Source organism: Rousettus aegyptiacus, unplaced genomic scaffold (genome assembly GCF_014176215.1).
Source record: "Rousettus aegyptiacus isolate mRouAeg1 unplaced genomic scaffold, mRouAeg1.p scaffold_m13_p_14, whole genome shotgun sequence".
In the NCBI taxonomy this organism is placed as follows: domain Eukaryota; kingdom Metazoa; phylum Chordata; class Mammalia; order Chiroptera; family Pteropodidae; genus Rousettus; species Rousettus aegyptiacus.
This window is the reverse complement of record NW_023416289.1, coordinates 35760585-35826441: the sequence shown is the minus strand read 5'-3', so window position 1 is coordinate 35826441 and position 65857 is coordinate 35760585. Positions and strand designations below refer to the sequence as shown.

Below are 65857 nucleotides of genomic sequence, written 5' to 3'. Positions count from 1 at the left end.
GAAGGGAGGAAGAAGTCGGGGGTCTTTGGGAAGATGAAGCATTGAGGGCTGGAGCGAGGATGGTTTTCCCAGTGGTGAGGACAGTGAGGAGGAGCTGGAGGGGGCTGGAGGGGTGTCCTAGGCTGTCAGGGATGGATGGTGGGGTATTTCTTGGAGTGGGTCTCTGAAGGGAGCCTTTTTTAGGCAGAGGGAGATTTTTTTTTTCTCCCACAGAGAAGGAGGCAGTGGGAAGCATAGTAGAAGTGGTCTGTTCAACCAAGGAAATAGGAAGGTACTGGTTTCCCCTGGTCTAACCCATTATCTCACTCCTGCCCTCCATCAGCTGGTGACCATGGCCACCCTCTGACCACTCCCGCCTAGCTTCATCCGTTGCCCAGCCCCAGCCCCAGCGGGCCCAGGCCCCCCACTTCTGCCTGCACTGTGACCTCCCCAGCCGCCGGCACGGCGCCGCCCCCGCTGCCCCGGTGGTGGCCCACGGCCCCCCGGCTGCCCGTGGTCAAACTGGAGTCGCTGAAGCGCTGGAACGAAGAGAGGGGCCTCTGGTGCGAGAAGGGGGTGCAGGTGCTACTGACCACGGTGGGAGCCTTCGCCGCCTTCGGCCTCATGACCATCGCCATCAGCACAGACTACTGGCTGTACACACGCGCCTTCATTTGCAACACCACCAACCTCACAGCAGGGGATGACGGGCCCCCCCACCGCGGCAGTGGCTCCGAGAAGAAGGACCCCGGAGGCCTCACCCACTCCGGTCTCTGGAGGATCTGCTGCCTGGAAGGTAGGTGGGGTGTCCACTCCTCTCCGTTGGGCCCTGCCCCTCCTCTCCTGGAGCTGCCAGCGGTCCCCGTGGTTGGTCCTACCTGTCTTGCTCCAACCTTTCAACTCTGCTCTGCAACCTGGCCTTCTCTGATCCTTGGCTGGGGTGCACCCTGGTCAGCTGCACGTACTGCCTCCTCCCCTCTGAACCCCTTTACCTTATTTTTTCTTCATTCCAGTTTCCTTCCCCCTCTCACCCCTCCCTCTTACTTCCTTCTCTGACTTGGTAGCCTCCATGGCAGCCCTCTGCTTCTTCCTCTCACCATTTCTCTTGACGCCCTGCCTCTAAGAGCCCCCTCGCTCTCCTTCATGCACCATTGCATCTTCTCTCTCCCCATACCCTACCCCAGTACTGTGAGTGCCCTGTTCACTGTCTTTTCTTCACCTCCACCCCCTGCCTCATGTTGGCTGTTTGTCCCCTCAGACGTCATGCCTTACTGGCCCCAACTCCTGGCCTCTCCTCTTTCCTTACCCGTGGTTTTCCTCCTGGTCTTGCCTACCTCCCCCATCAGCTCTCCTGTCAGGAATTTTTCCAGCTCCCACCCTGGTCCTTCTCTCCTTCTCACAGCCTTTCTCTTAGCTAGATCCCTCTGCGTCTGTCTTTGTGTGGCTGCTACCTTTTCATATCCCTGAGTCTCCTGGCAGCCCCGTCTGCAACACAGAGTGGGACCAGGCAGTCCAGAAGCTCTGCCTCAGGCACCAAAAGACTGAAATCCCTTCCTTTCTCGTTTCATTCCTCTTTTTTTTCCCATCTCTTCCTCCCCTGTTTTGCTAAGCACTTGTGACAAGCAGGGGTTATTATCTTGTTAAGTCCTATGAGCTGGATGCCACCCTTCTGTCAAGGATGAGGAAACTGAGGCTCAGAGAGGTTAAGCCTCTTGCCCAGGGTCACCCAGCTGTGGACTGGGCAGAGCCCAGAGCTCCGGTCTGACAGATATGATTTGCACTTAGGCTTTGTTTGGTGCGTGGACTGTTTAAAACTGAAACCAAGATCTGAATCAGTTGCCAACATTTAAAAATGGGGCAATTTCATATTGAAAATCTGATTTCCAGCTTCTTTTGAACTGCTGGAAGAACTGACAACACAGGGCCCATGTTCTGCAGTGGCCACAAGTGGCCGGATCTGAGTGGCAGCTGCTTCTTTAGATTAGACATGGGGTTTCCCTTTCTCCACTATTGCCTCTGCTCCCTGTTGCCTCACATCTCCACAGCTTCTCCCATCATGTTACTTCCTTCCTCCTGTGGGCATTTGACTTCAGGCCGATCCTGGTCTGACCAAGCACTAGGCACAGAGCCAAGTGGGCGGGCTTGAGTCCTGAAACCCCTAGGACAGCATAGGACATAAAGTAAGAATGCCACTTGTTCATTCATTCATAACCAGAATGTATTGAGTTTATACTATATGCCGGGATCTATTCTTGATTCTGGGACTATAGCAGTGGGGCGGGGAGGTGGGGGGGACAGACAAAAAAAATCTGTTTTATGTGTTATATTCTAGAGAGAGAAATACATAGTGAGAGATAATTAAAAAAAAAAAATTTAGGGTGTTAGATAGAGCTAAATGCCAAAAGGAAGAAAAAGGGCCAGGGAGGAGATGGAAGTGTGAGGGGCTTGTGTGTGAAGTTATTGAGGAGACTTTGCAGGTGACATGAGTAGAGGCCTGAAGGAAGTGAGAGGTGGAGCCCTGTGGCCATCTGGAGGAACCAGCTTCAGCTATAGAAAGAGCCAGAGCAAAGGATTTAAGGTGGAACCACGAGGGAAACCAAGTGGCTGGGGCAGAGTGCATTAGGGAGCAGTCAGAGATGACAGGGCTGTGATCTCGAACGTTCTTCTACGTTCATTCGGCAGTGTCTTGTGCCTTCTACGTTGGAGGTTCTTGAGCAGGGAAGTTACATGAGCTGACTTCAACTTTAACAGACTCGCTCTTGCTACTGTGTTGGGAAACTAAGGGGAAGGCAAGAGGGAAGCAAGAGGTGGCTTATCTGGGGTGGGAGCAGTGGCGTTTCAGAAGTGGTTTGAGCCACGACAGGCAGGTGTTGTTGGTGGGGCAGTTGTAGGGTACAAGAGAGAAGAGTCAAGGTGTCTCTAAAGCTAGAAATGGAAGCTGAGGCTCCATGAAGTAAAGCAACTTTCTCAAGGTCACACAGCTTGTACCTCCCAGTTGTGACAACCAAAACCGTCAACTGTCTCTGGACTAGGAATACAATTATTTCTAGTTGAGAATCCCTGCTCTAAGGCTGTGGCCCGAGCACCTGAGAAGGGGTTGGGGGGATGGAGAAGGTATTTATAAGATAGAACAGCAAATATTTCATTTTATTTCTTTTCATTTCTCTCATCCAACTTATTATAAGGAGGGCTATCAGGAGCGCAGTTCTAGACATGTTAACTTTTAAATATCTATTAGAGACATCATCATTTAGGACTGGGGCAGCATGGCCAAGGGACTGTAATGTGCCATACAGTCAATATTTTAGGCTTGTAGCATACACCATCTCAGTCATGACTGCTAATGAATACAACAAAAGGTGACACATGAGTGAATGACCGTGGCTGTGTTCCAATTAAACTTGACTTATAGATACAAACATTTGAATCTCCTAATGTTTCCACTTGCCACAAAATAGTCTCTTTTGATATTTTTTCAATCATTTAAGAAATGCGTAACGCATTCTTCCCTGAATTTGGCCCATGGGCCGCAGTTTGCCGCCCCCTGATTTAGGCCGTTGGCAATATTATATGAAACCAGAGTTCAGGGGACAGTCTGGGCTGGAGGTACAAATTGGGAGTTGTGGCATATGAGCAGATGAGGTCATCTAGAGAATGAGAAGAGACATAAACCAAAAAATAAGTGGAAGCGCTGCAGCCTCAGCTAGGTCACTATTAAGAGACAATCAGAGAGTTGAGAAGCCAGCAAAGGGAGCTGAGGAAAGAGTGGTTACTGAGGTTTGGGGAAGTGAGGTAAGTGGGTGTCCTGGAGGGCAAACCAAATGTTTTAAGGAAGGGGTAAATGTAGACTAGCTTTATTGTTACCATCATTGTCATTCATTTGTCACCCAGTGCTCACAAGAACCCTAGTAGTATGTATTGTTATATCCCTGTCTGCTAGATATGGAAGCTGAGGCTCAGAGAAGTGAAGTGAATTTCCCAAGGTCACACAGCTAATGTGCAGCAGAAGTCGGTTTTGAATCCAGATCTGTTTTGTTTCCTAGGAGAACAAAGCAACACGCCTGCCAATCTCCAGCCCATTGGGGACCCAGGAATGTAGAAACTGGTCCCCTTAAGCCACTTCCTTCTGAAGGCATTATGTCCCTGGGAATTCTTGGAGTCCAGCCCCATCTCTGTGAAGCAATAAAACGTAGTGATTGAAGGTGACCTTGGGCCATGTACTTCACCTCTCTGTGTCTTATTTCCATCATTGATGAGATGTAGATTGGAATAGCCCCTAACCACAGGGTAAAGGGAGGAGTCAGTGAGTTCGCATGTATGAAGCCTTTAAAAGGCTAGCAGGAGCAGAGCAAGGGCTAGGTAATGCAGTTTATATTTTGTTGCTCTTCTTATTATCAGGAATTCAGATAACCAAGCCCCAAGTCCCCATTCCTTGATAATCCAGAAGTCCCAGGTTCTCGCCCAGCACTCCTCAATTAGAACACCACACAAGCTGCATATATGTTTTCCTAGTAGCTATGTTAAAACAAGTAAACAGGAAAAGGATCAATGATATAATTTATATGACATAAGACACTCATATAAAAGTTAACAATATGTTTTATTTAGCCAAGCAAAGCTACAATATTATCATTTAACTTATAATCAATATAAAAATTATTTGTGAAATATTATACATATTTTTTTCATAATAAGCCTAATATCAGTGTGTATTTTACACTCATAGCTTATCTCAGTTGCCAAGTTTCAAATGCCCAAGAGCCGTGGGGGCTGGTGGCATTTGTATGGGTCTAACACCTCCTCAGGAATGTCAGCTACAGCCCATTTATTTGAGCTGACTGTACAAAGCCCCCACTTTGCATGCCTTGTTATCTCGTTGAGTCTTCCCAACTATGCCAGGGGAAGGTATTATCTCTTGTGTTTGTCAGAGTAAGAAGCTGATGGCCAGAAAGGGTAAGTGAGACAGCCACATGGCCACTCAGTGTGCGAGGGGCAGAGCCTGCTGGAACCCACTTCTCCCCATGTCCTCACCATAGTCCATTCCCACTTCACCCCACCCTACCCAAGTCTGTGTGAAGCAGTTCCTAGGGAATACCTGGTGACACATCACTGCTATCACTACACACGAAAAGCTCCCAGCCCAGTCGGGTCATATAAGACACAGAGGATGCCACATGTGTCCTGATCTTGATTGGGTGTTCCACTGAATTCTTATCAGTCCTTATAAAGTCATATCATTGTCCTCATTTTACAAATGAGGATGCTGAGGCTCAGGGGCATTCAAGTCCCAAAGCCACACAGCTGGGAAGTGGTAGCCCTGGCATGTGGGTCCAGAGTCCACGCTCGTAGCCACCAAAGTCACCATGCTCCACTGCCTCCCATACGTTCTCATCTGAAGCCCAGCTGCTCCTGCATTCCCTTCCTGTGACTTTCCATTTGCATGGGACTCAGCAGCTTCTTCCACTCCATGCTTAGTTTTCTCACTTGTAAAGAAAAGGGACTGTTATTGCTTCATGCTCCAAGGGTTTGTCATAAGTATTGTGTGTTATAATACCTGTCCACTGCTCAGAGAAGTGCCTGATGTGTGGTTAGCCCTCAGGAAGTACTAGTTGTCATTACTGCTGTCACCACTCACCTGCTGAGAGAGTCTGTGTGCTGTGTGCTCTCTATGCTCAATCTTACCTAGTTATCGTAATCGTTGGAAGAGAAGTGTTATGATCCTGTTCAGGACAGAACAGGACTCAAACACCCACTCTTACCTACCACACCGTAATGCCTGTGCTGATGGGTAAGAATTTGTACTTGAGAGGTGTATATTCATTATTCAACTATTCTTTCTTAAAAATTGTGGTAAAATACACATCACATAAAATTGATCATTTAAACATTTTTAAGTGTGCAGTTCAGTAGTGTTCAGTACATTCACATGTTGTGCAGCCATTATCATCATCTATCTCCACAACTATCCTCATCCTGCAAAAGTTAAACTCAGTCTCCATTAAACACTAACTCCCCATTCTTCATCCTCCCAGCCCTTCTCTGTCTCTGTGAATTTGACTCCTGGGTACTTCATAGGAGTGGAATCACATAGTATTTATATTTTCATGACTGGCTTATTTCACTGAGCATAATGTCCTCAAGGTTCATCGATGCTGTAGCATGTGTCAGAATTTCCTTCCTTCTTACAGCTGAATAATATTCCATTGAGTGTGTGTACCACATTTGATTTATCCTTTCACCCACCAATGGACACTTGGGTTGCTTTTATTTATTGTGAATAATGCTGCTATGAAAATGGGTGTACAAATATTTCTTAGAGAAATATTTTATTTATTTTGAGTATATACCCCAAAGTGGAATTGCTGGATCATATATTAATTCTGTTTTTAATTTTTAAAGGAACCTCTATACTATTTTCCATAACAACTGCACCATTTTACATGCTTGCCAATAGTGCACAAGGGTCCTAATTTCTCCAGACTTTTGTCAACACTTATTATTTTATGCTTTTTTTAAAAAAATAGTAGCCACTATAATGGGTATGAGGTGGTATCTCATCGTGATTTCGATCCGTATTTCCTTGTTGGTTGATGTTGAGCATCTTTTCATGTGCTTTTTGGCCTATTCGATCATTCTTTCTTAAAAATATTTATCAAGCACTTACTATGTGCTAGGCAATATTCTAGATACTGGGGACACCGTGGTGAATAGCCCATATGTTTACATTCTAGTAGGGCAAACTGCTATGTGTTTGAATCTGCTTTCACCACCCATCAACCATGAATTGATGAACCCTATCTGTGCTTGTTTCCACATCTGGACAATGGGTATGTCGATTGATAATGACTAGGCACTTAATTGTGATCCAGGCAAAGTGTTAAATGTTTTTACCTGGACCTAACCCTCACAACAACCACATGAGGTGGGACCTATTATTCTCTTTTTCTGTGTGAGGAGACTGAGTATTGTCCTAAATGATGTCAGCAAGGTCGCAGAATACAGATGTAATGGAGTTGGGCTTCATTAGCAAGCAGTGGGACTTCAATTCCCCATGTTTGGCCACCACATGACGCCAATAACATTATCTATTTCTTGGGACCTTGGGGAGCTCCGGATGAGTTAACCCACCAAAAAAGCACGTGACAATGTTACCTCTTAGTGGAATTACTCATTGCCTTATCTTCCTTCTTCCCAATCCTTGTCTTTATCCCCATTCCTTTCTCTATCATCTTCCTTTTCATTATCCTTATATTCATTTATTCATTCATTCCACACCCATTTCTTGAGCCCTCCATTGTGCTAGGCAATGCTAGGAGCACAGAAGAATCAGACCCCATACCCCCTCCCTTTGCAGAAACTCCTAGAAGAAGAAACTCACAAATCAACCGGATGCATGCCCAAAGGGGGATAACAGAGGGAGCTGCTGCACCCAAGAGGGAAAATGACCACAAGTTAGTAGGAGTGAGTGTGTGCACATACCTCGAGGTCCTCTGCAAGCTGCCCACCTGCAGGGTGTTTCATCGATGAGGACCGTGAGTGCTTGGAGAAGAGAGGAAACATAAATGTATTTATTTAGACTTTCTTACATGTCACCAGCTATGTGCTAGAAAAGGAACTGTCCTCAAAAATGAGATGATGAGTTTCCAAAGGGTGTGAAGTCCAGATCGGAGAATAGGGTTCTGAGGTGGAGGAAGGTGGTGAGACTTCCTCTTACAGGGAGTGAATGACCCCTACCGGCTAAAGGGGTGTCTTCAGTGCCTCTGATTGCTCCAACCACTCCATTTCCTTCCAGCGGAATCCAGGTAAGACGTGGGGGATCCCTCTCCTTCTACTCAGGACCGAAGAGACTACAACACCCATGATCCACCGGGACTGCTGTCCCCCCACAATTGGACTCAAGACTTCGTAGGGCCTCATTGGAAATGTAGTCCTCATTCTCTGCAGCCTCCTTTTTCCCACGCATTTTCAAACTTGTCAAGTTGAGTCAGAAGTGCACTTTGACATTGCTATAACCAACGTCTTTCCTACAAAGGGGAATACAGAAGACCAGAGAGGTTGAGTCTCTTAGCCCAGGAGTCAGAGAAAGGTCTTCGTGGCGTTTTAGTGGGTGTTGGTGGATTTTTTTCCTTTTTTTATTTTTTTTAACTGGTAGGAAAACTGAGGCCAGAAAGGTTGAAAGTTTGTCTCGTATGCCGAGACAGGCTTGGGAGCCAGGGCTTCTTGTCTACCAATCAGCGCAGATAGAGATGGGGTACGGGGAAGGGGGAAGGGTCTTTTCTCACCAGTTTCCCCAACTCTTAAGTCCCCTCGCCACCATCACCCCCATCCCTCTCCAGGATTGAAAAGAGGCGTCTGCGTGAAGATCAATCATTTCCCCGAGGACACGGACTACGACCATGACAGCGCGGAGTATCTGCTCCGTACGTGGGGGTCCGGGACAGACTGGGGGCACTGTAGAGGCTGGGCTAGGGGAGGAAAAGGGGCTGGGCACTTAGATCGACCCGCAGAGATGAGCGTGCCAGCCAATCCAAGTCCGGAAACATTCTCTGGTCTGGGATTGGCTCCGTGGTTCCTCTCCCGCCCCCTCCTCTCACCTTGGGGCGGGCTGAGGAGGGATCCCGGGAGCTGATTGGTCGCTGTCCTGTCCTGGCACCCGCGGCAACTAGGGACTGTGACTGGTTGTCGCTCTCTGGGCTGAGATTGGCCACTCTCGGGAGCCGGCTGGGGAAGCCTGGGATGCAATTGACAGCAACTCAGAGAACGCGGCAATTTCTGAATTATAACTGGCAGCTCAGAAATCGCAAAATCTGTTTGCCTGGGGCTTGGGGGCCAGGTGGGAAGGACTGCAGAGAAGAGAGGGAAAGGGAAACCTGAGAGGGAGAAAGAGAAACCTAGTGCTATAAATGAAGCCTAGCTGAAAAGGGGTAGGAGTGGCAGTGAAATACATGAAATTAGGCAGAAAGCGGGATTGGAGGTATGGGATGAGGAGAAATAGAGATTTGACAGCGGGATCTGGAGAAAGGAAATGCGTAAGAAAGAAGGAAAGGAGCATGTGAGAAGGAAAAAGAAAGAGAGGGAGTGCATAGAGAAATAGAAGTTCATAGAAAAAGAGGGTGTAATTTAGAAAAATAAAAGGGGGCGTGAAAATGTGCCAGGAGAGAGAAAAACAGACCAAGGGAGAAAGAACGGACAAAAGGAGGAAATCAGACCGAGAAACGGAGAAAATTTAAAAAGGAGAGAGAACGAGGCAAAAACAGCCAGAACACAGGCAGATAACTAGAGGGACAAGTGGAGAAGAAAATCAGCGAGAGGCGCAGCGCGAAAGGGCGCAGGCGGCCGCGTCTGACCGCCCTGTCTCCCACACCCCTTTCCCTCACAGGAGTCGTCCGGGCCTCCAGCATCTTCCCCATCCTCAGCGCCATTCTGTTGCTGCTCGGGGGCGTGTGCGTGGCAGCCTCCCGGGTCTACAAGTCCAAGAGGAACGTCATTCTGGGCGCAGGGATCCTGTTCGTGGCAGCAGGTGAGAGGCTGAGCGAGGGGATGGCCGGCGGGGCGGTCCACCTGCGCGACAACGTGTGTGTGCGCGCGCGCGCGCTCAAAGCCACCCTGTCCCGGGCGCTCCCTGGGGCCAGGAGCCCTCTTAGGCTCTTCCCAAGCTCCATCGCCACCCACTGGGCAAGGTAGGTGTCGTCTTCGCGCGGTTTTTGGGCTAGTGAACCCACCCAGCACAGACAGGTAGACACTAGCGCATAATCGGGAGTGCGAGGAGTTTAGGTTCCAAAGCCAATGGTTCTGGTGACGGAAGGGGAGGAGCTTGGGAGAGGGGGTGGGACCTTGAGACAGAATTGGGGTCTTGAAGGTCCAGGGGCTGGGCAGGGCATAGGAGAGGGAGAAAGTGATTTGGATGCAGGTGGGAGGAGCCCGATTTAGGGGCGGGCCTTGTGGATCCTAGTGGATCCGGGGAAATCATCCAGACCAACTCCGCGTGAGGCATGTCATTAAGGAAAAGACCCCCTTAGTATCCCAAGTGAGTAGTGCTGGGAGACTCTGGCAGGCAGAGCTTTTTTGACGATATGGAACCCAGAGAAGGGGGAGGATTTAGCACGAAGAGCAGGGGGTACTTTGGCGACAGGTCAAGATCTGCAGGTGGTAGACCTAGCTAGACCTGGGGATGGGATTTACGCCATCTGAGGGCAGGGCCGTACCTGGACCAGCTGAGGGCGTGGGCCAGCTAAGGTTAGGACCACTTAGAGCGGGTTCTGGACCAATTAATTGGGTCACGGCCTAAGCTACATGGGGGCAGGGCCTAGACCATCTTGGGGCGAGACATAGACCAACTGGGGTGGAGTTTAGACCTGAGTTGTCGCTTGGACCATCCAGAGCGGGGTCTGGATCCTTAGGGGCAGGGCCTGGACCATCTTGGGCGGAGGTTAGACAAGCCCCGGCAAGGCCTCGACTATCTGGGGTGGGACTTAGACCTAACAGGTGGAGGTCTGGACCATTTGGGGCGTGTCTTAGGCTCTCTTGGGGCGGGGACTGGACCAGCTGAGGAGTTTAGGCAATCTGAGTCCCAGCTCGGGTCTTCTAGGCAAGGCCTATACAATCCAGAGGTGGAGCTAGGCCAGCGGGGGCGGGACGGAGGCGGGGCCCGGGTGGCCGCGAGGCTCCCGTCTGACCGTCCCCGCCCAGGCCTGAGCAACATCATCGGCGTGATCGTGTACATCTCGGCCAACGCGGGCGAGCCGGGCCCGAAGCGGGACGAAGAGAAGAAAAACCACTACTCGTACGGCTGGTCCTTCTACTTCGGAGGGCTGTCGTTCATCCTGGCTGAGGTGATCGGCGTGCTGGCTGTCAACATCTACATCGAGCGCAGCCGCGAGGCGCACTGCCAGTCTCGCTCGGACCTGCTCAAGGCCGGCGGGGGCGCGGGCGGCAGTGGCGGGAGCGGCCCCTCGGCCATCCTCCGTCTGCCCAGTTACCGCTTCCGCTACCGCCGCCGCTCCCGCTCTAGCTCCCGCTCCAGCGAGCCGTCGCCGTCGCGGGACGCGTCTCCCGGTGGCCCCGGGGGCCCGGGCTTCGCCTCCACGGACATTTCTATGTACACGCTCAGCCGCGACCCGTCCAAGGGTAGCGTGGCGGCGGGGCTGGCGGGGGCCGGCGGCGGCGGCGGCAGCGGGGCGTTCGGCGGCGCGACAGGGGGTGCGGGCGGCGGCGGGGCAGGCGCTGAGCGGGACCGCGGGGGTGCACCCGGCTTTCTCACGCTGCACAATGCCTTCCCCAAGGAAGCGGGCGGAGGCGTCACGGTCACGGTCACCGGGCCCCCCGCCGCGCCCGCACCCACCCCACCCGCTCCCGCAGCGCCCGCCCCTGGGACCCTGGCCAAGGAAGCCGCCGCCTCCAACACCAACACGCTCAACAGGAAAACCACGCCTGTGTAGGGGCGTGCAAGGAGGGGAGGCGCCGGGGCGCGTGCGCGGGCGCGCGTGCAACGAGGCTGCCAGGGGTCGGGGCGCCCCCCTTCTTCCCCGTGAACGCGCTGGAGACTGCTTGACCTCCCCCCGCCCCCCACGACCCCTCTCCAGCCCCCGGGCGGGGGTGAGCGCCCCCACTCTCCTATCAGGGACCCCGAGGGAGGGGGAAGGGAAGGGAGGGGGCCGTGTGAGGGAGCGTCGTGTTTTATTTTTTGTGGGGTTGGAGGGAGGGGGTGGGGTGTGGTGTTTTTTGCAGTTTTGAGATGTTTTCTTTTTAATGTTTTGCTGTGTGCATGTGGGGGTGGGTCGGGGAGAGAGAGGGACTCCCAACCCAGCCCTACTCCTGGAGAGGGGCCAGTAACACGAATATATAGTTATACCTACAAACTATATATATGCTCTGTGTAATAAGAGGTAAAGAAGGGATGCGGAAAGAGAATGACAAGGCACGGACGTGGACATTTGTTCACTTTCTCATTCATTATTCCACAAGGGTTTATTTGTCTCATTCACTGGCCTAAGTGCTCCGCATTGTCCTGAATGTTGAGTGCTTAGTGAGGCAGAGAGACAGGGTCCCCAATGTCCTTGTAGAGTTTACATCTTGTGCATTAGACGATCAAAAAATTGTGTATGCAACAGTAAGATATAATTAGGATATAGGAGAAATTTAAAATGCTACAAATATGCTCCATTGGGGGCTTCACCCAGCTTAAAAGAAAGGGATATTTTAGCTGACGCTGAGAAGATGACAAGCCAGCCAGGTGAAGCTGGGAGGAAGAGCACCAGAGAATAGCCTAAGCAAAGGCCCCGGGGCAGGAGGAGTTGCAGAGAGGGCTTTTAGCAGTGAGCCAGGCTCAGATGCAACAAGAGGAGGCTTAAGAACAAGGCCCTGCCAGACTCCCAGGGACCCCTAACCCAGGGACTTCTGGGTTAGGCTAGGAGTTTAAATTTTATTCTGAGGACATTGGGAAGCCATGGAATAAATGGCTTTCAGCATGAGCACATCCATTAATGGTGTACAAAGGGGCAGCAGGAACTGAAGAGATGAGAGTGAGAGGCAGGGACGAGCTGGAATCCAGCATCAAACATGCGATGGCCCTTGAAACTCACTTGTAGAAGGATGCAGATAATTAACACAAATACTGAAGCACAGGAGCTATGTCTGGTGTGCAGAAGAGGCGCCGAACGTAGAGGTACTGTTTCATTCATTCAGCCATTCACTTGTTGACACTTTTGTGGCTCTGTTAATGTACCAGGCAGTGCAATAGAATCAGGATCCCCTGAGGTGAAACAGTGAAGAAGACCCTACAGGAGCCTTCAAAAACCACAATCCACATAGAGTAATTGGTGCTGGAACAGGGACCACGATGGGCATCTTTAACAGAGAACAGAGTGACCGACCAGCTGCCTGGAGTGGGTGGCACCCGTGCCATGCCCAGCCTGGGTTTTAGAAGGATAAGTAGGAGTCTGCTGGGTGATAAAGGGGGCGAGGGAGGCTTTTGGGCAAAAGAACAGCCTGCAAAGGCTTGGGGGAATAAAACAGCATGATGCATGGGCAGGATGGAGGTAGGAGGTAAGCCCAGAGAAGCATCTGGAACCAGAGTCTTAAGGGGTTGGAGTTCAAGGCTTAGGGTTCAAGATATTCTAAGGGTAGTGGGGAGACATGAGAGAGCAGGCTAAGGGCAGGGTTAGATGTGGGTGTTAGGAGACCCTTGGGACATGACTGTTGTGGATAGTGACAGAGGAGGGCAATTGAACTGGGCAAAGGCAGTGGGAGTGGAGATGGTATGGGTTTGAAGGTCACTGAGGACACCGAAGATCCCATGCATAGTGGATTTCCCTTCGCTGGCTCAGCAAATATTTCCTGAGGTCTCCAGGATGCCAGGCCAGGTTCTCGGTGATGCTAGGAGTGCAGAGATGACTCAGGCCCTGCCCTGCCCCTGGGGGCTCCTGGTTTGGTGAGAAGATAGATGGGGCATAGACAGGGTGGGAGTGGGCAGCAATGGCACCAAGTTGCCAGGGTCTCTGCCAGGGGCCAGGGAAGAATGCCATGGGGGCCATGTCAGGGAGAGATGCTAAAATGCGGACGGAATACAGATTGGGGAAATCTTGGTGTAGGGATGATACATGGAAAGAAGGGACAGGAAGAGGTGGCATTAAAGAGACAAGTTTGGTGAGAAAGGGGAAAGAACTGGTCAAGGGGTGGTGGATTCTAGGGTTCAAAGGCCAAACAGCAAGAAAGGTGGAGGGTGGGCAGAGGAGGAGATGGGCGGGGGCTGTGGGAGGACAGAGTTAGGGAGAGGGAGGAGGGGAGATAGGGAAGGAAGGGTAAAGGCAGTAGAGATCCAAACTAGATGAGTCACAGAAAAAGAAAGGTAATCCAGAGAGGAGAGAGAAAAGGACAGGAGAGAGACCGATACGGAGATGTATACGGCAAAAAAGAGACATCTTGGAGACATAGATACACAGAGATGGAGAGGTAGAGCCACAGAGAGGGATGTGGAGATCTGCCTGGAAAGGAATGTAGAGACTTAGAAGCAAGTGTAGCGTATGGGGACAACTCACATCTTTTGCTTGCTTGTTTTCAGTATTTGAGAAACGTTTGTGAAGTGCCATCCTGTTCTAGACTTGGGCAAGGCCCACGGCATGTGGTGAACATGTGGTCAAGGTCCAGCTCTCCCGGAGCCCACATGAGAGGTGAACAATACATAAGAGAATTTCAGTTTCAGGGAACTGCTTTAAAAACTAAGCAAGATTTGGTGACAGTTATGGGACAGGAGCCTTAAGAAGCCCTCCCTGCAGAGGGAACATTGGAACAGAGACGTGGGTTGTAAGAAGGCTCTGTACTGGCCACCATGGCAGGTGGCACGAAAACCTGGAGGAGCCCCAGGTTGGCGGGCAGCCCAGGAAGCAGTTGGCAGGTTAACAAGGGGAGCAAACCAGGTGAGGTCAGAAGCGCAGGCTGGTGGGCAATCATGAGGAGCCTTTATCCCTGACTCCATGGGATGGGCATGGCATGTCATGGTTATACTTTTATTTACTTTAAAGAATAACAGAAGGCATGTTGTGCTAAGAATAGATTTAGGGGTGAAAGTGGCAGTAAGGAGTTATGGGACTGTTGTTCAGCTCAGGCTGATGTTGGCCTAGACCCACATGGAGTCAGTGAGGGTGGAGAGAAGTGAAAAATGGGGTATGGGACTTTGGAGGTGGAGCCTGTTGATGTGACCAGATGGATAGGGAAGAGAAACCAAAATGAGGGGAAGTGAGAAACTTAATTGAGTGTGTGCCACTTAAGTAGCTGCACTGGGTGTTCCCAGAAAGGGGGCTGCTGGGGCAAGGGATCAGGATTCCAGTGGAAGAGTCAAGCCACGTGACCTTTGGCCATGGTCAAGTTGGGTATCAGGTACCAGGTTGGAAATGGGAGACTAGAGCTGGGGGTGTGGTCACAGCTTGAAATACAGATTTTGGAAACGTCATTGTGTAGATATTTAAAGCCACCAAGCTGGATGAGGAGATAAGTGTGGATAGAGAGGTGACCCCCTGGGGGGCATCTGCACAGGGGTGGGAGAGAAGGTGGAGGACAGGAATTGGCCGTGGTGCCAAATGCCACTGGGAACTGGAAGAAGGTCATGAGAGCAAAGTGACCATTCGCTTCACTTGATAGGAGGTCATTGCAGTGCAGGGGTTGGGACTGGGACCCTGTTGGAGCTGAACGAATAATGAGGGAAAGGAGACCAGGTCATCCTTCTGGTGTGAAAGTGACAAGGACCTCCATACCAAAGAAAAGAAAGGAGGGACAGGGAGACGGGACAATGTACCCTGAAATGAGAGCTGTTACAGCAGGGTGTTGAGAAAGATGGAGAGACCCAGGGCCTAAAGAGGAGATGGATTCAGAGGGTAGGTGGACCATCCCCAGCACTGCCCTACCCAGCTCCATCCCGGGCTGCAGCCAGAGCCAAGCACACCCTCGAATCCCCCTTTGGAGCCTCTCAAGGCCTGGGAAGACCCAGTAAAGCCAAGGAAAGAACAGGTTTTGCCTATTCATTTAAGAAATTTCTGACGCTTTTGCAGCTGCCTGCTAGGCCAGCTGCCTGGGTTGAGGGATAAGGAGGATGGTTAATCAATGCAGAGGGAGAGGACCTCTAATGGGGACACTTTTCCTAGCTTAGGAGGGAATATCTGTGTGTCACCATCTCACATCACCCGTCATCATCCATTACTCATGTGTTCATTTAAGTCATCTAATGCACATTTCCTGAGGCCTCCTGTGTGGTCCTGGGCTAGCTGGTGCTGAGCACGGGGAACCTCCTATACCTGGGTCCTGCTCCAGGCCAGAGACAGCGGCAGATGCACACAGTCACATGTGCTCCAATGGAAGGAGCACAGGGTGCCCTGGGCATCCAGAGCAGGATGCACAGAAAGCGCAGTCCAAAAGCAAGGGGCTTAGTGAAAGGTGGGGCCCACCTGGGTGGTTGGCACAAGGGCTGAGGGCAGGTGCGTGTAGGAATGAAGACCAGGCCCTGCTGCTATTCCAACATGGCTGTCCTGCCCCTGCCCCTGGGGGAGCGAAGCTGCATGGAAGGTCCTCTGGGTGCCCTGTCTAATAAATTCGGTGATGAGGACTGTGGCTTTGATTCCCGCGCCCTGGCACCCAGCCTCTCCCTGGGCCTGCCCTTTCTACCTCCTGCAGAGCTGAGGATCCCAGTGCGGAATTGTCCTTCCACCTTCAAGACCAAGGAGTCTAGACTCCAGCCCCTCCTCTCTCAGACCTGGGGGTCCACCCTCCAGCCCCTCTTCCCATTGACCCAGCAGTGCAAATTCCCAACCGGCCTGCTCGGTACCAAAAGTCCAGGCTCCCCGCCCTGCTTCCTGTCTGTTCACCAGAGAGATCGGACCCTCACTTCCCGCGCTTGCCGCTTAAGGAAATAATGTCGTTTCAGGCCCTAGCCGGGTCAAGACCCGGCCCTAGCCCCTCCCCTGCCCCTTGTCCCTTAAAATATCCGGGATCCCTATGGCAACAGGCCGGGCGACAGGTGCTGGTGTTATTTACGGGTCGAGCCCGAAATAGCCGGGAGAGTGGGGGTGGGCGGCTGGGGGCGAGGCCGCAGCTAGAGAAGCGCTGGTGGGCGGCCGGGCCGGCGGCGGTGCGGAGACCACAGTTCCAAGGATCGCGGAGCTGGGGCCGGCGAGGCGCCCAGGCAGTAGGGCGAGCGGGGTCCTGCCCAGGAGCCGGGGGTGGGAAGCCTGCGGGAGGCACCCCGCCTGGAGCTGAGGCTGGAGCCGTCCCAGCCGGCCGGGCCCTGGGAGCCCGGGGGAGGGGGAGACCAGTGATCCCGAGGGGACACAGAGTCCCTTCGGGATCCCAGCTGTCCTCTGGACCGCGGGCGGACTCTGTCCTCATTTCCTGAGCCGCAGTGTGGACCACAGCCACTCCATCTGAGCCCCAGTGGGGACCCCAGGTCCCCTTCTTGAGCCCTGGGGGAATCCTCAGCCTCCTTCTCTGAAGTCCATTGTGTTCCTCGGCTACCGGTCTCCTCTCAGTCCCAGTGCAGACTTCAGATCTCCTCTGAATGGCCAGGGAGACCCTCAACCCCTTTGCCTGAATTCCAGCAGGTCTCCAGCCCACGCCTTCTCTGCACGTTGCAATTCCCTTCTGTGACTGTTGAGGGAGGGTCCTTCTGCCTCTCTGAGACCCAGAAGGAGTTCTGACTTCCCTCCCTCCACCCCAACCTCCTCCTGCAGCCCCAACTCTTCCTTCCCTGGAATCTGAGCGCAAAGGAAGCCAGCAGGTGTCTCCTCTAAACATCGGGAGCACTTCTGCTCCCCCTCCCGGGTATTCCAAACTCTGAGCCAGTGGGGGAGCTCGGATCCCTTCTGTCAGAAAACCAGTTTCCCTTTTGTTATTCCCCCAGAGGGGAACCCTGGCAGCCTCTCTAGCTTTAGCCCACACTTCGTTCTCCTGGCCCTGGAGTCTTCTGTCCCGCTCCTGGCCACCCAGGTTCTAGCTCTGGGCCTCAGGGGGCCTTGCTCTTTCTCTGGGTCATATTGTCTTGTTAGGTTTCTGGGGGTACCCCAGGCCCTCCTCTGGACCTCAGAGGGTTCCCTAGCTGGAAGGTCTTGGTTTTTTTTTTTCTCATTTTTCCTGAGCCCCAGAGGCACACCAGCTCCCTTATTGGGAGGCCGCTGGGAGATTCAGGAATTCCCTTTTCAGAGTTCAGGGGAAACAGCTCCTCACCCCGTCAAGACCCCAGGCACCTCCTTGCCCCCGGGGAGCCCTCTCAGCTCAGCCTCCTCTGCACCTGGGCCTGTCCCCACACAGTGATGATGATGTGGTCCAACTTTTTAATGCAAGAGGAGGACCGGCGAAGGGGGGCATCCGGCCGGGCTCGAGGGCAGCACGAATCTGGACTGTCGCCGGAGCAGGAGGGGAAAATCAAGCTGGTGCTGCTGCTAACTGCCGTGGGCGCCACGCTGGCTGTACTGGCCGTGGGTACTGAGTTCTGGGTGGAACTCAACACCTTCAAAGCCAACGGCAGTGCCGTGTGCGATGCCGTCCACCTGGGACTATGGAAGATGTGCACCAAGCGACTGTGGCAGGCGGACCTGCCAGTGGACAGGGAGACATGCGGCCCTGCCGAGCTGCCCGGAGGTGAGTTGGCCCCCAGGGCATGAACCCCAGACAACCAGAACACCCTGGTGGGAGAAAACCCTGCCCCAGAAACAGCCCCTGTCCCAGGGAGGGAGCTTGTCCCCCCAGAAAGAGCACGAACCCACAGTGGCCCACATACCCCAACAGCTATTGCTCAGGCACAAACTGTGCAAAGAGTCTGTACCCCAAAGGCTAGTCTGTGTCCCATCACCAGCCCTACCCCATATCAGCCTGCACCATCCAGACTTGCCTAGACCCCCAGAGAGAGCCTATTTCCCTAGAGAAACCTTGTACCTCTGCACATGGCCTTACCCCTGAGACCCAGCCTGTGACTCCAGACACAGATGGTACCCTCAGACAGCCTGTGTCCCCCAGAAACGCCCACAGCCCCTGAGACAGCCTGTGCATGTGTCCCTGTGCATGTGCCCACACACAGCCTGTGCCCTTAGAGAATCTGGATTCCTGGTGTCATCCTGCTCTTTCACAGCCTATAATCCTGCAGTCCCTGGGAGACAGAACACCTTGCTTCTGACCTCCAATTAGAATCCATGCCGTTTCCCACCTACCGATTCTGCTCAATAGAGTTCTCACCACACAGATCCCAACACCTAGGCAGCCCTCGTGCTTCCTCTATTTAACATCCCTCTGACCTCTAAATGAGCTACCTGCATACTCTAGCCTTCTCATTTGCTCTTACAGACACTCCCCCACATGCCTCACTTTCCCACGGAGTAGCCCTTTCATTCCTCACGATGCTAGGGAGATGTCCCCTACTTCTCATACTCCCTGACAGGGTATGCCATGCCTCTTTCTTATACCAGTGGGACAGCCTGTCTGCCTTGGGAACGGGCTCTCACGTCACCTCCACTGACCCAAGGAAACTATCTGACACCCCTCAGGGTCTATTCGGGATGTCATGTGCTTGACTGCCTATTCCTCCAGGCTCCATATGGGACACCCCATCCTCTACTTCCCTAGATGTGGAACCTTACATCCACAGGGTCCCAGCTAGGATACCCCAAGCCCTTGGTAGCAAAGTAGGATGTCTGAGGTACCCATCCACTCAGCATCCAGATTAAACACTTCACTTCTACAGATGGGCTAGTTCTTGCCTCTCAGAGCCTCAAGCAGGAAGTCCCCAAACTTCTGTGAAAATGGAATGTCCAGTAATATAAATATTAGATGCTTATATAGTGCCCAGCTCTGTTCTAGACACTTCACATGAATCAACTTGTTTCCACATAGCAACCCTGTGAGTAGTTATCACTGTCTCCATTCTACAGAAAAGAAAAATGAGAAGAAATGTAAGTGGCTTCATCTATGCACCCAGCTTTGAACCCTGGTCACTTCTGTTCTTAGCAACTACCCTAGATTGCATCTCACTAGTCTACAAAGATATCTCAAAGGTCCTTGCTGCACTGGAGGGGATGTCCCACCCACCTCACTGTATTCAATGGGATCCTGCACATCCCTTGCTGTCCCCAAATTAGTCAGAAAGGACTTCAACTTCCTTATGAGATAGCTACCGATACCCCACAATCCCGACCATTCAGAGCACATTGCATCTCTTTCATTATATCAGAAATACCCCAGTGCCTGTCAGGGACATTCCAAGGGGCCACAAGGGGCCGACCCATAAACAACTCTTTTCCAAATGGGTTGTGCCATATCCTCTGGGGTTGGAGACAGATGTCCCAGATTATTAGTAGTCAACGTGGGATGCCAGACACCCCACACTCTCCCAGAATGGTGTCCTATGCCCACTAGGTGGGGCTCACACTTCCTGTGTGGATATAGACCATGTTTCCCCCACTGACTGTTACACGTAGTGTCCCGTTCACTCTGCTGCACAAAGCATAAGGACTGTCACATCTAATGCCCTCCTCCTTCCCCCTTCCCTCAGCCTGCCAGGTCCAGTGTCCCATACCACCCCGCCTGACTCAGTCCATCTCTTGTCCCTCCACATCCTCCTTCGGTTTGGAAAGTTCCTTCCTCCAGACTGCCTGGACCCTTTCCTATTTCTTTCACCCCCTCTTATTTTCTACCTCTCTCCTCCCTTCCTATGCCTCAGTTCCCCCATCTGTAGAATAAGAGAGAAGTGAATTAGGTGAATTCGATTGAACTAGGTGAATTCTACAGGAAGTTCTGGCTTTAAAATACAATTTAAAAAGTGCCTTAATTTTATTTTCAATTGGAGTCGACATTCAGTATTATTTTATATTATTTCAGGTGTACAGCATGGTGGTTAGACATTTATATAATTTATGAAGTGATTCCCCTCAATTAGTCTAATACCCACCTGGCATAGTTATTATAATATTATTGACTGCATATCCTGTGTTGTACTTTACATTCCCATGACTATTTTGTAAATGTCAATTTATACTTAATTCCTTCACCCTTTTTACCCAGCCCTCTAAAGCCCCTCCCATCTGGCAACCATCAGTTTGTTCTCTGTATCTATGAGTTTTTCTGTTTTGTTTGTTCATTTATTTCGTTCTTTAGTATTCACATATAAGTGAGATCATATGGTATTTGTCTTTCTCTGAATTATTTCACTCAGCATAATACTCTCTAGGTCCATCCATGTTATTGTAAATAGTAAGATTTTATTTCCTTTTATGGCTGAGTAATATTCCTTTGTGTGTGTGTATGTGTACACACACACACACACACACACACATATATAATCACTTCTTTATTCAATTGTCTATTGATGGGCAAGAAAATGCATTTTTTAAGTACACAAAATTGAATGAATCATACTCTTCAGTTTATGTCACAGAATCATTACCAGCCTTCACAAGTTTCTTCCTGTGCTCTATTTAACATTATTATTCTTTTATTTCATTTCTTCCTAACTCATTTCTTTAATGTGTTTGATAGGCATCCAAGCATATATATTTCCACTTGGAAAATATATAGCATCACTTTATATCTGTAGGTGTTTTAATTTACATAAATAATATCATGCTATAGATGTCTTCCTGTTTTTAATTTTTTATCTCAGCACTGTGTTGGGGAAAACCTCAAATCTCTCCAGGTTCTGTTAGTCTTCTGACTTCCTGTTACTATAAACAGTATTGCAGTGAACAGCCACATATATGTTTCTGAGTGTGGTTTTTTTCTGGATGTAGCCCCAGAAATGAAAAGGCTGGATTAAAGGGAATAAACATACTTCATTTAATAAAGTCTATCAGAGTGCTTTCCAAAAAGACAGGCATACCTGGGAGATAGTGTGAGTTCAGCACCAGACCATCGCAGTCAAGCAAGTCCCATGAATTTTGGGGTTTCCCAGTGCACACAAAAGCTATGTTTATACTATACTGTAGTACGTTAAGTGTCAAACAGCATTATGTCTCAAAAATGTACATACTTTGATTTAAAAATACTTTGTTGCTAAATAAATTAATTTTTTCCCAGGAAGCGGAGAGACAGAGGCAGGATTCAAACCCTATGGTGTCTGACACATAGTATGTCCTTAGTAAATAGTGGTTCATTACCATCTTCACTCCTTTCTGTCTTGCCTTGGTGCTAAATGAGGGTCCTGCCACAATGTTGATGAAAATCAGCATCTCTGAAGTGCAATAAAATGAGGTCTGCATCAGGTTACACTCCCAAGTGTTTCCTGTTCTTCCAGCGTTTGGTATTACCTTGTAAATATTGGTTCATCTAATTGCTCTTCAGTGGCATCTCCCTGCTGATCTGAGTTGCGTTTTTGGGATACCTGGTGAGGTGTAGCATCTTGCCCTATACTCATGAATCATCCAGGCAACCTCTTTTATGAAGTGACTATTCGTGTCCTTTGCTCATTTTTTACCTGGCTTACCTTTCTTTTCCTGCTGATCTGCAGGACTCCTGTGGGTCTTCTAAATGAGAATACTTTCTAAGACTCTCTTTTGAGTCTGTTAGCCTTCTGTGGCCTGTACCTTGGTGTCCTTTGTTGAATAAGGCAATTATCCATTTCTAACCCACTTGATCCTCAATAAATCCATGAGGGAGCCAGGAAAAGAGACTATTATCTCATTAAACAGAGGAAGATCCAGAGGCCCCAGAGAGGTCACTAGCCCTCCCAAAGCCACAGACCTGGAATCCCAACTCCTGGATAGCTGTGTGACAGCAGATGGCTTTTACTTTTCTGAGCATCACTTTTCTATCAATCAGGGATGCTAATGTCAAGTTTTCAGGCTGTTGAGAGCTATGTTAAGTGCAGTCCTGAGCTTACACTAGGAACCTCCATGTCATCAACTCCCTGTTTCTCTCTTTCCTGATCTCACAGAGGCCAACTGCACCTATTTTAAATTCTTCACCACGGGGGAGAATGCACACATCTTCCAAAGAACCACAAAAAAAGGTATGAATTGTTCACCCCATGTGGGGTCGTGGTGGGAATATGCTGACCATGCTAGAAGAGTTCTTGATAATATTCTCTTCCCTGCTTTGTCCCAGCATGGGCTCAGTTCCTATGTCCCTCAGGGGTCCTATCTTTAGAGGTGGTGGCAGTACGGTCATGGTTCTCCTGCCTCAGCTCTGCCTTTGCTACATGCTGTGTAACTTTGGGCAAGTCACATCCCCTCTCTGTGAGTGGTACTTTAACACCTCACAAATGTGCATCTACCACATGCTAAGCATGGTGCTGGATGTTTCATGTATAAGATCTCCGTCCTTGCCATACCCTGCAGGCAGGGGTTTTATTTTAACTTTCCAGATGAGGAAACAAAAGTCCACAAATGATTAAATTAATTTTTCCCAGGAAGTGGAGAGACAGAGGCAGGATTCAAACCCTATGGTGCCTGACACATAGTAGGTCCTTAGTAAACAGTGGTTTGTTACCATCTTTACTCTTTTCTGTCTTGCCTTGGTGCTAAATGAGCTTGGAAAAGTCTCTGTGCTCCTCCAGGATAGTGAAATAATCATAGCACGCATGTATGGAATAACTGCTGGGTGCAGGTGCTGTACTGGACATTTTACACATGTGATTTATAATCCTCACAACAGCCCAATCGGATAGGGATTTTGATCCTGATTTTCTAGAGAAGGAAACTGAGGCTCAGAGAGGTTCAATGACTTGACCAGAGTCTTCCAGTTAGGAAGTGGCTTGGGAAAATTCCTACTTGAATCATTCCATTGTAACATACCACCTTCTTTGTCGTCACCTACACACCTATTGCCCCAGTTTCCTCACCCATAAACAAATGGTGACCAGATCATGAGTGATCATTGGTAGTTCCCATCTTCTTCTAATCCTAGATCTGTCCTATTTTTGCTCTGTGACCTTAGACAAATAACTGGTCCTCTCTGAGTCTTAGTTCCTTCAACAGTACAAGTGAAATATTAGACTGGATGCTATTCCACTTGAAAATTCTTCTCTAGTCCAGAATCTTCTGTCTTCTTGGTTCTAGGTCCCTATAGGGGAGTTCTCTCCACTCACTGCATCCCATATTCTCTACTTCTTCTCCTTCTTCTTCTTGCAGAGGTGAATCTGGCAGCTGCAGTGATAGCAGTGCTAGGCCTGGCAGTCATGGCCCTGGGGTGCCTCTGTGTCATCATGGTGCTCAGCAAAGGTGCAGAGTTCCTGCTCCGAGTTGGAGCTGTTTGCTTTGGCCTCTCAGGTGAGAGTTGAGAGCCTGGAGACTGAGGCTACTGCATGCTGTAATGTGGGATCTTCAAGCACAGTTGCACGCTGGGAGGTATAGTCTCCAATTACTGCTGGGAGGCAGGGAATCCAAGTACTGTTGCATACTGGGAGGTAGAATCTCTAAACCCAGTTGCATGCTAGGAGGTGGGATTTCCAAGCACCGTTGCATGCTGGCAGGTAGGGTTTCCGAGCACTGTGCATGCTGAGAATTAGAGGACATTCAAGGGCTTTAGAAGTCTCAAAGAGGGGAAGGTTTCTAAGCCCTGTTGGCTGAGAATTGGGGGAAGGGTGGTCTCCAAACCCTTTTAGATTTGGACCTGGGGTCTGCAAGGACCATTGCATTCTTGGAGCTGAGGGTCCCAAGAATATGCTGCATCTTGTGAAATGTAGTCTTCATTGGATCGAATGCTTTCTAATGTGGATAGAAAGGTCATTAATTATATATGCATTCATTTGTTAGGGTTGCCATAACAAAGTACCACAGTCTGGTGGGCTTAAACACCAGAAATGTGTTTTCTCACAGTTCTAGGGGCTGGAAGTTTAGAATCAAGGTGCTGGCCAGGATGGTTTCTCCTGAGGCCTGTCTCCTTGGCTTGTAAATGGCAGTTTTCTCCCTATGTCCTCACATGGTCATCCTTCTGTGTCCTAATCTCCTCTTCTTGTAAGGGCACCAGCCATACTGTATTAGAGCTCACTTTAGTGACCTCATTTTAATTTAATTATTTCTTTAAAGACCCCATCTCCAAATATAGTCACATTCAGAGGTGCACTGGGGGTTAGGAACCCAAGACATGAACTTTTGGGGAGGACACAACTCAGCCCATAATAATACATGTACCCAGTTATCATCCATCTTTCCTTCCAGGATGAAGCAGCAGGTGAACAGGGACTTTGTTAGTCTCATTTATATATTTTGTACATATTTCATAATGAGAGTTCAGTTAAGATCTGTTGAATGAGTGAAAGATGCATGAATTCACAAAGGAATGAAGAGAACTGGATAATGTCTCTTCCTCATCCAAATGCTTTTGCACCTGCAGTGCCCTAATCCTGAGCTGTGTGAGGCCAAGAAGGGGCTCATAGAGGGACTATTGAAGCATGGTACACAGAGTCCAGACCTCTGATTAAAAACCGTTGGGGAACTGGAGTGCAAGAAGGGAGGAGGCTCATGGACTGAGGTTGGGGCTCAACTCCAGGGTCTGAGAGGGGAAGTAGCTAGGATCCATGACTATGGATCACCATGGTCCTATGTGATCTGACCCCTGCTCACTCTGTACTTTCATTGCCTACCACTCTTCCCGCTCCCCATTCTCTTTGCTCTGGTCACATTGACTTTCTTTTCCTCAAACACACTATACTCCATCCTACCACAGACCTTTGCACCAGCCATTCCTTCTACTTGGAACAGCCATTGTTTAATTTTGAGTGTGGCTTATTTTCATCCTTCAGGCCTCAGCTCAAGTGGCTTTTCCCTATAACACTATCTAAAGTCCTTACTCCTCCCCGAATGTCACTCCCCTTCCCATCGCCCTGTTTTTATCTCCTTCCTAGTGTGTCATCATCTCTGAAATTTGTCTTCTGGTGTGTTTACTTTAGAGGTTGCAACCTGGCAAACTGCAGGCCAGCGAAGACCTATAACATGCTTTGTTGGGCAGGCAGTGTGTAAAAGTTTCTCTGAGCCAATATTTAAAGGTTGGATCTATTATCATAAAAAACATAATTATATAAAAATTCTATCTCTTCTTGAAAAATGAGAAGATTTGGCAAGTAAAGTCCTCATTTCTGAAGGGCTACACTTGGCTGAAGTTGGGTTTTGTTTACCACACCTGCCTGATTTGTTTTTTATACTTTCTTATCTCCTGCAGGCATTTGAGTATTGCAAATCTTGGCTTATTTGTTTGCCATCTGTCTCCTCTAAATAGAATATAAGCTTTGTGAGGTTAGGGTCTTTGTCTCATTCCTTCTTTTTCTTTCTTTCTTTCTTTCTTTCTTTCTTTCTTTCTTTCTTTCTTTCTTTCTTTCTTTCTTTCTCTCTCTCTCTCTCTCTCTCTCTCTCTCTCTCTCTCTCTCTCTCTCTCTCTCTCCACCCCCCTCTTTCTTTCTTTAAATTAAATTACATTACAATTCTACTTGACTGCCTTTCTTTTCATTTTGTGATCCACCGTCTCTCTTTTTTTCAACCTAACTGGGGTATGATTGATGAGTAGGAATTATATGTATTTAGGGTATAAACATGATACATACACATCGTGAAATGATCTCCACAATCAAGCTAGTTAGCATATCCATCACTTCACATTGTTACCTTTTATCGCGTGTGGTGAGAACACTTAAGATCTACTCTTAGCAAATTTCAGGCATTCAACACAGTATTGTTAAGTAGCGTCACCACGCTGTACATTAGATCCCCAGAACTTGTTCACCTTATAACAGGAAATTGGTGCCCTGTGACCCCCCCACCCACTTCCCCGCTCCCAGCCCCTGGCAGCCACCACTCTGTGCTTCTTTGAGTTTGACTATTTTATATTCTACTGTCACTCTTTAAAAAGCCCTGATGGAGTCTTATTTTGACTTTTCTGACTCTTAATTTCCAGGTTTTCTTTTTTCTTTTAAAACAGTAAAATAGATATATGTAAAATTGACCATTTCCATCATTTTTAAGTGTACAGTTCAGTGGCATTAAATACGTTAACATTGTTGTGCAGCCATCACCACCATGCAGCTCAATAACTTTTTTTTTTATCTTCCCCAGCTGACACTCTGTCTCCATTAAACAATGACTCCCGTTTCCATTCCCTAGCCCTGGGTATCCATCATCCTACTTTCTGCCTCTCACTTGTTCCTTCCTTCTCTCCAGCTTCCAAAATTGTTTCTACTATATAGTCAGTGTTGGGTAAGTAGTTGTTGAATGAATGATGGTGAGAGTGCTTGGAGGTCCTCCAGGTTGCTCATTTGAGGAACTTGTGATGTGTTCTAGCGGAGATGCTCAGACCCAAGTAGGGGTCCTCAAGGGCCTGAGCGCCATGTCTATCCTCTTCCAACAGGCCTGCTGCTCCTGGTCAGCCTGGAGGTGTTCCGGCATTCCGTGCGAGCCCTGCTGCAGAGGGTCGGCCCGGAGCCACCCCCGGCCCCGGCCCTGACCTACGAGTACTCCTGGTCTCTGGGCTGCGGTATGGGGGCTGGCTTGGTCCTGATGCTGGCGGGTATCTGCTTTCTCTTGCTTACCCTGCCATCCTGGCCCTGCAGCTCACTCTGTCCCAAGCAGGGACACAGGGCTACCTAGAGCGACCATCATGCTTTCTCTAAGTTCCTTCCAAACCCTTCTTTCTCTACTGTCCCCTCAAAATCTGTTGTCCCATATCCTGGACAAAGTGTGCTCTCCCTGCTCTGGGGCCCACGTTGTGTACACAGACCTATGTCTCCTGCCCTCATCTTTTTCTCTCTGTAAATATGTTTTTCTTGGTGGCTGAATTTGTGTCGCTTGCAGGTAGGATAGGGAGAGGCTTTTTGCAAACGAGGGTCCCCAGGGAAGGCTGGTGGGGACCTGATGGGGTAACTAGGGATAGGGAAGATGAAGTCGGGGTGTTGGGAGGGAGTCGGATCTATTCGTTTCTCTGATCTAGATGTATTGACTTGTGGGAGAGGCTTCTTCTGACTAATGTGAAATTTAGGGAAGTAGAGGAGTGGGAAGGGGAGAATGTTTGGGTGTGATCTCACTGTGGTCTGATTTGGGATTAAAGGTTTGGAAATTTAACAGATTTGATTTGGAGTCCATTTATGATGTGCTTATGCATTTTAGGGTATAGAAAAGTGATCACCTGTTATCCCCAGAAACATGCTACATGCTACTTATAAGCTCTGAAGTCACATGTCAGTGAACTCATGGAAAGTGATGGAGAACTGAGCAATTTAGGACATGAACATTGCTATGGGTTGAATGTGTCCCTTCCAAAAATATGTGTTGGGTTTTTCATCCTTAGGACTTTAGAATATGACCTTATTTGGAGACAGGGTCTTTACAGAGGTGACCAAGTGAAAATGAGGATCACTAGGGTATGTCCTAGTGTAATCTGACAGGTATCCTTATAAGAAGACAAGATCAGGACACAGATGTGCACAGAAGGACGGTGAGGCAAAGTGACATGGGGACAAGACGGCCACCTACAAGCCAAGGAGAGAGGCCTGGCACCGATTCTCCTTCAAAGCCAGCAGAAGGAACCAGCCCTGCGGCCCCTTAATCTCAGACTTCCAGCCTCCAGATGCATGATGGAAAAGCCCAGATTGCCTTGACGAGACCTTGGCAGGAACATGGACATGAAAGGAAATTCTGAGAACATCAGTCGTCTGAGAGAGCACATTTGCTGCTGTGCACAGACTGCTGGTAGAAGCAGGAAGAGCAACAACAGCAGTGTTACCAGTGAATGAAGACCACATGTCAGGTGTTCAAATCCCTCCTGAAGACCAATATCCATAGTTTAGCTCAGAAATCATAATTTCATGACTCCTGCCACTAAGTAGGGATCACTGGAGCTGATCTGTTACCTCTCAGAGGCCGTCTCTTAAACGTTGAAAAATATTTAAAACGTGGAATATGTGCTGGCTTGCGAATACGAGTGTATTCATATTCTGAGTTCAATTCTCTTAAATGTTCCAAATTTAATTATAAATTATGAATACAATTATATAGATATTTCATAGAATATAAAATAATATACATTATATTATTATGCCAGTATTATATATAACATATCATTATAATCACAGGTTACTATATTAACATTACAGGTATTATATTAATATATTTTAAACATTTCTATATTTAATTATAAATTATACATATACTTATACACTTACATATAATTATAACATACCATTATATATTATAATTTTGTATGCTATATTAATATCCTATCATAACTAATGTTCTGACATTCATAATATTACATATAATATTCATACACTATGACATTGTATTATATAAATGTTATAATATTTGATATAACATGTAACATTTATTATAACTATATAGGTACAACATGTTACATAGATACTATAACAGTACATCGATATTATGACATTAACATGAATACTATAATATATAGATATTATAACATATAGATAGTATATTACATAGCTATTATAACATATACATTACATAAATGTCATAACGCTTATAATATCATTACATATCATCCCAGTGGCTTCCTCCCCAGGAGATTATTTTGTCACCCAGAAAAGGCAGGCATTATTCCCTCGATTGGCTGAGACTGAGCCTGTCCCTGCTTCAGTGCTGCAGTCTTTGGCAGGACATCACTCATTTCTTCTGCACTGAACTCAGCATCGAGCTGAGGGTTTTGAGGGGTGAGAGCAGGGGATGCAGATTTGCATTCCCTCTAAGCAAGCACAGGCAGCATAGGGTGGGGGTCGAGGATGTGGGCTGCAAACAGTGAATGTCCAGTGTGAAACCTGCTTCCACCTTTCACAGCTTGAGCACCTTGCTTGACTTCTTCGTGCCTCTGTTTCTCCCTGCCTTAGGAGAGCTTGTGGCAATACTTAACCTCCTGGAGTCCTTGCGAGAAGTAAATGCCCTCGTACTCCCTGCATGGCCCCAGCAGACTGTCTGACACATAGTTCTTACTCCATCAGTCTTGCTGCTGTTATTATTTATTGAGTGGCACTTTGGGCTCTGCATACAGTAGGGAATGAAAAGGGATCCCCAAGGAGCCTACAGTCTGGTGATGGAAACAGATATTAATCACGTAATCACACTAACGAATGTGTAATTATGAACTGAGATAAGTGCTAGGAATAGGACTCACCGACTTTCTTTTCTACTTGACTTTGTGCTCAGCCAGCTCAGGGAAGCCCAGAGAGGTGTCTGCCATGGGGGCAGGGCCTCTGGTCTTAGGAACATGGCTCTTTGTCCAGTAGGGTCTTCCCTCAGCCTCTCTGTCCTACCTGGGGTCTTCACGGACTTTCCAGAAGTGGGAGAAGGGAGTAGAGACCCTTCAAAGATGACTAACAGGAATCACATCATACTATGAGATAATTTATCACAGCATTAATTTGTGTCTTTTTACCTTATCTTTTGAAGTGAAAGAAAATAGATTTTTTATAATTTTTTAATTTTTCAACTATAGTCAACATTCAATATTATATTAGTTTCAGGTATACAGTATAGTAGTGGTTAGATATTTGTATACCTTTTGAAGTGATTCCCCTGATTAGTTCAGTACCCATCTGACACTGTCTGTAGTTATTACAATATTATTGATAATATTCCCTAAGCGCTGTACTTACATCCCTGTGACTATTTTTATAATTGCCAATTTGCACTGAAATAGAAGCTTCTTGAAATCTACAACCCTTCCTGGAGTTTTTTTTTGGTATACATTTAAAAACTTTTGAACATAGTTTCAAACTGATAGAGAAGAGTCAAAGTAGTGTCCCGAAGACCTGCATACTCTTTACTCAGATCCACTAACTGTTAACGTTTTATCCCACATCCACATGCATCTTTTTTAAATTCAGCAAACTTTTATTTATAAATGTGAATCATAGCATATATGCAAAAGAGTGTGTAAAAGCCAACATCCCATGTAAAAAATTAAATTAAAAACTCTCATTTTGTAAAAACCTGGGTTAAGAAAACTAGTATCTTGGAAGCTGCTGGTCTGTCCCTTGCTGATAATCCCAACTCTCATAGATAACCGACCACAACCCTAACTTTGAACAAATCTTTCTCTTGCTCTTCTTTATATTTTTACAAACTATAATTTTATTCTTTTTTAAAAGTATTGTTTCGTTTTGCTTATTTTTGAATGTTATGTAAATGAAACCTACTGTGTGTTTTTCTGTGTAATGTGTGTCTTTTTTCTAAAGTCTAAAGAAGATTGAAACTCATGGCCAGAGGGTTGGATAAGACCCACAGACATGTAATGTAAAATTAATCATTTTTATGTGAACAATTCAGTGGCATTGAAGACACTTAGTGACATTCCAATGTTATGCAACCATCATCTCCACCTAGTTCTGATACATTTTCATCACCCCCAAAGGAAACCTGGTACCCATGGAACCATTACTCCCTATTTTCCCCTCCTCCCAACTCCTGACAGCCACTCATCCATTTTCAGTCCCTATGGATTTCTCTGCTCTGGGTGTTTCATATAATTAAAAGTAGGTGTTCCGACAAGTATTTGTGCATGCATGTTCCAGACAGCACTATTCACAATAGCCCAAACACGGAGCAGCCCAAATGTCCATCATTGGACGAATGGATAAACCGAATGGGCTGTGTCCATACAATGGAATGTTATTGGCTCACAGAAAGGAATGAGGTACATGCTTCAACGTGGTTGAACCTCAAAAACAAATTTGTTTTTGAGTCAGCATCCCGTCTTTAAACATCAGAAAATTTTACATCCAAAGCCGGATTTCCATGTTCTGTTGAAAACCTGCAACTGGCAGCATGGTAGCCATAATTAATGAGCTGCATTGAGGAGGGGCTGTTCATGGCCTGCTGTGAGTCTCATCCTCTCTCCAAGGAAGGAGCTGGTGAGGATGAAGAGTTCTCACTTCAAACTTCTAGAGTGGGAAAGCGTCAAATGGACCGCTTCTTTCCACGAGCGCCACCTGGAGGTGGCAGGTGGACCATGCAGAGAGAAGCTGGAACTGAGCTGATGGACACCCCACCACCCCAAAGGTTGAGGGTAACTAATTGGAGGAAATGATGCATTTACAGGCATCGAGAACTAATTGCAGGTGAGGACTGCTTCCTGAAGAGAGAGCGGAAGGGGGAGTACAAATAAAAAGCTGGCTATGCCCATTGCAGCTGCAGGCAACCTGTCCAAATCATTTCAATTACTGGACTGACGCTACCTTTTTCCCTTGCCATGTGACTAAAGAAAAAAAAAAGAGCAACAGTGACTGTCAGTCTTTATACCAAGGTGACTGTAAATGTCATGAGACTTGCCGTGGGTGTTCCCCAAGGGCACAGGTAAAGAATTAGACCTAGGAGGTGGGTATGATAGGGGGATGGGGGAAAAGGAAGAAGTCATTTTCTAATTCACTGTAATTATCCTGCCTACATCTGTCTCTACAGCACATATGCTTACAACTATGGTGACCAACTCATCACAATTTGCCCGAGACGGACTCAGTTTTAGCCCTGAAATTCCCATGTCCTGGGAAATTCCTCGTTCCCACATCCTGGAAATCCCCCGGTTCTGGGAAAACTGGTCGCTGTTGGTCATACAGCTCACAACAACCCTATGAGATACTGGTGTCTGTGATGAGGTCATGGAGTTCCAGAGATTTTAAGAAATCTTCCCAAGTTTACATAAATCTGCCCGAACTTCTTATATCTGACACTGTCTGGGAAAAAAAAAAAAAAAGAATTCTCTTCTTTCAGGGGTTCTTAGCTTCTTGTTGGCATGTCCTCTGTGGGTGACACAAGTTAAGAAGACAAAACTGGACTACACTGGGTACTGCACTTGTGATTTCAGAAAATAAATAGTCAAGAATCCCTTCACTTAAATTGAAGATTTACTATAGTGATTTAAGGAGGATGGATACTAGAACAGATGTCCATTAATAATTTATGTTAGAGTCATCAATTTTAATAACACTTATCAAGACTCTGGTCAAAACAGAATTCCTTCTCAGACTAGCTTAGACTCAAAGGACGTTTTTGTGTTTTGTTTTCTCTTGTTTTGGGCATGCAGGGTTCCAGGAATGATCGAACAAGAGAGCTTCAAGGAGAGAAGGGAGGCTGAGTTTTGGAAGCAATTGAGACAGCAAAAGCTGAAGGCACTGTCGCTCCATCTCCTGTCCTGGGTGCTCTCTAAGTCATTTTCATGTTTCTCAAGAAAGACCAGCTTCCTCCACAGGGTGAGACAGACAGATGGTAGCCAAGGGAGCCCAAGTTTTAGAGAGAATGACTTCTCTGGCAAATGGAACAGAGAAATACTCCATCCACCACACACCTTGTTACTCCTCTGTGTGACCTTGTTATCCTGACACTGGTGAGGAGGGGGGACAAGTCGATGCTACCTCAGATGTGCCCTTGCTGGAACTTCTGGTTAAAGTGAGATACCAACACTGCCAGCTTCATGGGTGTACCCAGTGCAACCAGGACCTGGCATTCAGAAGGAGACCCTGTGTTCAGGGTTTAATGTCCAGTGGTCACCATCTTGAAGTTCTTCTTTTATCTTTGCATCTATGTTTTGCTAATGAATTCCAATGGGACAATGAAGCATATGCCAGTGCTTGGAGCTGGGTTTATACATGGCCTTGTCTCCTGTTCCCTTCCTGCTTCCCTGGATTAATCTTTTCCAGCCACTAAAACAAACTACCACAGGCTGGGAGGCTTAAACAGCAGAATTTTACTTTCTCACAGTTCTGGAGGCTGGAATTCTGAGATCAAGGTATTGGTAGGATTGGTTTCTTCTGTTCCATGCCTCTCTCCTGGCTCAGAGAGGTGTGAAAATAGAAATAAAGGAGGTGGGAGAATGAGGACTTGGCATGGGCCCCAGACTCAAGAGGACTCTTTGCGATTGACCCTATTTCCCCCTTCTCAACCTGGAGTCCTTCACTGAATTTTTAATGAAACACTGCAAAAGCAAAGCCACAAGGTGCTAAGCTTCATACCAAATAGGCCCCATCCAAGCTGCAGAACCAGCTGGGTCTCTTCCCAAAGGCACATTGTTGCCCACTCCCCTTCGCAAAACCACACCCACAATTGGAAGGATGGCCCTGGAAGCTTAGCAGGTCAAAGACAAAGATGTTGATGGAAAGGACCCCAGAAATCAGTCCTGCTTGTTTTCTACTTTTACAGATCTAGAAATTGAGAAAAGGGCAAAAAGAGCCTTCCCTTGCACCCTACATGCATATTGCCTGGTTTCATTCAACTCTTACTCTAGCAGTCTGATCAGATTTCAAAACACACCGTTCCAGGACAGGGGTAGGCCAACTATGGACCACCACTTGTGTTTGTAAATAAAGTTTTATTATAACACAGCCGCACTTACTTGTCCACAGCTGCCACAGTAGAGTTGAGTAGTCTCAGCAGAGATCCGATGACTGACAGAAGCTGAAAATATTATTTTCTGCTTCTTTTCAGGAAAAGTTTGCCAACCTCTGGTTTAGGCATCAGCAGGAGCCTGGGTTTTAAGTTGGTTCTGCCACTGTTATTGGTGAGGCTTTGGGAAACTATTCCCTTTTGATTCTAACCATCAGATTTCCCTTCTGCTTTTTCTCTGGGCATTTTATCTATCATGCATTGACAGTTTTCTATGTGGAAAACCTCTTCTGTTATTACTCCTGATAAGGTGGGCATGCTTTAGCCAAAGGTAAGACTGGAAGTTTTCTTTGCATATTAGTTGTAGTAATTGTATGAGTAGACACTTTGCCTCCTTAACTATTTGGTTGTCCTGGGGTGCAGGTTATAAATGAAGGGCAGGGTAAATGCTAGATTTTTTTGTTCTGTATTTAAAACTTTTGTGAGTTGGCTTTCTAGCATCTTCCAAAGGTAGCTGATATTATCTTTTTCCAAGTTGATCTAGCCAATAAAAAGCCCTCCTTGCCTTTTTGGCTAAAAGTCTGCAAGGCTGTAAGCCTGGAATTGTCACCATCATCTCCAAGCTCATAGGCGCAGCTGCTTTAAATAATAATGATAGCACAGAAATAGAAATAGAGAAGGAAAGTCTAAAGAACATTCGAGTACATGGAGGCAGTTGTCTGAGGCTATCTTTAGCTTAGTCTTTTGTTTAGTTTCATTACATGATTAAATTCTTTTTAAGTTAGATTTTTTCCTTTTGTCATTTCCATTCAAATGTCTGACCTAATCTACTAATGGAAGGTGGTATAGAAGAAATTGAAATGACTTTATTTTATTAACTTGAAGACACAATTTGAATGAAAAAGCACAGGCCTTTCAATAAAAAGCACTGGGACAATTGAGGTTCCAAATGGAAAAGTTAGATCTATATACCTCACACCTTAGACAAGAATTAATTTCAGATGGATTAAATATGAAAAATAAAATTTTTTAAATTTAAAATTTAGAAGAATGTATAGGAGAGTATATTTCTCATGTAAAGGTAGCCATGACACAAAGAATGGCCTCCAAATATAAATGAAAAGGTTAGTTACTCTGAGTAGCCAACATTAAAATGTATAAAAGAAATGAAAATACAAGATATTTGCAACAGACAGCTTACACAAGAAAGGTATGCCTACTGTGTAAATACACCCTTCAGATCACTAAGGAAAAGACCAGCAATTCAACAGAAAAAGGAACAACCGAGAGAAACCATCAATTCACAGAAGAGGAACCCTGAGTGGTCAATAAACCTCACCCATAATCAGGAAAATGCAAATTAAAGCAACAGTGAGATATCTTTACATAGGCATCTTAGAATGGGTTATGAATTCACATATTTTAATCAGCAAAAATGATACAATTAAACATTTATGAATTGGCAAGGATGTGGAGGACTCAAAATGTATATATATATCTTGGTAGAAATATAATAAGCGAAATCACCTTAGTTATCATTTTACATCTCCTGTTGGGATGAAAGGCTCGGATATTATAGAAAACAGATTTTACTTCTAAATATCTACCCAAGAGATTACACATGTGAACGCAAAGGCAGGGTCAAGGGTGTTTATTGCAGCACTGGGATCAACCCAAATATCTAGCAACTGAGGAAAGAATAAAAAGAAATTGTGGTTTGTGCGTACTACCGAATTCTTTTTAAAAATTTGTTTTATTGAGATATAATTCACATGCCATAAAATCTACGTTTCCAAAGTGCACAATTCAGTGGTTTTTTTAAGTATTTTCACAAGGTTGTGGAACCCTTACCACTATGTAATTCCACACATTTTAATCATCTTAAAAAGAAACACTGTACCCCTTTGTGGTCTCTCCCCACCCTCCACCCAGTCCCTGGAGACCACTAATCTGCTTTCTGTCTCTAAAGATTTGTCCGCTCTAGATATTTCATATAAATGGAATTCTACAATATGTAGCTTTTTTATGTCTAGCTTCTTTCACTTATAATAATACTGTTTTCAAGATCGCCTATATTGTGGTGTGTAACAGTGCCTCATGCATGGCAGGATTAACTATTAAATTCTGTACAGTAAGCAATGAGCTAGACCCACAAAAATCACCTGGATGAATTTCGAAAGCATAATGTCGAGGGCAATAAAAACAGTCACACAATTGTAATATACAATATGATTCCATATATGAATTTATAAAGAACATATAGAATAGTGCCACATATTGATTAGTAATAGATGCCTGTGTAGTAAAAGTATGGAAAAAAATGTATAGGAATAATATACAGAACCTTGGTTAGTGTTTACCTCTGAGGAGGAGAGGGAGGAAAGAGTGGGAGTGGCAGAGAGAAAAACATAGCAAAATGTTTGTGTCTAGAAAATAAGGCCAGCGCACATATTTCTGTTTATGTTATTTGGTATTTTTATTTATGATCGAATTATTTCATAATTAAAAATTTGAAAAGAGAAAAGCTATCCAACATATGCTTATATGTTAGGAATGTTTATACATACATTCCAAATCTTTACATTTTCATTCATTCATATATTAAAAATGACTTTCAAATATGATCGAGTGATGAAACTTTGGGAGCAAAGCTCTTTTATTTATGTCATTAGGTGCCACTGTCACTCAAAAAAGTTCACACTCAGAAAAATTCTTATGATGGAATAGTCACATAAATTAAGTTTTGGGTATCAGATGACAAAATCCAACTGTATTCTCCAAGTCTAACTTAATTGTGTCCGTGGATTTTAATACTAGTAAAGAAATAATATAAACAGGAATGTGATGGTACAAAGAAAAGTCCTACATACATGGAAGAGAGGAAAATGATCTTGACCTGAGAGTACATGGCTGCCCAGCAAGGCATGAAAGAATCATGAACCAAATATATATTTAGCTACTTACTGGGGTACATGCTACACAGGGTGTTTTTGCTTGCTGAGAATTGAGTGTCTACCTTCGTGGCTTATATTTTGTAATCTTTTTCAAAACCCCCGTGTCAATGGAATGCCTCACCGGACAGCAACCACACAAGTTTCTCTGGGGAAACCACTCCCTATTTATGTGGTGCCTTCCAGAACTTCCTAAGTGAATATTACCAGTACCACCATCTCCTGTATATATAGTCTGTATTCTTACTTAGCCTATGTATTAGGTCATTCCATACTAAAGTCACACTCCATATTTTGGGAAAATCCATCCACTAATTTTTGAGAGGAGTGAAAGCAAGAGGGGAGAAACCTAATTTTATTTTTATGGATCGTGCACCAAGGACACAGGTGACCTGGACTTCTGTACATCTGGTCATCTCAGCCATCTTAATCCATACTCTGCTTCCCAGGGAAAGACGCCCTTCCTCCCGTGGCTTCTGCTGTCCTACACCTTCAACGTTGCACAGTCACAGATCCCAATGGCTCCTCAGTGGGGACAGAAGTTGCTGTCAATGGTGCCTTGATGATCAGCATAGGTCACTTCCTGGGGGTCTTCAGTCTTTGGGGAAAAGAGATGAGTACACATGGGCATTTAAAGCTGAGTTGTCTCATTTGGTGGCCATGGGCCACATACAGCTATTTAAATGAATTAAAATTAAATTAAAAATTAAGGTCACACCAGATGTATTTCAAATGCGCAATAGCCATATGTGGTTGGTGGTTGCGGTATTGGACAACGCAGCTATAGGACGTTAATATTGCTCCCTAAAGTTCCATGGGACCATGCCATTGCTTTAAGGAGACACAATATCATTTTATTATTAATAAAACAATACTGACAACCAGTATTAACTGGCACTAATAAAAATCACTGCAAATGTATGCTTTTGAGAATAAGAACTACCATCCTGTAAGAATACCTACTGGTAATGTAATATTGTATTGTTGTTTTAAACAACTTTATTCAGACATAATTTATAAATAATCTATAATTTACCTATTAAATTCCCATAAAATCCTCCTATTCTAAATATACAATTTGATGACTTTTAGTAAATTTATAGAATGATACAGCCATCACCATAATACAGTTTTAGAGGATCCATTACTCCCCAAAATTCCCTCGTGCCTGTCCACCCTACCCCCACCCCAGCCATAGGCAACTACTGATTTGCCTTTTCTTGAGCTTTTATGTAAATGGAACAATAATACATATAGTTTTTTGTATCTGGCATTTTTTGCTTGGCAAAATATATTTGGAGTGCATCCATTTATCTCATGTATCAGTGTTTCTTCCTTTTTATAGTTGAATAGTATTCCACTATATAGAGATACCAAATCATAATATTGTTATTATATTATTTTTTAGCTATCTAATATTTTTGCTATATAAAATTATTATAGTTTGCTAATTGATGCCATGAACTCAGCATTTGAAATAGACCAGATTTGTTCGTTGATGTTGCATTTGTGAACCTATAGACTATGCTTTTTCATAACTTAAAAATACCTACCTAAATGAATGCAATGTGCATAAATGTTTTTTAAATGCAAAGGGAACTATTGTATGCACCTTTTGGTAATCCTTTATTTGCTTTGACTTAAACAATGAGTCAATGAACCTCTGTGTCCTGCGGAAAAAATGTATAAATGTTAACTGATACTGCTCTTAGATGAAATGCTAATTAATGTTAAATCAAAGAGGCTGTATTTTAAATAGTAAAAAAAAAATCGATTGATGTAAATTGATTAACATTTGTTAATTGATGCTTTTATGCTGTCCATCTGACATTCAATTTGCTGGAAATGCCAGTAAACCTTTTATGACATTGCAAGATTTATACAAGCCTTTAAAATGGGGTTTTTGATTCCCATTAGATCTGATAGGAAATTAAGGGTCGAAACCACCGAGATTTTGTAATTTGTCTCAGACCATAGTGGCTATAAGTAGCAGACAATGGGAGCTGGGATTCAGCTACTTGGTAATTCCAAACACATGGCATTTGTTTTATCTCCCTTTTTTTTTTTTTTGAGATATAATTGATATATAAAATTGTGTAAGTTTAAGGTATACAAAGGGTTGATTTGGTAAATTTATATATTCCAATTTAGTTACAACCTTGACCTTAGCAGACACATTCATACTGGCACACAATTATCTTTTGCGTGTTTGTGTGTGTGTAGTAATAACAATTAATATTTAGCCTCTTAGCAACTTTCAAGTTTATGATTCAGTGTTGTGGGCTGTATCATTATGCTGTGTGCCAGATCTCCAGGATTTATTTACAAGCTATAAGTTTGTACCTTAAACAGCACCTCCCCAATTCACCTGACCCCCAGCTCCTGGTAACCACTGTTCTACTCTCTGTCTTTAGTAGTTCAGTCAAAGAACATTTTAAACATGGAATTAATTGGCTTCCTAATTATATGCATTGGGAGCGTCCATGTAAACAGAGTATGGTAGAAACCAGGAAGCAGACAGGACTAGCCTGGGTGGTGAGCGAGCCCTTGGGGGGGATTCTGAAGAGGAAAACTCACCGAAAGCGATACACTTTCCGGGTTGGACAAATCTGCAATGTGAGTGAGAGGGAAAAAAATTCAATTCCCAGATGGCAGGAGTTGAGCTGGTGACTTTCTATACTGTGTTTCTCTCCTAGGTCCTTCCCTTATTGCTTACCTGAAGCCTCCTGCTTGGGAAATCTGGAATGCCTGGTTCTGAGAGAGAAACGCACATTAAAGCCTGGGATCTGATGATTTGGAGGGACGATAAGGGTTTTGGAGAGGAGAGGAGAAAGGTCACAGTGTAGGCTGGGAGACAGGGGTTGTCACAGGGAAGAGGGTGGGGCTGGGCACGAGGGTGGGTCTGTGCAAATGGGATCTCTGGAGGATGGAATAAGAGTTAAGCAGGGCACAAGACTGGCCAAGTAGATCTACCTCTTGGTGGATTCTTCATGTGATGAACCTGTAAGAGAATATACGGGGGGATTTATCTAATGAACCTTCTCTTTACTTCCCTTCCCAGCGTTTTTAACCAGTGCTTCTCTGAACTCACCATGCTGAGTGCATCTGTAGATAAGGAAGATAGAAGGGAAGAGGAGAAAGATGATGAGGCAGCTGAAGGTGGTGACAAAGATGATTCTGGTGTCTGGAGGGAGAGGAGCAGGACAGAGAAACGGTTTGACTCCTGAAACACACTATCGAAGTTTACCAGAACAGCTGCCTTATCTTACTCAGCATAATACCCTCTAGGTCCATCCATGTTGTCCCATTGTATATATGTACCACCTCTTCTTTATCTGATCATTCATTGGTAGACGCTTAAGTGGCTTCCATGTCTTAGCTACTGTAAATAATGCCACAGTGAATATAGGGGCGCATATATCTTTTTGAGTTAGTGTTTTTAATTTATTTTTAATTTATTTGGATAAATACTCAGAAGTAGAATTGCTGGGTCATACAGAAAAAGGCAAATATCATATGATTTAACTTACATGTGGAATCTAAAAGAAAAAAAAACAGAAACAAACTCATAGATACAGAGATGGGAGGGGAGTTGGGAGGTTGGATGAAAAAAGTAAAGGGACTAAGAAGTACAAATTGATATTTACAAAATAGTCACTGGATGTAAAGTACAGCACAGGGAATAAGGTCGATAATATTATAATGACTCTGTATGATGTCAGATGGGTACTAGATTAGTCAGGGGTGACCACTTTGTAAGGTATATAAATGTTTAATCACTATGCTGTATACCCGAAACTAATATAATATTGCATGTCAACTGTAATTGGAAAATAAATTTTAAAAACATGGAGCTGACTCTTCAGAGCAAGAATGTCCCATTGCTTTGGTCATTTTGCTTAATCTGCCTGAACTTTCATTTCCCCACTCAAAGTGAAGATAACAATTATAGGTACTTTACTGGACATTGGGGAGATTAAGTGGGTCGACATATTTCATTCATATGTAAACCAAACAACAGGAAGTCAGCTGAGTTCCCCAAAAGCAGGAGGGGCTTGGATCCTCATGTGTCTAAGTCTTTAGCTAGTCTGCCACAAGGTCAGGGTCACTCTGGATTGGCCACCAGCTGTCAAAATTCAAAAGACATGATATTCTAAACATGCTTCAGAGAACTGGTAATCTAATGAGATAACATATGTATCGAACTAAACTGTAATGCTACAGAGTTGATGACAAGTCCAATGACAGATAAACGGAAGCCCACACTCTCACCCAGTTCCAGAATCATTACATATATATAATAAGCTGGTGAAAAGGTACAAATTTTCAGTTATACACACACACACACATATATATACATGTATGTATATGTTTATGTATATGTATACACACACACTAAATGTTGTTCAGCTGTGAGAAAGAGGGACATCCTGCCATTTGCAACATGGACCTGGAGGGCATTAAGCTAAGTGAGATAAGCTAGACAGAGACAAATAATTCATGGTATCACTTATGTGTGAATATAACTAATAATAATTCATAGAAACAGAGTATAATGGTGGTTGCTGGGAGGTGGAGGGGGATAGCAAGAAGCTGGTAAAAAGGTACAAAATTTCAGTTATAAAATGTTAAAAGGTCTGAAGATCTAATGTATAACACAGTGACTATAGTTGATAATACTGCATTGTCTATTTAAAATTTGCCAGGAGAGTAGATCTTAAGCGTTCTTACAAGAAAAAAAAAAAAAAAAAAAAAAACGGTGAATATGGGAGGGAAGTTGGGAGATGTATTCATTAACTCAATGGGGGATCCTTTCACAATGTATACATATCAGATCAACACATTATATACTTTGCGTTACTTATCAGTTATACCTTCAATGAGGCTGGGAAAAACAGGAGCGAAGAAAAGGAAATAAGAACACCTAACTTGAAGAGACGGGTAATGATGAAAAGCACAGGGTTGACAGCACCTAGTCTAGAATCTGACTCACTGTATGGTATATGAGATTGCAGTGACAATGATGGTTTCCTCACCCAAATCCCACCCATGCCCATCTCCCTCTATAGCAAATACTGTCATTGCTCCTGCACCATGTTCCCCAGACCCCTTTACCAACTTTATGCACTCTTGATCATGGTTTCTTTCCCTTTCCTAGTGAATATTTGCATCTGGAAGGATCCCAAATGCCTTGAAGTTTATATGCCTCAGGGTCACCCCTTTACTAATGACTGCTCTTTGTGGGAGCATGAATGACTTGGCTCCCCAGCCTCCTATACTCGTGACCTCTCTGTGTCCTGCACTTCCCTGCAGGATTGAGCAAAAGATACCAGCTGAAGGACTGGACTACCCCAATGTTGTCTGGTCTTTTTTCCTCAAAATCCTTCTTCCCCACTCTCTGACAGTGTCACTTTGCACTAATACTTATCTAAGAGTCTGCTTTCGGTGGTGCCAAATCAAAGAGACTCTCAAAAGCAAGAATTCTATCAGAGCAACTCCATCGATGTATGAAAACAAGGCAGGAACAGCTGTTTCTGGACTATCAGGGTCCCTCAGTGGAAGTGGACAAACATCAGCCCTGCCTTAACCCTTCAGCTCCTCCCTTGTCCAGGCTACAGGTTTTCTCACATAGCAATTCACTAGAAATGAGAAGTAAATTATTGCAAAATTGTCCTCTTCCTATGGCCCCACAACCCATTGAACTGAGTTCATCCTGAGATATCCACGTCTCTATTTACAAATTTCACATCTCCATTTACAAATTTCCAAAATAAATTACAAAGCATCTGTGAAATTGATCTGAGGGAATTGACTGAGCAATGGCATTCAGCTTGACCCCAGAGAGAAAGCCTGGCCCCAAAGAGAAAGCCTGGCCTTGTGTCAAAGTTAGGTGATGAAATTCATTATCAGTCTACACAGAATTAGGGCACAGGGTTCCTACTGGCAGCTTTGAGGCACATGTACACAGGCTGGGGACAGCATATCTGTTCTTAAGATTTGTTATTCTGTTTAGAACTGTGGTGGTATAAATGTAAACTCAGAAAGTACATTTTAAGAAATGATATACACCTACCAGGATGGCAATAATAAAAATAGTAATTAACAAGCGTTGGCAAGAATGTGGAGATATTGGGGCCCACATGTTTGACTGGTAGGAAGGTAAAATGTTGCAGTCACATTGGAAAACAGTCTGGTAGTTTCTCAAAAAATTAAACATAGAGTTACCATATGTCCCAGCAATTCTACTCATAGGTAGACGCCCAGTTGAGAGGATATATTTGTATACTCATGTTCATAGAGGCATTAATTGCAATAGCCAGAAGATATCAACACTGCACATCAACCGATCAGTGCAGAAACAAAAGGTGCTCTATACACACAATGGAATAGCATTCGGCCAAGGAACGAAATGAAGTACTGACGCACACTACAACCTGGATGAACCTGGAAAACATTAAGTGAAAGAAGCCAATCTCAAAAGACCACATGCTATGTGAATTCATTTATAGGAAACACCCAGAGGAGACAATACCATACAGTGAGACAGCTGATTAATGTTTGGCAAGGCCTGGTGGGAGAGATGGGATGGAGAATAACTGCTTAGTGGGTGCGAGATTTCACTTGGAGAATTATACAGTGGAGATAATTGCACAGTCTTGCGAATATACTAAATGCGACTGAGTTGTATGCTTTAAAAGGGCGGAGTCCTAGAATGTGAATGATACATCAATAAAAAAGAAAATAAATTATACAAGAACTGAAAATATAAAAGCTTCTCTTCCTCTTCCCTCTCACACACCACTACACTTCCTACTTCATTTCTTGATACTTCCATGCACCTTGACTCTATCAGATTTCAGAGCTCTCCAAGAAAACATTTCCTGGCATGAACTACGTTCACATAGCTGGAGTAACAGCCATGCCCCAAGCCCACTGAAACTGAATAAAAATGTTTCTAACACAAGTACTTATTTTGCAAGGACACTTTTCGAAAAAATGAATTATACCAGCATAGGCTCTCAAAACAACTTTTAACAATCTTGGCTCTTTGGAGTAGACTGCAGACAGGTTATAAGTTGCTAAAAAACAAACAAAAAAAAAAGTTGAGGAGAAGATTAAGCATTTAGATGCCATTAAATTCTGGATGAGCTCCTGTTTCAGTCTAAAGCTGCAAAAAGCCCCAATTTTTATGAACCTGAGGACAGAATCTTAGTCAATTCCTCATGGAAAAGCAGCATTTTTGAGATCTTTAAAATTTTAAAATTTTAGCTTCAAACTTAAAGTTCTTTAATCGTATATATTCCCAAAGTACCTTGACTCCGCAAGTCCCAGTCCTCTTTCGCAGACCAGTCACATAAACTACCCCCCAAACTACACAAAATGCCACCATCGTTTTTCATTATATAAAATGGCAGCCAATGCATCTTATGATGTTTTACTCACCAGATTTTTCAGATGTGGGAGTGCTTAAAGGTCATCTTCTCAAAAAGGGTATTATTTTCTCCAATCATATTAATAAAGTGGGCATTAAGATTCTCCTTGTTCCTTTTAATCAAATGGGGATCCCCTGTCTCATAAGGTGGATAGAATTGGGAAAAACAACTCTTCTTAATTATCTTACCTGTTTTTACTGAGGAAGCTCCGGGTCCATCATGGTCATCTAAAAAACAGTGTGCAAGAGAAGTAATCACAATGATTATATGGGGACCTCAGGGACATAAGTTCTCATGTTTTATTTATGGACTCTTTGGGTAGTGGAGAGAAGAATGTCTTCTCCACATTCTAGGTGCTCACTGGGGCCCCAAACAAGGGCCAGAACATGAGATTACTTCTCTTAATACTCTTGGAGTTTAGTATTGTTTTCATTAACAAAATAGTTATGAATGACACTGCTAATTCCCTGCCTTCCAATCCTATCCCTTCCCAATCTTTCCTATCCCAGGAAATAGCACCATTTTGAAAACATTTTCTCCCATTTGTTAGGTTGCCTTTTCATTTTGTTGATGGTTTATTTTGCTGTGCAGAAGCTTTTTCATTTGATGTATCCCACTTATTTATTTTTGCTTTTGTTTCTTACGCTTTTGGCGTCATATCCTCAAAAAATTGTTGCTAAGACCATTGTCAAGGAGACTTCCCCCTATGTTTTTCTTCTAGAAGTTTTACGGTTTGGAGGGAGGTCTTTAATCCATTTCGGGTTAATTTTTGTGAGTGGTGTTAAGATGAAGTTCCAATTACATTCTTCTGCATGTCATTATCCAGTTTTCCCAACACCATTTACTGAAGAGACTATCCTTTCTCCAATGAGTACTTTTGGCTCCCTTGTCAAATATTGGTTAATCATATATATGAGAGTTTGTTTCTGGGCTCTTGATTCTGTTTTATTGATGTATGTGTCTATTGTGTCTATTAACACAGAACTAAACTGTGTTGATTGTTATAGCTTTGTAATATAGTTTGAAATCAGGAAGTGTGGTACATCTAGTTTGGTTCTTTCTCAGGATTCCTTTGACTATTCAGGGTCTTTTGTCTATTGCATAGAAATGTTAGGATTGTTTGTCCTATATCTGCAAAAAAATGCCATTGGAATTTTGATAGAGATTGCATTGACTCTATAGACAGCTTTAGGGAATATGGACATTTTAACAATACTAATTCTTCTGATCCATGAATATGAGATGTCTTTTCATTTGTTTCTGTTTTCTTCACTATCTTTCATTGGACTCTTGTCATTTTCATTGTCCCTATTTCAGCTCCTTGGTAAAATTTATTTCTAAGTATGTTGTTTTTGATGCTATTGTGAATGGGATTGTTTTCTTTATTTCTTTTTCAGATATTTTGTTGTTAGTGTATAGAAATGGAACTGATTAAAGTATGTTGATTTTATATCCTGCAACTTAACTGAATTTGTTGATTTATTCTAACAGTTTTTTGGTCTTGTCTTCAGGATTTTCTATATATAAGATTATATTATCCTCAAATAAAGACAATTTTCCTTCTTCCTTAGCAATTTATATGCCTTTTATTTCTTTTCTTGCCTGATTGCTCAGGCTGGGACTTCCAATACTCTGTTGAATAGGAGAGGTGAGAGTGGGCACCTGATCTTAGAGGAAAAGATTTCAACCTTTCACCATTGAGTATATTAGCTATAGATTTGTCATAAATTCCCTTTCCTATATTGAGATATATTCCCTCTATACCCACTTTGTTGAGAGTTTTTATCTTGAAAGGATGTTATCTTTTGTCCAGTGCTTTTTCTGCACCTATCGAGATGATTATATGATTTTTATCCTTCATCCTATTAATGGGATGTATCACATTATGTATGTTGAACTATCCTTGTATCTCAGGGAATAATCTCACCTGACCACGGTATGTGATCTTTTTTAATGTGCTGGTTAATTCAGTTTGCTAACATTTCCTTGAGAATTTTTGCTTATGTATTTAGCAGGATATTGGTCTGCAATTTTCTTTTCTTGTAATGTCCTTATCTGGCTTTGGTATTAGAGTAAAATGAGTGTAGGAGAGTTTCCCATCTTTAATTTTTTTGAAGAATTTGAGAAGAATTGGTATTATTTCTTCTGTAAATGTTTGGTAGTGTTCGCCAGCAAAGCCATCTTGTCCTGGACCTTTTTTTTTTTTTTTTTTTTAAGTTGGAAAACTTTTGATTCCTGGACTTTTTTTGTAGTTGTTGTTGGGAGATTTTTAATTACTGACTCAATCTTCTTATCCTGACTGGTCTGTTCAGCTTTTCTATTTCTTTGTGACTCAGCCTCAGTGTGTAGACTTACACAAAGGTTCTCTCATCCTTAGGTGATTTTCCATGTCCACATTCTTCAGGTGCTCTCAGACCACAGCCAAGAGGGGCTAGAACTGGTTAACAGTCTCCAACTGGTTGCACAGCTGGTACCAAGGTTTGTCTGCCTGCTACCTGATGTACAGATAGATAAGACTTCTCCCAGTTCCCTCAGCATGTGATGCTGAACCCCATGGCTCCCCACAGAGGCACTTTTGTTTGTGGATAGATGATGCTGAGTTTTTGTTGTTGAAGGGAAGGGACAGAAATAAGGGATGTCTTATGCTACCATGATGATCAATTAGGTTTTTTTTCTTAGTTTCTTGAGTTATAGTGGTTTGGGGATCCTGTGTTTTCAGCAGAGCAGTAATGATACACTCAATTCCATTGCATGGAATCAAACACTGGCGTGTCATACTGTGGCCTGGAGTCATTTTAGGGTCTACACTGACTGACAAAGAAGGTTTTAGAAGTGATCTTGAAGAGAACAAGGCAATGGAGGTGAAGGGAAGGACCAAGGCTTCCCGTTTTCCACTGCACCTGGAGATGTTCTCACCCTTCTCTCTGTATTAACCATGTCTTTTATTTTCTGCATTTAATGCCTTGACCTTGCTGACCCTGGAGGGATTCTCTTCCCAGGGTTATCTAGTTCCTGGGGATGGGAAACAACTCTCCCTCAAGCTTGCCTTTCAAGTGCAAGCCCACCAATCCAGAATTCACAATCCTGCCACCTCCTTCACTGGGCTCACACTTAGGGCCTCATTATCCCAGACAATGAATGGCAGCCTCTATACCCCAACCCTGAGCCTGTTGTTTCCCACAGAAACCACAATAAAGGCTCTTTCCCACAGTCCTCGCCCTCCTTCTGCCTTCGGACTGACCCTGGTCTTCCTCATGTAGCACTGCATGGCATGGCATGTCCCCAGACTGTACCACATTATCTCTCCCATGACAATCAGATCTTGATCCCTCAGCCTTAACTGCATCTCAAATTTTCTATCAATACCTCTGTTCTAAAACACTATCTCACATCCACATCATTGAGACCCACTCAGAATCCCTGGTGAGAGTTTTGTCCCCAGACTCAGTTCCCATTTCCCCATTTCCCTACAGTCAAGGTATTACATCTGTATTTTTGTTTCCTGGATTTCTTCCTCCCCTGCCAGATCACAGGACAAGGAAAAGGTGCCTCAAGGAGCAAACCTGAGACTGCTCTTCTCACCTGTGACCACTAGCTGCAGGTATTCACTCTTCTCTGACCACTCGTGAGAGCCTATTGTCTTGTAGACACAAAAGTACATTCCAGCATCCTTAGGCTCCAGGTCTGCGAGGAAAAATTCAGCATCGTGTCCTGCTGAACTCCGTTCCTCCTTGTATCCAGAGTCCTGCATCTTCCCTAGCATGAATGTCACATTCTGGAGCTGACATTGGCACTTCAGGGTGACGTTACTACCACGTTCAACCATAAATCCAGGCAGGGCGTTGAGAGAGGGTTTGGGAAGTTTCTCTGGAAATAATTCAGAGTTAGTTTGACTCTTCATCTTGATAATCATGAGCATTCTCTTAGAATTCCAAAGATTAAAGGGGAAAAGTCATGAAACGTGGGATGTAGGAACAAAGTGTACATGGGAGACAACTCACCATTCTTTTGCTCATATTGGTAGCCCAGACAAAGCCCTGGAAGAGAAACTCTCATAAGAGATGAAGGATATGCTTGTCTTTAAGTACAAAGCAGACAGAGAATGCACAACTAATTTGTTAAAGATCTGCCCTATTCCTCACAGATACTTCCCTGGCTTTACTTTTACCTTTTACTTCCATCCCATTGTTTGTCCTTCTGAAGTTATGATTGTGTAGAACTTTCCAGCAGACTTTTCTGATTTATCACATTGGGAACTGTAACAAAGCTTTCATGATTACTCTTTCTTTTGCTATCTAGAAATCCTTGAACATTTACCTATATTTTTCCCTCATGTTTTCTGGGATGGCAATGTTTATCCTTACCACTTAATATAATGACTATGTGTGCAGTGGGGGAATAGAGTTTCCTCCCTCATTCAAAGGGGAGAGGGTTTGTGGTACAGGGAATGAATATGGGGAGGATGAGGCCAGTCTCTGACTGCCCAGCATATTCTTCCCTGCAGCTGGAAGTCTGGGGTACAGCGACAGCAGCCACCTCTAAAGTTCAAATGTGTTTAAGAGGAGCATTACACCAAAGAGAAGGGCTGTACCCAGAAGGAGAAGGAAGGAACTGGGGTACATGATAAGTCCTAATGTTCCCTCTACACCCCAGCTCATGAAAGAGGACATGGAGCTTCATGGGGTGGAGCTCCTGGTTCAAAGTCAAGAGCTTCTATGAGACCAACCCAAGATTATAATCCAGGCCATCCTCTTTGTAGGCTGAGGTCTGTTCGATTATATTATGTTCAAGCTGAGCATGATTAAAATCAGACTGAGGATTGAGTGAATCAGGAAATTTTCTTATCCATCATCTCCAGGCATTGTTCTCTGTATTCCTGGTTAGTACCCAAACCCACAGTGTTTCACACCCTGTAGATGCTGCCCAAGGGAACATTCAGGGTGAGACTGGTGTTTAGAAGAGACAGATAGAGATCCCATCTGAGCTCTGCATTTCTTGGCTGAGTAAACAAGTGTTACTTACTACACATCTCTGAACCTTGGGTTCCTCATCTCCTTTGTGCAAGCATGGATATATTACAGCCTATGAAACTGTGAGAGCTGGCATATATTCAATATGCAGAAGTCATCATTTCTGCTCTTGTCCCATTTCCCATACTAACCCCCACTCTGCCATGAATTTCTCATCCATCCTTCCCGGTCCTGGAGACTCACCAAGGCAAAACAGAGACAGGAATCCTGTGATCATAGCGTCCCTTCCACCTGGACCAATATTCTGTCTTCAGCTTTACAGTTCAAAGGAAGAAGGGGGATCAGGGTGATACTAGCTCTCCAATTGGCCTCTCTGTCCCCAGGATGTATGGGGAGATGTTTGGCCCTGACACTCTGGGGTTCCGCAACAGTTTCCTTCTTGCAACCAACTCAGGAAACCAGAAGCCATCAATGACAACATCTTTCCCAAAAATGGGCATGTGTGGCTATAGCTCCACCCACCCTAAGATCTATCTTATTTCATCTGAAGTCCTGTCCAAGACATTTTCTTTAGAAAAACATTTTTTTGGAAATAGTTTTAGAATCACAAAAAAATAGTATAAAGAGTTCCCACATGTACCCATCAGCCAGCTTCCCCCAGTGGTAATATAAATATAGTACATTATCAAAATCAGAAAATTGGTATTAGTGTAAAACGATGGATGGGCAAGCACATAGTGATATCTAAAATCCTGGGATCTCTGTAAAAGCTGGACACTCACTGCCCCTGAGAGCAGGTAGGCCAACAAGAAAACAGAAGTGAATGTGTCTGCTTCGAAGCTGAGTAAACTTGGCCCCTAGTAAACTGTGACAAATGGGTCACACGATGGTCAAATTTTTAACTTGCTTTCCTTCGCAGAAGAGAAAATAATCAAGGGACATTAGAAAGTTTCATTCAATTATTTCTTTAAATAGGAAGAACATAATCCCATTTTCTAAGGGGCTAAGGAGGAAACATTGATGAATTAAGGGATTTCTTCCTCCCTAGAAGTACATTCATTCATCTTTCATGCCTTGCTTTCTAAGTGTTAACCTAAAAATAAAAGGCCTTTCAAAGTGAGAGGCAACAAGCATTTATTTGAGATCAATGAGAATAGCTATTTGGAATGCACTGATTAGGAGAAGCCCAAATTGTGTTCCAATTAGGAGACAAAGGCAATGGGTATTTATGAAAAAGAGTTAAGGAACAATTGCATGAATAGAAGGAAGGCATTTCTATAGGTGCAGAGAAGCAAACACAGCTAATTCTATACAATGTTTTTAATTTTCAGTGCAGTAGTCATCAGTCCAGTAGTCATAATATCTGCTTTCTTGCTATTTTTGTAAATAGTTCTTTGGGATATAAAGTTGCTTAAGGCCTGTCCAAAGGTTATTTTGCCCTGTTTTAACATCTCAAAGGTTTGAAGTATAAGACTGTGCAAGACAGGTCCTCTGAGATGGCAGCTCTGGCTCTATTTTAAAGTGGTTCCATGTATATTACTGTTTACATAAGTCAGTTAAGACTTCTATGGACTAACGATTGCCTTACATAACTGAAAACACTAGGGTTATAATAGGTTCAAGCATGGGTAGATCCAGATACTCAAATTATGGCTTCGAGAATCTGTCTTTCTCCAGGTTGAGGTGCCACTTTCTATTTGTATAGACTTTGTTCTCAGGCTGGTTCTTTTTATGTGCTAGAGAGGCTGAAACAGTGTGCTTGCACTGATACTTGCAATAAAAATCCTTAGACGGACTCACGGTGCTTGGTCTTGGTTTACATGTTCATACCTAAATAGATAGATGTAGCCAGGGTGATGCAGTATATTAATTGGCCTTTCTGGGGAACATGAGCACACCAGGAGCTAGTAAGATGGACCACAGAGAGTGCGTGAGAAATGGCTGGCCAGTGGACCAATCAAGATGGTCTTACCAGAATACATGGGAGATTAGTAGCTGGCCATGTAAAAATCAATAGTGTTCACTACGTGACTTCATTTGTCCATATCAACGTGTGCTCCAGGCAAAAGTTATGCCTCCTTCTAAGAACTAATCTAATCTATGGTTCTGGTCTCCTTTAACCAGGAGGTAACTGAAATAACATGCAGGTGCTATTATAATAACTACACATTAATTTTCTAGAATTATTATGTCTCATGCCTGTGGGTGTGAGGGGTGGGAAAGAAACATAATGTTGTAAAGACTGAAAACTCTTACAATACCTCTAAAAGTAGATGCCCACTCTTCAGATACACAATATCCTAGGACAAGCAACAAATGGTGGAGAGAGAAACCAGGAGTAGATGCTCATACATTTTCTGAGAGGCAAAATGGATCGAGTCTTCCAGATTGGACTAAAATTATTAGAAGGATTAAGATTGGAAGAAAAGACAGAGTAAGTGGAGGAAAGCTCTAACTCTGGGCCCTTCCATGTCTTTAAAAGACACATAGTTTGAAGCTCATGGAGGCTCATTGTTCTCTGATTCAACCTCGACCCTGTGCTGAAATTGACTTTCATTTAAGAACAATTTCTCAGGAGTTATGTTTCCAACAAATCACCAATGGAAAGAGAGTTATGATTTTTTTTTATTAAGATTTGAAATCACAACAGGTCAGTCATAACTAATAATAAGAGTGTGTGTGAATGCATGTATGCAGACACGTTTCTCCATATCCCTCAGATCACTTTATTTCTGTCCAGTTTTATCTATATCCAGATCAGGTTCACTTTCTAAAAGTGAGGCCAAAAGACGCTCGTGTCCACTTCCTACCTAAGCCCTACTCACCACACCCCAACAGAAACCTGCGACCATCACCAGATCAATCTCTTCTTTTTACTCCCAGCCACTTCCATCCTTTGATTTTTGCGACTTCCCTATAATCTAGAGCATTCCACGTTTCAAATCCTGATATAAACCCAACATCTTCCCGGAAGTTTTCCTGACTCCGGCCCTTCCGTGACCTCCAATAGCACTCATAATTCGTAATTTCAGTTCATTACATGCTACCTTGCAAGTTCGTCTTCCTGTGTAAGATAAAGTGAGAACGAGGGCCGGGACATGAGCTATCTTTCCTCTGCCAATTTTAGCAAGGTATTCCACACACGGTAGGCACTCCCTAAGTAAAATGGACCCAGGCTGGATTCAAATCAAGCATTGCTCTCAAATGCTGTAAAATAAAGTGGTTTTTCAACCCTACTAAGTGCCAAAGGGGATGACAAATGGATAGGCTGGACAGGGAGACCACAAGTCCCAGCGGCGCATGCGGGTCTGGCTCTGGTTGGTGGTCGGGGTGAGGCTGGGGGCGGTAGGGGAGGTGGGGAAAGGCTAGTTTTCTGTACAGAGCAGGGGTCCAAGCACACAAGAGACTACAGTTCCTCATGGGGCGAGGCGGAGGGTGCTTTAACAGACAATAGAACATTCACTTGGATGGATAATGCACTTCAGCCATGTCTGGACAGCAAAAGCAGGAACACACCTTCTGCCACAGACCAGCTGAGGTCAGTAAGCCGCTGTCCTGCTCTGTGTGTTCACACCCATTCACACACACACGACGCCCCCACGCACACTGCACCCTTTGCGCTTGCTCCAGAAGCCAGACCACAAGGTGGTCCAGGAGCATGCCCAGTACACGGTTCCTGAGCATGCGTACAGCGTGTGCCTTCTGGAATCTTGTGTGCACTCCATCTGTGGCACTCGCTGCCTAGCATGTGACTTGTGGCAGCTGCTGACCTAGCGTCTGTTATGGGAGATGTGTAAGATGGAGTCCCTGGGTTGGGCGACCACCACACTGGTGGGTACCTGTTGACACTGTCCCATGATTACAACTGGAGTCACTAGCTGAGTGGACGCTGGAAGGCAGTTGACTGTGCTGTCTTGGTGCCTGAGGCCTCTGGCTGTTGTGGAGGGTGGCCCACGTGCAGGGCAGTGGGGGAGGGAGGTGGGCGATGGGGTAGGAGGGTGTGGGAGGGCACCGCTGGTGGAGTACCTGCTTTGGCTCTCCCACTCCCTCTACCGAGAGGACACGAGTTCTTTGATTTGAGGTGCTTTGGGTGTGTCTTTTTTTAATCAAGTGGTTAACTTTGTAAACAGCTTTTTGTTCTGCTTCTGTAGATATATTTGCCACATAGGCCAAAGGGTAGGGTGACCTTGAGAGTAGCTAAAGACTCATCCTCCCATTGTGCTTGTTCTGTCTAGATAACAGATATATTACCTAAGTTCCCCTTTGAAAATCTCATGTAACTGCCTGTAGCCCATGGCAATTCCCCCCACCTGCTGTAACCAATAACAACTCTGGTACCTAGTAGCCCATAGCAACTCTCATGTGCTGTAACAGCCTGAGGACAAATTAACCAATCAGTCCATGCCAACTGTAAAACTAACTGTTCAAATAAGCCCTATAAAAGTAAGTTTACCCCAAGCTTGTGGCCCAGATCTTCAGAGCACTAACTCTTCTGGGACCACCGGCGTAATAAACCTGAGTTCTCTAACTCTCCAGGTGGTGCTTGGCTTCTCTTGGTATGAATATTCTGCAACATGCCAACTCAAAAATAGTATTAACTAGGTGTTTTCCTCACCAAAAAGGATTTGGGGAAAAGGAAAAGAGTTGCAACCCAGTGCATGTGGATGTGGCAAACTGGCTCACGCTCAGCTTGTAGGCCAAGTGGGAGGACTATGTACAGAAGGGCTAGGAAGCTAAGGGGATGGGAAGTTAGAGCTACGGAGCTTTATTATAAACAGCCCTTCATGTGGGGTTCTCACCATCCCATAGAGCGTGAGACCATCTGTCAGCCCCAGCTCCTTATCCATTCACTTGGTGATGTGCACGATGTGAATGATGCCCCCATGTGAGAAAGATGGCTGCAGTCAGGCTCCCTCTGGATACCCTTAGCAACTTCCTAGTGAAAGTGAGTCAGCACTTCTCCCCTTATGTAACCATGTGCCTGGTAGGCAGGTGCAGGCTTCTATAACTTGGCAGTGTGCCACTATTGTTTAACCTATGTATGTAAAGATGCCACCACCTTGCAAGGTGGGTTGTGCCCTTGCTGAAATAAAGAGCTATGTCACAGTTGCCTATGGCTCCTTGCATTTAATTCCAACTGTCCGAGCTCTGTATTCCTTACCTCAGTACCTCGAACCTGAAGCAACACTCACAATAAGCATGAAATGTCTGTACTCATTAAAATCCTGTTTCCATGTTCTTTAGGTAAACCCAGTGGTGGGATTGCTGGATTGTATGGTAATTTAATTTTTAATTTTTAATTTGAGAACCTTTATATAGTTTTCCAAAGTGGCTGCCCCAATTTACATTCCCATCAACTGTGTACAAGATTTCCCTTTTCTCTGCATCCTCTCACTTCTTTTTTGTCATCTTGTTAGTAGTCATTCCAGCGAGTGTAAGGTGATGGCTCATTGTGGTCTTTGATTTGCATTTCCTGATGATTAATGATGCTGACTGTTTATGTGCCGATCGGCTATTTTGATGTCCTTTTTGAAAAAAAAAATGTCTATTTAGTTCAGCCCTCTTTTGAATCAGATTGCTTGTGGGTTTTTTTTGTTTGTTTGTTTTATTAAGTCATATGAGTTCTTTATATATTTTGGATGGTAACTCCTTATCTGATGTACAGTTTGCAAAAACTTCCTCTAATTCTGTAGGTTGTCTTTTCATTTTCTTGTTTCTTTTGCCATGCAGAAGCTTTTGAGTTTGATGTAGTCCTATCTGTTCATTTTTTCTTTTGTTCTTCGTGTTTTGGTGTCTTGTCCAAAAAATCATTGGCAAGACCAGTATCAACAAGGTTCTTCCCTGTGTTTCCTTCAAGTTTTATGTTATCAGGGCTTACATTTAAGTCATTAACTCACGACTCTGGGACACAACAGCTCCCTTGGCACCGCAACCTCCTCCAAGGTCCTTTGGATGCACAGATGGGTGGATCGCTCAAGTTTCCAGGTGTGCTCTGTGCAGAGGTGCTTTTGTTTGATGATGGATGGTCAGTTAGTTTTAAATCAGTTAATTGAAGGTGAGAGAAAAAAGGAACAATTCGTGCCATGATGATGCTGACCTCACTCTTGTAAAATGTTAATAGCGGTTATGTAAGTATATGTACCTCTGGTCATGGGAGACACAGATGTCACTAGTATGGAAAGCAGGGGTTCTGTGCTATTTGTCTCAGTATCTCATGTCCACACAGGTCTTGGCCCATAGTAGGACCTCAGCAAATGCATGCCAAGTGATGAAGTGCTGCAGTTTGAGCATGACTCACAAAGAGTTTACAAGGGCATGAAAGCTTATAATCTCACGATAACTTCCCATCTTCCTCCCACCAAGTAAACTTCACTTACAACCCCACACCAAAGTCACTCCCATCCATTTGATGGGAAAAGCATTAGCTTAAAGAGAGAGAAAGCCCTGCCATGGGAAAGACCTGCATGTGACAACCTTAGCTTTGGTCTTGGAAGTTTTCTGAACCAGTTGTGTCTCATTCCTTGATCCTCTAAATAAGATAAGGTTCACTGGTGCCCTAAAATCTCAAAATCAAGATGGATATTACAGAAAAGGAAAAACATATGTTCCTTCCCTGTCCCATATACAGCTGCATATGTAATGTTTTTGTCAGCTCCAGCTGCTATAGCAGAATACTGTAGACTGGTGGCTTCACCAACCTCTGTGTCTCAGTTCTGGAGGTTGGAAATCTGAGAGCAGGGTGCCAACATAATTGGAGTCTTAGTGAGGGTGTTCTTCCTGGTATACAGACAGCTGCCTTCTATCTGTATTCCATGGCCAAGAGACATGTCTCATGTGTCTTCTTATAAGGGCACTAATCCCATTCGTAGGGGCTCCACCCTTATGACCTAATTGTCTCCCAAAGTCTCCAGCTCCTGATAACAATCACAAGGATTTAGGGCTCCACAACTCCAGCTGAGCTGTTTTTATTCTTGTCTCCTAATCAGGCCCATGGAGGTAAAAATAGTAAAAATTCCTGTGCATGGAATTGACAAATCTGACCCAAAAGGCTTTCTTTCTTTTTTTTCAGAATCTTTTAAATTATGAATTTAAGAAATAGTCAGATTATTTCATATTAGATAGGTTTTGGTTAGTTGTAGATTTTAAGGAATTAGTCCATTTCAAATAACTTGTTGAATTCATGTGTGTAGAGTTGTAGCAGTCCATTGTTATCTGTTGAATGCCTGCAGGATCTGCAGGTATAAGCCTGAGTTTTATGCCTAACATGGGTAGTTTGTGTCTTCTGTTTATTTTTGTACATCTTGCTAGAGGTTTTCAATTTTTTAATTAATTTATTTTTTAATGGTGACATTGGTTAACAAAATCCAATAAGTTTCAGCTCTACACTTTAACAGTAAGGCATTTGTACATGTACACTGTGTGTTCACCTCCCATAGTTAGATTTCTTCCTGTCACTGTATATTTGACCTCCTTTCCCCTATTTATCCCCCCTCCCCCTTCCCCTCTGGAAACCACTAATCTATTGTCCATGACCATGAGTCTTTTTTTTGTCCTGTTCATTTGCTGCTTTTAGGTTTATATCCCACATATAAGTCATACCATGTGGTTTTCAATATTTTCTGTCCGGCATATTTTGCTTAGCGTGATTATCTCGAGGTCCATTCTTGTTGTTGCAAATGGCAGTATTTCATCTCTTCTTATGGCTGAGTAATATTCCATTGTATATATGTTCCACAGCTTCTTTAGCTAATCATCTGTCATAGGACATTTTGGTTGCTTCCATGTCCTGGCCACTGTGAAAATAATGCTGCTATGAACACTGGTATGGACATATCTTTCCAGATCTGAGTTTTCAAGCCTTTTGGGTAAATACTCAGTAGAGGGATTGCTGGATCATATGGTAAATCAATTCTTAGTTTTTTGAGGAACCTCCATATTGTTTTCCATAGTGGCTGTACCAATTTGCAGTCCCACCAGCAGTGTATGAGGGTTCCTTTTTCTCTGCATCCTCTCCAGCTCTTGTTATTACTTGTCCTGTTGATAACAGCTATTCTAACAGACGTGAGATGGTATCTCATTGTGGTTTTGATTTGCATTTCCCTAATAGCTAGCAAAGTTGAGCATTTTTCAAATATTTGTTGGTCATTTGTATGTCCTCTATGAAGAAGTGTCTGTTCAGGTCCTTTGCCCAGTTTTTGATTGGATTGTCTGTTTTTTGTTATTGTTGTTATTAAGTTGTATGAGTTCTTTACATATTTTTCATATTAGGCCCTTATCAAAGGAATTGCTTACAAATATATTTTCCCATTCAGATGGTTGTCTCTTTACCTTGTTGACAGTTTCTTTTGCTATGCAGAAGTTTTTTAGTTTGATGTAGTCCCATTCATTTAATTTTACTTTACTTCCCTTGCCTTTGAGGTCAAATTCATAAAATTCTCTGTAAGTCCAAGGTCCTTGAGTTTAGTTCCTATGTTTTCTTCTATCCATTTTATTGTTTCAGGTCTTATATTCAGGTCCTGAATCCATTTTGTGTTAATTTTGGTATATAGTGATAGACAAAATCTAATTTTATTCTTTTGCAGGTGGCTTTCCAGTTTTCCCAACACCATTTATTGAAGAGGCTTTCCTTTCTCCACTGTATGTTTTTGGCTTTTTTGTTGAAAATTATTCGCCCATATAAATATGGGTTTACTTCTGGACTCTTGATTTTGTTCCACTGATCTGTGTGTCTATTTTGCTGCCAATACCATGTCATTTTGATTACTGTAACTTTGTAGTATAATTTGAAGTTGGCCAGAGTGATGCCTCCAGCATGGTTCTTTTTTCTCAGGATGGCTTTGGCAATTGGGGGTCTTTTGTACTTCTATACAAATCTGATTTTTTGTTTTATTTCTTTAAAAAATGCCATGAGATTTTTATGGGGATTGCATTCAATCTGTATAATGCTTTAGGTAATAAGGTCATTTTAACAAAGTTGATTCTTCCAATCCAAGAAAAGGAAATATCTTTCCATTTCTTTGTATCGTCTTCAATTTCTTTTCATAGGGTCTTGTAGTTTTCATTATATAGGTCCTTAACTTATTTCATTAAATTTATTCCTATATATTTTATTCTTTTTGTTGCAATTGCAAAAGGAATTATTTTTTCCATTTCTTTTTATGACATTCCATTTCTTTTTATGAGTATAGGAACGCTATGGATTTTTGAATGTTGATTTTGTATCCAAAAACTTTACTGTTTTGCTTATTGTTTCTAGTAATGTTCTTGTGGAGTCTTTAGGGTTTTCCATGTAAAGAATCATGTCATCTGCAAATAGTGACAGTTTGATTTCTTCATTTCCTGTTGGGTGCCTTTTATCTCTTTCTCTTGCCTGATTGTACTCACTAGGACCTGCAGTGTTATATTGAATAACAGTGACAATAGTGGACAGCTTTGTCTTGCACTTGATCTTAGAGGGAAAGGTTTTAGTTTTTCACCATTAAGTATAATGTTGGCTGAGGGTTTGTCATAGATGGCCTTTATTATGTTAAGGTACTTTCCTTCTATACCGATTTTGTGAAGTGTTTTGATCATAAATGGATGCTGTGACTTGTTGAAGGCTTTTTATGCATTATTGATATGATCATATGATTCTTATTTTTTAATTTGTTTAATTTGTTTATGTGGCATATCACATTAATCAATTTGCATATGTTGAACCATCCCTGTGCCCCTGGGATGAAGCCCACTTGATCTTTTTAATATATTGCTACATTTGGTTCGCTAAGTCTTATTTAGAATTTTTGCTTCTGTGTTCATGAGAGATATTGGTCTGTAGTTTTCTTTTTTGTGTGTTATCTTTACCAGGTTTTGGTATCAGGGTAATATTGGCCTCATAAAATGAGTTTGGAAGTATTGCCTCCTCTTCAATTTTTTGGAAGAGTTTGAGGAGAATAGATATTAAATCTTCTTTGAAAGTTTTATAGAATTCACTGGTGAAGTCATCTGGTCCTGGACTTTTACTTTTTGGTAGGTTTTTGATGATTGTTTCAATTTCTATACTGCTGATCAGTTTATTTAGATTTTCTCTTTCTTCTTAATTCAGTCTAGGAAGGTTGTATCTTTCTAAGTACTGGGGCATTCCTTTTAGGTTATTAAATTTGGTGTTATATACTTTTTCCATAGTATTCTTGTATGATTCTTTGTACTTCTGAGATGTCAGTCATAATTTCTCCTCTTTCATCCTTGATTTTGTTTATTTGTGTCATTTCTCTTTTTTCTTTAGTGAATCTAGCCAAGGGTTTGTCAATTTTATTAACCTTCTCAAAGAACCAGCTCATTGTTGCATTTTTTCTATTGTTTTTCCTTTTCAATTTCATTTATGTCTGCTCTAATTTTGATTCTTTCCTTTGCTGACTTTAGGTTTAATTTGTTCTTCCTTTTCTAGTTTTTTAAGATGAAGCTTTAGGTTGTTTATTTTGGCTTGTTCTTGTAGTTGGAGGTAGACCTGTAATAATATGAACTTTCTTCTTACTGCCACTTTTGCCATGTCCCAAAAGTTTTGATATGTTATACTATCATTATCATTCATTTCTAAGTATCCCTTGATCTCTTTTTTTTTTATTTCTTCTCTGATGAAGTTATTCTTCAGTAGCATATTGTTTAATCTCCATGTATTTGGGTTCTTCATTCTTTCTGATTACAGTTGATTTCCAGCTTCAAAGCATTATGATCAGAGAATACGGTTGGTATGATTTCAACCCTCTTATAGTTGTTGAGGCTCTCTCTGTGTCCCAGTATGTGGTCGATTCTTGAAAATGTTCCATGTGCACCAGAGAAGTATATATAAACAGCTGTTTGGGGATGAAAGGCTCTACAAATGTCAATTATGTCTAGTTGGTCTAATGTGTCATTTAAGGATGTTATTTCCCTATTGATTTTCTGTTTGAATGATCTGTCCATATCCAACAGTGGAGTAATTAGGTCCTGTACTATGATAGTGTTTTGGTCTGTTTCTCCTTTTAGTTCTGTTAGTAATTGCTTTATATATTTCCAGGCTCCCTGATTGAGAGCATAGATATTAATAAGTGTTATGTCTTCTTGGTGCATGATTCCCTTTATCATTATGAAGTGTCCCTCAGTATCTTTCTTTACCTTTTTCATTTTGAAGTCCATTTTGTCTGATATTAGTACCGCTACTCCTGCTTTTCTCTGAATGCCATTTGCTTGAAATCATTGTCCACCCTTTCACTTTGAGTCTATATTTGTCTTTGGAACTGAGATGTGTCTCCTGGAGGCAGCACATGGTTGGGTTTTGTTTTTGATCCAATCTTCAACTTTGCCTTTTTATTGGTGAGTTTAGTCCATTTACGTTTCTTGAAATACGAGGTTTTCCTATAACCATTTTGTGTTTTGATTTTTTTTTATTTTTATTTTTTATGCCTACAGCACCTGGTCTTCCTAGGTGGTCTCCCATCCAAGTACTAACCAGGCCCGACCCTGTTTAACTTCCGAGATCAAATAGGACTGGGCTTGTTCAGGGTGGCATGGCCATAGACATGTTTTGATTTCTGATAACTCGATGTTTCCATTGCTTCCTTGTCCTTGTGTGTCTGTTTTTTGTTTTTGTTTTTGTTTTTGTTTTTGGTTGGGTTTTGTGGGCTTTCCTTCTTGTTTTATGTTATATATTTCAGTTTTAAATCTTTGGTGTGTGGTTACCATTACAAATATGTAGAGGATAGTTATATATATATAGTAGTCCATTTTCTTCTGCATGTGCCTTATCTTCATTGCCCTTTGTGAATTTGGATCTCTGAATCCTCCCCTTTTCTGTCATTGGTGTCTCAGTTTGTACCTATGTATACTGAACATTCATTATTATCTTGCTATAACAAATCTCTTCTTATTGTTTAAGCTTATAATGCCCTATTCTTAGTAAGGGTTGCACTCCTCTGCTTCTATCTGCCTGCTAGTCACCTTACTCCTGGTTACGTACTTTTTTTTTTTTTGGTCGTTATGCCCATTATTCTTATGCCTCCACTCCTGATATTATCAGATAGTTCTTATAATTCTCCTTCATTATTTTTTTATTCTTCAGTTTCTCTCTTCTTCCTTCTGATTTATTTCTGTATTTCTGTCTTCAATATCACTGATCCTTTTCTCCTTTTGGTCAACTCTATTTCCCAAGCTTGCTATTTACTTTTTCATCTCTTGCAGTGTATTCTTCATCACCAGAAGTTCTATTTAGTTCTTTTTGAGGGTTTCAATGTCCTTGCTAAAGAATTCATTCTGCACATCTAGTTGTTTTTTTTCAGTTCCTGAAATTGTTGTTATGAATCATTTTGGATTTCATTGAGTTTTTCAGAAGTACCATCCTGAATTTTCTGTCATTTAAGTCACATATTTTTGTCTTTAAGCTTATTTTCTGGAGATTTTTCTTTCTTTCTCAGCTGCCTTATTGTCTTGGTTGTTCTTGGTGTTGAGTGGACTATTTCTCTTCCTGGGCATTAGTAGAAGTGTATTTTGCTTTTTTTTTCCAGTACGATTTATTATATAAAGGTCACTCTTTAGCCTGTTGCAAAGAAGGTGCTTTTCTTTTGGTTTCCAGTACGTGGCATCTAAGCCTCTTGGATCTCTGCTTTATATAGTCTTAGTAATGCCTTTTTTTTTTTTTTATAGATATTCAGTCATATTCACTACCCTCAGTCTCAGTTCCTGTTAGTACTAGCAAGCAGGAGCAGCATTTGCTCAGATTCCCCTAGGGCTTTTGGAGGGCATGCAGGGAGGGGCCTTCTGGGTTAGGGCATGGGGCTGCAGGTCAGCCTTGCGTTTTGCAGCCGCGCTGGTAAAAATCAACTGTTGTTTCTCTACCATACCCACTCTCTGCTTTCTGCCCTGCTGCATGGACACTACTGCTGGCCGTGTGGAGCTCACAGCTTTCCCAGGCAGGGCTGTTCAGGGAACCTGCCGCAACTTCTCCCCTCCCACTCCTCCTACAGGGAGCTTCACCTGCGAGAGGCACTGTCTTTGTTTCTCCCAGTCTACCACCAACTCCCTGGGTTCTGACGTGTGGTAGCTCTTATACACAGATCGCACGCTCAGATGTGCTGGTGTGCAGTGTGGGTATTTTTTGTTGAGTTTTAGATGTTCACCTTATTGTTGTTTCAAGATCTAGGGACGTGTCTCACTCCACTGTTCCTGATGTTACTGCTTTGGTATTTTGCTGGGGGAAAGAATAATCTTTTCAAATGTGATACTGGAACAATTGGTTATCTCTATGTATTTTTAAATGAACCCTGACTCTTATTACCTTGAAGTAGATTATAAACATAAATGTAGAGGTCTGGTGGAGGATGGCATACTAAGAAAAAGCAAGGTTCACCTCCTCCCATGTCCACATTGAAATTACAACCAAATTATAAAATGATCAACTTGAAGAATCACCTGAAATGTAGCTGATCATAACACCTACGTCTGATAATATAAAGGAGCCACATAGAAGCCAGTAGGAGGGTCAGTCACAAATCAGTCTGTATCCCCACATGCGGGTGATGGAGGATAACCTGAAAGGAGAGCAAAGTTGCAGAAGCTCCCCTGAAGGAGAGGGGGTTCTGGTCTCATCTAGGGGCTCCTCAGCCTAGGGTTCCAGCCCAGGGAAGAGAAGATTCCACTAACTCGGACTGGAAACCAGAGGGGATTCCAACGGTCTGGGTAAGTTGGAAGGTGACTGAAACCCTAGATGCCTATCCTAAGGACCCACACACAGGCTTTCTGATCTACAGACACCCAGCTAGGGCACTGGCAGGATTCATATTGAGAAAGTCTGCATTACCTGGAGCCAGAACTGGGCTGGAAGGAGAGCCATCATTGTTTCTTAGTTGACCCCAATGGTGCAATCTACATAATTTACCAGCTTGACTGTGCAGACCCCTCCCACAGGACCATTAAGAAACGCTAGCCTGAGGATATCAGCCTGCCCCACCCAACCTGCAGATTGCCTGGGGCTTTTGTTGCTGGGTGGCTGCCACACCCTGTACCAATTCAGAGCCAAACATTCAGAGCTGTCAGCCAGGGCTGTGAGCTTGCATTTCTGAGTTAGTTTCAGGCAGATCACTGCTGCCGACACTAACTTGGACAGATCTTGGGGATCTGTGGTCAAGTCCCAGACAGCAGCTGGTCTTACTGTGATCTGGGACTTCTGCGGGAACATTTGAATGATTATCAAAGTTGTAGCAAGACTGAAGCTATGTATATCTATCTGACTGCCATTGTCTCCCTGAGACTCTGCCACACCCTGCCCACAATTGGCCCCAGGTCGCCCATTAAACATGAACAACCACCACCCAGTTCCCCTCCCACCCCCTGCCCCCAAACCACACAGGTGACAAATTTTGGCTAGCACTGGGTGAGCACTGCACAGAAATCAGTTGCAGGCAGATCTCTGCTGCCTGTGAGAGTTGCGATATTATATCCAAGGAGCGCAGGAGTGGGGCTGTCCACACCACAGCTGGTCTCACTGTGATCTGTGACTACAGCAGGAAGGCCCAGGCACAAAAGTTGCAGCAAAACAGGCCATATTGGCCTGATGGCCCTTGTCTCCCTGAGATCCTGCTTCACCCAAGCCACAAAGTGGCTGCAGCCTATTGGCAGGCAGCCTCTCCTGCTCTGCTTAGCAATGGGGTTGTGTATTCTGCGCAGGCAAATAGGCCTTGGCTAGCACAGTGAATACGCTTCAAGGAAAACAGTTATGGGCAGACCACTGCTATCTGTATGAACTGCAATAAATTCTTGAGTGGATTACAGAGGTCCGTGGGACTGCCTCAGACAGCAGCTTATCTCCATGCAATCTGTGACTACTGCAGGAACTTCTAGACACAGAAATTGGAGAAAACTGAGGCTATCTGCCTGAGCACCCTTTACTCCCTGAGTTCCTGCTCTATCCACTACATAGGTGTCCACTGCATATTGATAGTCAACTGCCCCTACCCTGGGGTGGTGCATTTCGGCCCAAGGCGGGCAGTAGCTGACCTTGCTACAAGTGGAAACTTATACAGGGAACCACAGAGACAGCGCTGGCATGTAAACTGACACTGTACTGGCAGGGGGAAATGTACTCAATAGACTCAGGAGACTCCCGGGGTCCCTGTACCACCCAACATGCATATCACCCAGAGGGTCCCAGTTTCAGAGACTTATGGACAACTGACAGGCAGTGTCGGACCTGGAGGAGCACTTGTTTCTCTGCTAAACTGCTCTAGGTTAGGGGGATAACCAGACCACTGCTTACAGCTTCGTCTCTTAGATCCAGCATGGGCAACAATCATCTGCGGATCACTTTGTAGTTCCCACAAGGTAACCCTGAGCAATCAAAACCAATGGCTGTTCTTGGCCTACTGGGGAGCCCCTCCCAAGGGGCCACAAAACCAACACATTCAAAGGCTGGCACAAGACTACAGCAGAGCAACTCCTGACTAGTGTAATAAGCAGTACACACAAAGGATGATTGCAACAAATACACAAGTCTACTAGGGCAAATCCCACTCAGTTGGGCCAGTTAGCTTCCACACAGCAACTTTTACCCTGTGAGTGGAGACAATTCCCACAATTAGTCAGCCTGAGCGTTGATCCCATCCACTGATCTACTAACAACAATAAAGGCTTAGTGACAACAGAAGATCACGCATAACCCACACAAAGATCATGTCCAGAGCTCCCAGCATAAGGGATCAGGAAGAGTGTGCTACTGGGCCACACAGGACACCTTCCTTTTTATGCCATCTGGCCAAGGCTGAGGGATGAAAAATACTCCTGACATATAGAAACGAACACAGAGAGGCTAATAAAATGAGAAAACAAACATGCCACAAATGAAACAACAGGAGAAAACTCCAAAAAATAAGCTAAATGAAATGGAGGCAAGCAACCTACCAGAGACCAGAGTTAAAAAACAATGGTTATAAAGATGCTCAATGAACTTGGAGAAAGAATGGATGAACACAATAAGAACCTTAACAGAGAGATAGTAAGCATAAAAAAGGACAAAGAAACCATAAAAAAAGAACCAGACAGAAATGAAGACTAGAATAACTGAAATGAAGAACACACTAGAAGGATTCAACAGTTGATTGGATGAAGCAGAAGACTGAATCAGCAAACTGGAAGACAAGGTAACAGAATACACCCAATTAGTGTGGCAGCCTAACCCTGCCTGGCCACTAAGTTCAAATAAGTTCATTCCTGACTGCCCTCTCCCTCAAGGACTCTCCAGCTGACATCTGGTTTTCATATTTTACCAACTAGTTAATATTCTGAGTAGGTATGACAAGACTATATACAACTGCCTGTTATGTTATAAGCACTGCTTCCTGCTTATAGCCGCAGTGTCCCATCTCTCCATTTGAGAATCCTACAACATTTCTGGGGGCTCATCTGGGATGTGGAGATGGCAGTTTTTTGCCTCTCTTGTTTTCAGGGTCCAGCACCCAGGAAGCTGGGAGAAGCAGACTTCACCTGGCGCGAGCAGACCTATTGTCTATAGAGGAGGATGACTCTTCCAGTGACCTTGGGCAGTAGCATCAGCAGCCCAATGGAACTCGGAGAGGCATAGGAATCATCCCAAGAGCACTGCCAGATTGAATGGTATGGTAAAGACCCGGGTCCCAGGGAGAGCCTGTCCACTAAAAGGCAGGAGGGGAGTCTGATCAACTCCTGAAGTCACCTGAGTACTCTACATTTGTTAGAAGAAACCGTGACCTCTCAGGTACATA

General features: G+C 44.1%; 3 protein-coding genes and 1 pseudogene across 11 annotated transcripts; 2 read left to right on the top strand and 2 right to left on the bottom strand.

Annotated features, from left to right (window-relative positions):
* The first annotated feature begins 365 nt into the window (after positions 1–365).
* Positions 366–11603, top strand: CACNG8 (calcium voltage-gated channel auxiliary subunit gamma 8). Its single transcript, XM_016130861.2, has 4 exons — positions 366–775; positions 8316–8399; positions 9359–9499; positions 10669–11603. Exons 1-4 carry the CDS (start codon positions 604–606, stop codon positions 11415–11417), a joined length of 1146 nt encoding a protein of 381 aa, XP_015986347.2. The 5' UTR covers positions 366–603; the 3' UTR covers positions 11418–11603.
* Positions 11604–16763: 5160 nt separating this feature from the next.
* Positions 16764–27555, top strand: CACNG6 (calcium voltage-gated channel auxiliary subunit gamma 6). The gene is made up of 4 exons (XM_016130859.2): positions 16764–18099; positions 22379–22453; positions 23574–23711; positions 26782–27555. The coding sequence occupies exons 1-4, from the start codon at positions 17772–17774 to the stop codon at positions 27018–27020; spliced, it is 780 nt and encodes a 259-aa protein (XP_015986345.2). The 5' UTR covers positions 16764–17771; the 3' UTR covers positions 27021–27555.
* An 8186-nt stretch (positions 27556–35741) lies between these two features.
* On the bottom strand, positions 35742–50095 carry LOC107503051 (V-set and transmembrane domain-containing protein 1). 9 transcript variants are annotated; one of them, XM_016130895.2, is made up of 10 exons: positions 49356–50095; positions 48144–48179; positions 47725–48009; positions 44331–44369; positions 39801–39814; positions 39683–39710; positions 39426–39523; positions 39287–39318; positions 38322–38379; positions 35742–37307 (listed from the first exon to the last, which is right to left on the bottom strand). In XM_016130895.2, the coding sequence occupies exons 1-10, from the start codon at positions 49387–49389 to the stop codon at positions 37236–37238; spliced, it is 696 nt and encodes a 231-aa protein (XP_015986381.1). In that variant the 5' UTR covers positions 49390–50095; the 3' UTR covers positions 35742–37235. The 9 variants fall into 9 exon arrangements, with proteins under 9 accessions (XP_015986381.1, XP_015986385.1, XP_015986387.1 ...); XM_016130899.2 differs by having other exon boundaries at positions 39426–39463; positions 49356–50094; XM_016130896.2 differs by having other exon boundaries at positions 37228–37307; positions 39801–39893; positions 49356–50092.
* A 10435-nt stretch (positions 50096–60530) lies between these two features.
* On the bottom strand, positions 60531–60649 carry LOC118611930 (annotated as a pseudogene).
* Positions 60650–65857: the final 5208 nt, after the last annotated feature.

Coding starts and splice junctions, on each gene's coding strand:
- CACNG8 (XM_016130861.2), top strand. CDS start 604: ATGACCATCGCCATCAGCACAGACTACTGGCTGTACACACGCGCCTTC. Junction 776..8,315: donor GAGGATCTGCTGCCTGGAAG/GTAGGTGGGGTG, acceptor ATCCCTCTCCAG/GATTGAAAAGAGGCGTCTGC. Junction 8,400..9,358: donor CAGCGCGGAGTATCTGCTCC/GTACGTGGGGGT, acceptor TTTCCCTCACAG/GAGTCGTCCGGGCCTCCAGC.
- CACNG6 (XM_016130859.2), top strand. CDS start 17,772: ATGATGATGTGGTCCAACTTTTTAATGCAAGAGGAGGACCGGCGAAGG. Junction 22,454..23,573: donor CCAAAGAACCACAAAAAAAG/GTATGAATTGTT, acceptor TTCTTCTTGCAG/AGGTGAATCTGGCAGCTGCA. Junction 23,712..26,781: donor TGTTTGCTTTGGCCTCTCAG/GTGAGAGTTGAG, acceptor CTCTTCCAACAG/GCCTGCTGCTCCTGGTCAGC.
- LOC107503051 (XM_016130894.2), bottom strand. CDS start 49,389: ATGATCACAGGATTCCTGTCTCTGTTTTGCCTTG. Junction 39,894..44,330: donor AGCTTCCTCAGTAAAAACAG/GTAAGATAATTA, acceptor CTCTCCCTCCAG/ACACCAGAATCATCTTTGTC. Junction 39,524..39,682: donor CATGAAGAATCCACCAAGAG/GTAGATCTACTT, acceptor TCTCCTCTCCAA/AACCCTTATCGTCCCTCCAA.